The sequence below is a fragment of the Stenella coeruleoalba genome, assembly GCF_951394435.1.
Source record: "Stenella coeruleoalba genome assembly, chromosome: 12".
Taxonomy (NCBI): domain Eukaryota; kingdom Metazoa; phylum Chordata; class Mammalia; order Artiodactyla; family Delphinidae; genus Stenella; species Stenella coeruleoalba.
Genome location: NC_137158.1, coordinates 35,174,923 through 35,247,011, shown reverse-complemented (window position 1 = coordinate 35,247,011; position 72,089 = coordinate 35,174,923). Strand labels below are relative to the sequence as shown.

General features: G+C 34.9%; 1 long non-coding RNA gene across 1 annotated transcript; it reads left to right on the top strand.

Moving 5' to 3' along the window:
• Positions 1–43,451: 43,451 nt before the first annotated feature.
• LOC307195377 lies at positions 43,452–71,426 on the top strand. The gene is made up of 3 exons (XR_013830822.1): positions 43,452–43,487; positions 44,103–44,257; positions 71,257–71,426. It is a non-coding gene; the product is annotated as an uncharacterized lncRNA (long non-coding RNA).
• Positions 71,427–72,089: the final 663 nt, after the last annotated feature.

The window sequence follows — 72,089 nt, the reverse complement described above, 5'->3', positions numbered from 1 at the left end:
ATTGTTTATTTGAGATTTTTCTTGTTTCTTGAGGTAGGCTTTTTGTTCATCAAAAGAGGGAATAAGAAACAGGAATGTGAGGTGAGGAGTGGGAAGGCAAGTCAATAGATGGTATTCTAAGATTGATTAATGAATTAATAATTATCAGAATTGGATGGACTAAGGGTGAATATGTCTGAGAATGTAAATCCTGCAGTTTTGAGTTGAGCAAGAAAAATGGCTACTTTTGGTTTGAAAATTGCAACTTTTTGTCTCATATGGATTGAAGAAACATCCATACCCTTTTTCATTCCTTCACTTTTTCAAAAGTAAGTCCTTCCCTTATTGACCACAATCAAATTTACACAGCTCAGAATCCTTGTCAAGGCATGATGTTTTCAGTTTTCCATCACGATCCTGAGGTGTACTTCAGATTATTTATGTTGTAGTGTCACTTGATGAATAAGCTGCTAGGAGAGATATTGAAAAAAAAAAAGCTTTAAGACTTTGGAGAGGATATAAAAATTAAGGCATATGATAAAGAAAAAAAAGAGAAGAATTATTAGCCATATTTGTGCAATTCCTGTTAACAGTCATCTGAGATTTCTGAAGATAAACAAGGGAAAGAATGCTACAAGTTACAGGTTTGACAATTTTCAAAGTTATGTCTAGTGAAAGGAAATTATTTGTGAGTTATGTGGCCTACTTAGTAATATAATCATTAGTAAACAGCAGGTAAGATTTAGTGATATCTTTCAATGGACCAAATATGTCTCTTGGAATCAAAGAAAATTATGGTTTTAGCTTTACTCAATGTGTTGTTACAAATGTTGTATCCTTCAAAGAGACTGTACAGGTGGTTAGAAAGACATAGTATGCCTCACAGCTGGGGAAGCGATGTTCTATAGAGTAAATACTTTAGGATTCTATATTTTCTTAATTTGATTCCTGTTGTGACAACCAAAGTGTTCATGGATGGATGAATGGATAAACAAATTATGCGATACTCATACAATGAAATTTATTTTTATTTCCTTCCTCTCTCCCTCCCTCCCTCCCTCCCTTCTTCCCTCTTCTTTCCTGTCTCTTTTTATTAAAAAAATTAGCTTCATGGGAAAGAAACACTGGGAGAAGTGCTTGCTCCTCTTGCCCCAAATTCTGATGAACAAGAAAAAAATATTGATCAAACTGACAAAAGTATATGAAATCATTTATTAAGTTGTGAAATATAAGTTAAGGCTTTTTTGTTGTATAACAGTATTCAAATTATAATAATACAGCCATTTTTAATTTATAAGGAACAACAAAACTAAAGGTAAATTATTTGTAACCATGTATAACTTAGTGACAAATATCACATGATATTTCCATTTCAGTAAATAATGCCACAACGTTCCTTGTTTCTCAGACCAAAACAGAAATGAGGCATCATACTAAACTGATATGTTTTTAGTCTCAAATACAGGCCAATTTTCTTCTCTTATTGGCTATAATTTTAAAGAATGTCTAAATCTGGCAATATATCTGTCTCCATTGAGAGTCTAAATACCACCATCAATCACTGTATTAGACTTTCCCGAATGTTCCTCCCTGTCTTTATTGCTATCTTCCCCTCCCTCACAGTCCATGATCCATATAGCAACCACATTGGTATTTCTCAAGCATGAACCAGAAAAAAATTTTCTTTAAAATTCTTCAAAGAATCCATATTATATACAGAAGAAAACCTAAATATTTTGTTGTTGCATGCAAAGTTTACATGATCAAATTCTTGCTTGATCCGAACATTATCTCAACTCATCCTGCCAATCCTGGAGAATTTTTATGTACAATTTCCAGAACAAGATATTGGTGAACTAGATTAGGATACTTGGCTGCAGTTCTGTTTTCATTTCTTTGTGTTTATTTTTTAAATTTTTATTGAAATATAGTTGATTTACAGTGTTGTGTTAGTTTCAGGTATACAGCAAAGTGATTCAGTTTTATACATATATATATATATATATATATATATATATGTATGTATTCCATCTTTATATTCTTTTTCATGGTAGGTTCTTACAAGATATTAGGTATAGTTCCCTGTGCTATACAGTGGGTCTTTTTGGTTATTTATTTTATATAGTCTGTATATTTTAATCTCAAACTCCTAATTTATCCCTCCTCCTCTTCCCCTTTTGTAGCCATAAGTTTGTTTTCTATGTCTGTGAGTCTATTTCTGTTATGTAAATAAATTCATTTGTAATTTTTTTAGATTCCACATATAAGTGATCTCATGTGATATTTGTCTTTGTCTGTCTGGCTTATTTCACTTAGTATAATAATCTCTAGGTCCATCCATGTTGCTGCAAATGACATTATTTCATTCGTTTTCTATGGTTGAGTAATATTCCACTGTATATGTTCTTTATCCATTCATCATTGATGGACACTTAGGTTGCTTCCATATCTTGGCTATTGTAAATTTTGCTGCTCTGAACATTGGAGTGCATGTATCTTTTCGAATTATGTTTTTTTCCAGGTATATGCCCAGGAGTGGGATTGCAGGATCATGTAGTAGTTCTATTTTTAGGTTTTTAAGGAACCCCCATACTGTTTTCCAGAGTGGCTGTACCATCAACAGTATAAGAGGGTTTCTTTTTCTCCACACCCTCTACAGCATTTATTGTTTGTAGAATTTTTGATGTTGGCCATTCTGACTGGTGTGAAGTGATACCCCAATGTAGTTTTGATTTGCATTTCTCTAATAATTAGCAATGTTGAACAACTTTTCATGTGCCTTTTGGCCATCTGTATGTCTTCTTTGGAAAAATGTCTTTTTAGATCTTTTGCCCATTTTTGTCCATTTGGTTGTTTGTTTTTTGATATTGAGCTGTATGAGCTGTTTGTGTATTTTGGAGGTTAACCCTTTGTTAGTTGCATTATTTGCAAATGTTTTCTCCCATTTTGTAGGTTGTCTTTCTGTTTGTGGTTGTTTTCATTTTTAGCCATTACTTAGGTTTTAAGCTAAAAGGATTATTCCTATTTCTTATGTTACCTAACTCTACACACAACTGTGGAAATTTCCATAGAGATTTGAGCAAAATCCAATATATTTTTTAAATGACATTTTTTCATCCCTAATTCCTAGATACTTAAATTTCCTAATTAAATTTCTCTCAAAGATATTATCAATGAAAAGAACAAGTGATTCACAATGGGAGAAAATTTGGGAATATGTCAACATTTTTTCAAAAAGTTAAAGTTTTAAAGCTATTACATTCTTGCTCTTGCTTATCATCTCATGTGCAATGAATATTTCTACAAGTTAAATGTAGTGATAGGTTAATATTATCAAAAAATTATTTCAATTAGGACTAAATGCTTGATTGAATGGATGCCATTGTCTAACTATCTGAAAAGACTACTGAAATGTGTTTAATGGTAATTAACCTAAATGATTTCCATAAAATTATAGAGAGCTAATTGTCACTTTCTCTGGAAGACATGGATGTTAATTAAAGAATACATAGAAGAGAAATATACAAACAAATGCCTTTATGAGGTTGAAAAGGTTTTGCTATCTTCCAGTGATTAACAATTTTTTAAATTTAAAAATATCATGTTAGTGTGAACTCATAATTTGTTTCAGGTATCACCTTTTCAGTAGACACCTTCCAGACTTTCTAAAAAAATCCTCTAGTAGGCATTTATAAAAATCAGCATTCATTTTTATTAAGAGCACTTTTTTTCTATTTTATCAGGAAAAAAAATGGCTTATACTTTTATAAAATGTGGGGTATGCAGAGTAATAGATACTCAATAATTATGTATTGGATGGTGTATTCATTTTTATTATTCTGAGAACATTTTTATTGCTCCTTATCATGTTTTGTTTTGCTGCATAGTAAAATGCATTAAAGAGACAAGGAATGTAGCAAGGTAATGGCCAAGCAGAGAAATTTAATTAAATAACTCCTTTGAAGTTTAAAAGTCTAAACAGTTTTTACACTAAAGTTTTTTTTACAGTTGGCAGTTTTTACATGGAACAGATGAGCCTATTTCTTAGATATGACTGAATTGATGGATTGGCTCAGTGCTGCCATTGTTTAAAATATACAATTGGTTAGAACATAACTACTACTAAATAGTATAAAGAATGTTATGAACATGATAAGAAATGGTATGTATTTTTTCTAATTTTTACACAAGAATATATGAGCAAAAAAAGAGCAAATATTCAGTTGGCTTAAACAGATTTTATTCTACATAGACATTTAAGTTTCTAGCTTTCACTAGTCTGCCCATCAAACATAAAAAGACAAAGCCAATTCATAAATTTTATAAAACATTAGTGAAAACAGACCTTGGATATTGTCTTCTTGAGACTCCATTTTATTGTGTTCTGTTCCTTTTATTACTTTTAGCAAGTTGGTTTTTGAATAGAAATGGCTGAAATATTTGTGGGACCAAAATAAATGATAAAGTATTATACACATTGATAAAAAATGTTTTCTCTTTAGTAATGATATTTAAATCACACCAAGCACTCTGCTACAGAGTGATATATTCTGCATATGATACCTTCGGACAGAAACAATACAGGAAAATCAGATTAGTAAAATATTCAGTTAACTTAAAAATAGATGGGTAAAAATTAACATGATTATATAAATAGATAGATGATAGGTAGATAGATAGAAATATAGATATATGATATAAATGTACATATTCCTGCAGGAACAGTGAGAAAACCTATTACCCAAACTAACTTGGGTCTCCTCACCAGATCCACAGCAAAGCCAATCTACTGACACTGGGGTTGTGGTGAAGAACAGTACAGCATTTATTGCAGGGTGCCAAACATGGAGAATAGGCAGCCTTGAACTTCTCAGTGGCTTTCAGGAAAAGTTTTTTAAAGACTGTGTGAGGCAGAGGGTCACTGATTTGTGGATGGTGAGTAACAGGGAGATGTTACGGGAAACTCAATCGTCAACTTTCTTGTTCTAACCCATCTGGGGTCTACATGCTTGTAATCAGCAGTTTCCATCTGGTGGGAGTCTTGTTTCTGTAAAAACAATTTAGGAATGTGCATCAGACATTGTTACCTATGGCCTTCACAGAGGAACTAAAGGTCCTGTGACAATGCTATATGGCTGATCTATTGTTTAAATTGTTACCAATTCTCCTGCCCCCCCCCCCCACCCCCACTCCCGGCCCTGTAGTTCTTTGTCTCTGCAAGTTCTCACTTCTCTAATCATTAATCCTTGGGCCAGATTTTTTGAAACTCAGGGAAAGTTCAGGAGAGTGAAGTGTTTTCTTTAAGTCAGAGATGGGGAACAAGAAGGGGTCTGTTACCAAGAAAGCCTGTCTGGGGTTTGCTTGGTTTCAAACCTAGGTAATGTAACGTAAAAGGCAGTCATGTTTGTGAACCAATCAGAGAGCTAAAGTTGAAAAACAGTGAACTAAGCTGAAGTATAGGAAGAAACAAGAAGTGATGGGATGCAAGCATTGGCTCACCAGAGCCCAGCAAGTGAGATATTAAGTATTATTTACCTCAGTATCTATTACACTATATACGATGTTGGCTTTAATCCAAAATTTATGAGACATATGAAAATGGACAACAAAAATAATATCAAGAGACAAATAATTTAACAGAACAAGATTCAGATAAGACATATATGTTGGAACTATCAGGTAGGGAAATTAAGTACCTGTAAGTGATATGTTAGACATTATATGGAAAGGGTAGACAACATTCATGGACAGATGGAGGATTTTTAATAGAGACATGAAAATTATAAGAATGAGTCAAATAGAAGCAAGAAATTTAAAATATGGTAAAACATATTGAGAATACCTTCACGGAGCTCATCAGTGAACTAGAAATAGCTGAGGAAAGAATCAGTAAGCTCAAAGATGGACCAATAGTAATGGCCCACACTGAAACACAAAGGGTAAAGGAAAAAATATATTATATGTGTAAATATATATATACACATATATATGTATATATATACATAAAACAGAGTTTCCAAGAGGTGTAATACAATATCAAACTGTCTAACATATATAATTGGATTTCCAGAATGCAAAGACAAAGATAAGGTTTGAAAAAATATCAAAATCAATAACAGCAGAGAATTTTTCAAAAATAAGAAAAGACATCAAAATACAAATTCATGCATCCAAGAAACCTAAAGAAAACAAATCAGAAAAATATCAAGGAAACAAAACAACTAAATCAACAACAACAACACTGTAGAAAATAAAAGGAGCTAGACTAAAAGTGTTCCATACTATATGATTCAATTTATCTGACCTTGTGGAATATCAAAAACTAAAGCAGAGACTGAGAAAACAGTTGCATCACACACTGCAGATATAAAATAAGTTTTCATGGGAAAAATCTGTACAGAAATGTACTCAGGTCTGGCAAAGCTTTATCTATGTTGAAAAGAGTTCTGACAGAACTATGTAACTTCAGTTTTCTGCTTCCTGGAGAGCTTCTAGCTTACCACATAACAATGGGACCTACCTGATACAGAAAATGGTCCAAGGACCAACTTAGATGCTGGAATCAGTCTCTTCTTCCATTAACCTGACTCAGACCTGCCAAAACAGCTTAATTTTATGCTATTTATGTACATGCTGATTTTCTAAGTTAGATATTAATGTTTTTTCTTCACATAGTCATTTAACTGTTTTTTCCCTGTCTTATATAGTATTGCCTCTAGTACATTAATTTGAAAATTATTGAGGGGATGATCATATTCAATATTCTATTTAGCTTTACAACATTGTGAGCAACTTATCAAAAATTAAGATGTAATCAGAAATGCAAGTTATTACATTAATTTAATTCTGAATAAGCTCTTCTATTCATTTCTTAATAAGATAAATTTTCCATTAAATGCCTACTGTGAGAAAAGTACCATGTCAATAACTTTGGAGAATAAAACACGACCTGCCCTAAAACAACTTAAACTTTGTAGGTAATCTGGTATTTAGTGAACAGATTTCAATGTACTGAAAAATTCAGCAATTTGATTTTCCACCTAAATTATTAGTGATGTTAAACTATTTGATATGCTTACTCTGAAACAGATATGCTTTAAACTGATTTCTAGCCAAAATATAAACAAATATATACATGAATGCATGATTAGTCTTGTGCCAACTTTTACATGGGAGTGTGGGTGGAAAGAAGTAAGAGGAATAAAAGGAAAGCAAAGTGAAAAGAAAAAGCAGTTTTCTGTGACCAGTTTCATTCTGAACTGTTTCTTGCACTTTAAGGCTGCTTTCTAAGTGCTTCATCCCACAATGTTTGCTGCTAAAATTCATCCACAAAAAATTATTTGGACAATTTTATTTTTTAAATTTAATACTACGTTAAATTGCATATGATATTAACATCTCAATATGTTTTTAGAAATTGAAGCATTAATGGAGGATCTGAGTCTCTTGCAGGTAAACAACAAAAACACATATGGTGTGAAGCACGTTAAATATTTAACTTTTCACATAAAAGATCTCACATTCAGTATCACTTCTAACTAATTAATATTCATGGGGAAACCTTTTATATGGTATCATCACCTATAAATACAATAAAAAAATGCTTTTTATTGCCATACCATCACTTATACAATATGAGAACAATTCTAACAGCATCATGTTGATTTAAGCAATATTTCAGTGAAATATTCACTCCTCAAGATCCATCCTGTAAATCAAGATTGGTGAAAATCCATGAGAAAATATCAGTAAAAAACTTAGACAACTTCGTACCATTCTTTATTATTTTCTGGCATTTGCCATGTCTCAAATATATACTGCTTTTCCCTGAAAATGGATATAACTGAGGCATAGATGACATGGGTAAATAGCAAAGGTATGGAATCATTCAGAAAACATTACAGTGGAATAGATAGAGGTGACTTTAAAAGATTCAACATTGTTGGTGCAGACACTAAGTATTACCTAATGGCTCTAGCTTTTGTTGAGGTAAAAATCAACCCATTCAAAATGATATTCTCTTATTTGTTTATACAAAATGGAAACTCTATGTTATAAGTAAAAAGCTGTAACCAAACGCTAAGGCAGTACACCCAAATTCTATGCCATACTTTAAATATAAATTCATTCAAGTAAAATGTTCATTTATCAAACACTTGTTCTCAATATAAACTGAAACAACTGCATTTATGCACATAATCACACATACATAAACACACACATATGAAATACAGAAATAATCTTTCATAGCTAATATGGAATGAAGGGAAATATAAGCAAGTATTGTACACAGAGATTAAACCATGGAATAAATTATCCAATTTCAGACAGAAGAACTGCCCTGAAAAAAAAAGAAAAGTTAAAAACAAACACTATAAACTTCTCAGGGACAAGGAAAATGAGATTGGTCAAAAACCATAACCTACATAAAGAATGAAAGAGCATAGGAGAAGGAATAAATAAAAGTAAAATAAAATCTTTTACTAATCCTTAATTGATCTAAAAGATAAATTTTGGTTAGAGTAAAATATTATCGATGTATTGGGTGATTATAACATATGAATAAGTGAAGTGAATACCGGTGATCTCTTATGGGACTGGAGGGAAGGATTTGGAATACTGTGTTGCAAGGAATCTACACTACATGTGAAACAGTATAGTGTTATGTGAAGTGACACATAGCTTAATTAACATTGTACATTTCAAACTTTAGGGCAATCACTAACAAAAATTTCAAAAAGAAGTATAATTGATATGCTAGGAAAGGGCATAAAATGCAATCACATAAAATGCTCAGTTAAAACAAGCAAAGGCAGAAAAGAGAGGGAAAAGGAACAAAGAACAAATGCAATAAATATAAAACAGTTACAAACACATTATATATTAATACAAATATATAATAATCGTTTTATATGTGAATGGTTCACATATACCAATTAAAAGACAGAATGAATAAAGAAGATCAAACTACATGGTGTCTAAAAGACACCCACTTTAGGGACTTCCCTGGCGGTTCAGTGGTTAAGACATCGCCTTCCAATGCAGGGGACGAGGGTTTAATTGCTGGTTGGAGAGCTAAGCTCCCACACGCCTCGTGGCCGGGAAACCAAAACCTGGAATGGAAGCGATGTTGTGGCGAATTCAATAAAGACTTTAGAAATGGTCGACATCAAAAAAAAAAATACTCTTAAAAAAATCTTAAAAATAAAGTCCACTTTAACTATAAGGACTCAGATAGGCTGAAAGGAAAGGGATGGAGAAAGATACACCTTGCTAACACTAATCAAAGGAAATCTGGATTACTTATATTAATTTCAGACAAAGTAGACACACAAAAATGGGCAAGGAATAATGTCAGGGATAAAGAAAGACTTTACATAATGATAAAGAACTCAGTTCTCTAAGAAGATGTAACTATACCTGTATGTATACATGGACACACACACACACACACACACACACACACACACACATACACAATAGTCATAGTGTACTATATATACTTTGTTTTAATATCTTACCAAAACATTTGCAGTAAAATGTGCTAATATTGATTATTTATTAGCAGTAGAGCATCAGTATCAAAATTTCCAGGAGCTAAGCATAGAGTGAAGAGGAGAATAAATTTATAATGAAGACTGACAAACATCAGATTGAATTTTTATTTTTTACTATCACTTAAACTCCTATATGGAGAGGTAAAAGGGAGATATACTGGATGTGTAGTGACCAATTAAGTGGCTAAAGCCACTTAAACAAGGAATCAAACAAGCCATCAAACAAGGAATACTTCTTTAAAAAAAAACAACAACTACATTTTGTCAATATAAATGGAAAGAAGTGGACAAATAGGTATGTTAACGGGGAAGCAATACAATTGGATAAGAGGTGAGGGAGAGGCAAAGGGAGCTGTTAATGACATTTTTCAGTTTTCTAGTTCAAGCGAATAAATGAATTCTGACAGAATTAGCTGAAATAGGGAACATTAAGAAGGGTAATTTGGGAAAGAGGTGTTGTGTAATGATTTGACATCTGTTTTGAACAAAGTATGTTGAGGTCCTCTGATTCACCCATCCAAAAATTTTGAGTATGCACTTAAATATATAAACCTGAAACTCAGAAGAGAAGTGAAGACTAGAAATGTAGGACTGTGTGTAAACGCCTATAAATTCTCATTTACACCTAAGAGATAGAATCAATCACCTGAGAAAAGATCTATAATTATAAAAGAATTGAGGGATTCTATTACTTGACAGTTGTCTTGAGGAAGAAAAACTGGCAAGAGAGACATAAAAGGATTATCAAGAGAGGTAAGGGGAAAACCAGGAGCCTATGTTGTCCCTATATACTAGGAAGGAGTATGTTTAAAGAGAAGTAGTCTGCTGTGCTAAATGCTGCTTTGCAATAAAGCAGGTTGGACAATGAAGTCTACCTATTGGACTTAGTGATATATACATTATTGGTTGCCTTTTTTTCATTGAAGTATAGTTGATACAGTATATCAGTTTAAGGTATACAACATAGTGATTCAGTATTTTTACAGATTATACTCCATTAAATGTTATTATAAAATAATGTCTATAATCCCCTGTGCTGTAAAATACATCCTTATTGATTACCTATTTTACACATATTACCTTGTATCTCTTAGTCCCATACCCCTGAAGTGCCCCTTCCTCCTCCCCTCTTCCCACTGGTAACCACTAGTTTGTTTTCTATATCTGCAAGCCTGTTTCTGTCTTGCTATATGCATTTGTATTATTTTTTAGATGCCACATATGAATTGTATCATACAGTATTTGTCTTTCTCTGACTTATTTCACTAAGCATAATATTCTCTAGGTCCATCCACATTGCTGCAAATGGCAGAATCTTATTCTTTTTTATGCCTGGGTAATATTCCATTGTGTATATCAATATATACCACATCTTCTCTATCCATTCGTCTGTTGATGAGCAGTTGGGTTGCTTCCACATCACAGCTAGAGTAAATAGTGTTGCTATGAACATTTGGGAGCATTAGCTTTTTTGTGGATATATACCTAGGAGTGGAATTGCTAGATCACATGGTAGTTCTATTTTTAGTTTTTTGAGGAACCTCCAAATAAGTGAATGCTGATATTTACTTATTCCATAGTGGATGCACCAATTTACATTCCCACAAACAGTATACAAGGGATCACTTTTCTCCACATCCTCTCCAACATTTGTTATTTGTAGACTTTTTGATAATAGTCAAAAAGGTGAGGTGTGAGGTGATATCTCATTGTTTTTTGATTTGCATTTCTCTAATAATTAGTGATGGTGAGCATGTTTTTATGTGTCCATTAGCCATCTGTATGTCTTCTTTGGAAAAAATATCTATTTAGGTCTTCTGCACATTTTTTGATTGGGTTCTTTGTGGTTTTTTTAAAATTGAGTTGTATGAACTGTTTATACATTTTGAATATTAACCCCTTGTAGGTCATATCATTTGCAAATATTTTCTCCACTTTGTAGATTGTCTTTTTGTTTTTTTGATGTTTCTTTTGCTGGGCAAAAGCTTTTAAGGGTAATTAGGTCTCATTTTGTTGTTGCTGTTGTTGTCGGATTTTGTTTTTGTTTTGCTTTTATTTCTTTTGCCTTAGAAGAGAGATCCAAAAAATATTGCTACCATTTATGTCAAATAGTGTTCTGCCTATGTTCTCTTCTAGGAATTTTATGGTTTCAGGTCTTACATTTAGGCCTAAATTTTCAGATGACATGATATTGTATATAGAAAACCCTAAAATCTTGATCCAAAGACTTTTAGAACTAATAAATGAATTCAGTTAAGTTGCAGGATAAAGGATTAATATGCAGAAATCTGTTGCTTTTCTACATACTAATAATGAACTAACAGAAAGAAAGTTTTTTTAAAATCCTGTTTAAAATCACATCAAAAGAAATTATTTTTACCTAGCAATAAATTCAACCAGGGAAGTGAAAGACCTGTACTCTGAAAACTATAAAACATTGGTGAAGGAAATTGAAGATGATACAAAGAAATGGAGAGATATCCCATGCTCTTGGACTGCAAGAATTAATATTGTTAAAATGGCCATACTACCCAAAGCAATCTACAGATTGAATGCAATCCCTATCAAAACACCCATCACATTTTTCACAGAACTAGAACAAATAATCCTAAAATTCATATGAAACCACAAAAGACCCGAAATTGCCAAAGAAATCTTGAGAAAAAAGAACAGAGCTGGAGGTACCACCCTCTCAGACTTCAAACTATACTACAAAGCTACAGTAATGAAAAGAGCATTGTAGTGGCACAAAAACAGACACATAGGTCAGTGGAACAGAATAGAGAGCACAGAAATAAACCCATGCACATATGGTCAACTAACTCACCACAAAAGAGGCAAGAATACACAATGGAGAAAAGACAGTCTCTTCAATAAGTAGTGCTCTGAACTGGACAGTTGTCTTTTCTGAGAGCATTACTTATAAGGCAGAGAAGACCTTTTAAGTAAATAACTGGTCCCTCTGCATGAAGATTCTCTTGTGTCTAGATGAAAGAGGCAATGATCTTTGGACACAAAAATCAGAGACAGTTCAGGATACTATATTTATTTCACTTAAAAACAAGCAAATACTACCAAAACATATGAACCACATGACCCAAACAACAAAACTACCTCCTCCAACCCTTCATTTGTTTCACCCTTTTTTTCCCAAGAAAAATTTCCAAAAAGAATGGAACTATAAAAAGGCTTTCAAACTGGGATATTTACCATAAATCGTTATCAAATCAAACACACCTTATAGTGTTATCTATTTTCAGAAACTATTTCCAGCAGAATTTATGAGCAATTGGTACAAATTGATGATAAAGTTCTCTTTCAGGGGGTTAGATTGTGTTTTGGATGATACATAAAGGAATAATTTCAGTAAAATAGATAAACAATCTGGAATATATTATTTTTTCAGCTGTCCCTGGTGCATCATTTTAGTGGATGATTACAGGCAAATGAATATTATCTTATAATTTTCACATTAGCACCAGAAGCTTTTCTGTTAGCTCCAGATTGCTATGTATTATCTAATGATATTTTACAGAATCTTATCAGTTTGGAGGGAAAGCTCAGGGGATCCTCAGTGATAGCTAGAAGGTGCTTTTTGTTTTTCTTCCTTTTTGAATTTGCATATCTAAAAATTCAGATATTCAAGAGAAATAGCTAATTAGTTGTTAAATTTTGGTAATAAGTGGGGAAAAGTAGGCTTAGGATCCTCTTTTGTCTCTCTATATTTGTAATAAGGATTTGTTTTGAATTATTTTCTGCTACCATCCCACCCAAAGAGAAGGCTACATTTTTAAGCCCCGAGTTAACATGTAATTCTGCCCTTGGGAATACCTTTGGCCTAATTATTATAAATTATTCCTCTTTAAAATTATCCAGGGCAAAATTTCCACCAAAATTCACAATATTTTCAAGGCTGGAGAAGTCTTAAGCTTTGCATGACATATACTAAATTCAACACTTCTTCAACTCTGTTCAGAACTTGATCTTAGTTTCACTTGCAATTCCTTTTCTTTCTCCTGAAATCAAATTAAGTTTTGTTTCTTTGTTCATTTATGTTTTGTTTTCGTACTTTAGTAAATTCTCTCTTAACACCTCTTTCCATTTGAACCTCCATACTACAGGATTAAGATACTCAATTCTCGGGCTTCCCTGGTGGCTCAGTGGTTGATAGTCCGCCTGCCGATGCAGGAGACACGGGGTCGTGCCCCGGTGTGGGAAGATTCCACATGCCTCGGAGCGGCTGGGCTTGTGAGCCATAGCCGCTGAGCCTGCGCGTCCGGAGCCTGTGCTCCGCAACAGGAGAGGCCACAACAGTGAGAGGCCCGCGTACCGCAAAACAAACAAACAAACAAAAAAGATACATAATTCTTTTTTTTTAAAGAAGATAGAATTTATTAGAGGGAAGGGTCACTGCCAGAACAGCGGGCCAACTTACTAGTAGTCTGGGAGAGTCGAGACTGAACATGTGCTATTGGTCAGTTTTTACAGGCAGAAAACAAAGGAATGGTCCAAGGTGAAAATTTCGTTTACTGATTGGTCGAGGCACATATACCTTCCTTCTATAGGGTGGGAGTGAGACAGGGCATATGCCTTTCCTTATTTGGGACAGGTCCCGCTGCCCAGGTGGGCAGCACCTAGGTGGGCTCAGGAATGTCGTAACCATCGCAACATGGTGGGGAGGGCGAGTAAGTCCGGTGGGGGGTGTAACGCTGACATTTTTTCAGGCAGGGTCATCCTTTGTCTTTGAAGCACCATTGTCCTTGGAGCACCACATTCCCCCCTCTCTTTATTTATAGGGCGAATTCCTTGGCCCTGTTGGATATTCGGTTTATATCTACCTAACTGCCTAATTCCCTCTCAGACATTCGGGAACCCCTTTTGTGAGAAGGGGCGACGGAATTCTCTCTGGATGCTTCCTGCTGAGTGGGGGCGTCTTGGGGCCCTGGGTTCCCGTTGCCTGCTTTCTGTCAGGGTGTATCTAGGGAGGAATGTGGGCCCCATGGAAAGTGATGGCGGCTTGTTCAAGGGTTGTACGAGTGTTGACTGGCTGGTATTTTTGTTGCATCACCATTTAGAAAGAAGTCAGCCTGCTGTTCTGGCAGCGATGCTTCCCTCTAATAAATTCTATATTCTTTACATTCTGCCTTGTGTCTGCAAATTCTTTTCCAACCCAGGTTCAGACCACAATATTTGGTGGCCCGTACGAGGATCTCCAGGGGCATCTCTTTCCCCACCTCCTCTTCTCATTCCTTGGGACCCTTTGTGAACAGGCAAGCTGCCGTGGAAGCAATGGAGGAACTCTGGCCAGGGCCACACCCTGATGTGTTCCGAAGGCTCCATGGCTCACATCACCCCAGTAACTGCCACCCAGAATGGGTGAGGATCCCTCTGTCTTCCTTCCAACTGAGGACTAGGCCGATTGGTATCGTGCGGGCACGGGTCAGGCATTTAAAAGCCATTAGGGCACCTGACGCTTGAAGACTCCTATGAAAGGATAAGGTGGTCACGGAACGGACCAGGCTATTAGAGCATCTGCCCCCAGCAAGACAACTTCTGTGCAATGCGAGGCACATCATGGATGAAGCAAAACACAAGCCCGCAGTCCCTTGGCCACCGCCTCCTCAGTAGGGTTAGAAGGTGGAATCCTCAGTCCTCTTTTCTGTCACTTCTGCTTCTCTCTCCTCAGCTCAAACTGACTCCAAAGAACCTTGCCACCTTTAGATTGTCCCGAGAGCTCCTTCCCATCCCTGAGAGTCTTCTAACAGTGAATCAGTTCCCGGTTCCGGGGATTCCTCTCTGTGGTCACTGGAGCCCTGGCCGCATGGTTTCTCACTGCTCTGGCCACCTCTCTCAGTTGGATGCAACTGCTGAGTCGGTCGGCATTTTTGTGCCATAGTCGCATGGAGAAGCCACTGAGACAGAGGGACACCTTTTTGCCCGTCAGTGATTCTCAGTACCCCCATTCTACGGCACCGGGGCTAAGAATGGGTTCAGGTACCTCTATCCCCTTAGACTCACCTCTTGGTTGTATTCTCAGGAATTGGAAGGAATTTGACGCAGACAATCTCAAAGAGAAGAGGCTCATTTTCTTTTGTAACACGGGTTGGCCCCAATACAAGCTGGGGGACCAAGAACAATGGCCTCTTAAAGGGATGCTAAAATTCTCAAAATATGTAGTAATCTAAATTATTTGATTATAAAATAATGAGATATCTTGAACTTTGAGTCATTGATACCAGTCATCTTAAATTATAACAATAGTCAAACTTCAGTTCCACCACAACTATATAACAATAAAATTAAGGTGAATAGACTATTAGCTCATTTCTATGAAAAACTGCAAGGAGAGAATATATTGAATAGGTGAAAATATATAATAAAATGAAAGGACATGGTAATTTAATTTATTTTGGCCATTTAGAGATAGAATTCCAGAAACTACAGTCTTCTTTATTAACACACTAAGTTTCGTGCCACCTATTTTGGCTTTGTGCCAAAGTAGATGTAACTATATCAGAGAGCACTTCTTACACGTGCTCTTTTACGTTTATATCTGACATATGTTCCCAGTGCCTGAATGCTTTGTGTCTGTGTTCTTTATCTTTCCTAGATGTCTACTCCTACTGTATTATACTCCAATTTTCTTGTTCTCTTTAGCAATTCCTCAGTTCATTTTATTCTAATGTTTTCAACAGTTTATTATTTTTTACAATTTGCCAGGGGTTGTGATACCATGGAAACAGGACAGGGTTTGGAACCAAGAGGATGTGATTTCAAGAACTTGCTTTAACACTACACACATTTCAGTAAGTCTCTATTTGTGGCCCTCATATTGTCCCTCATTAACAAAATGAAAATAATACTGCTCTTATAGAGCCTTGTTTAGGATAAACAGTGAATAAAAAAGTAAAACAGTTATCTGAAAAAGTATTATGGAATTTAAACCTGCCAGATTTCACATTTCAGACTATTTCAGGGCCATCATTATAGATATTGGGTAATGTAATTCTAATTGTATTAGAGATGTGGAGACTTTGTTCCTAGAGATTCAGTTAATCAAATAGCATATAACAAAGTTCCCTTCTTTAAACTCATATTGAACATATGGATTTTACTCCCATAGTCATGGCTTAAATATGAGTGATTATATCAGCAAGTTGCCAGCTTGTTCTCCCTCCACATTGCTGCCAATATTTTGTTGATGGCACTCGATTCTTTGCAATATTTAAATGCGTTGTAAGCACAGTTGGCATAAAGAATATGAGGAAGGAAGTTTCTTCTATTGGTTGCTATGCGTCATGCATAGTAGCATATCATATTGGACTCTTCAGTGCGGGCATGGTTGGGTATTAGTGTTAATATATACAGACGTGCGTGACGAGTATCAATTAGAGTATCAATTCTATGCAGTCATAGAGTTTGTATGCATTTTATGTAAACTAAAGGTCACTTACCTGCTATTTTTTAATCCAAGTCATACATCTATTTTTAAAATTCCTAGTTAATTTAGAAAATGACCACAATCGTCACATACTGTGCTTCTCCAAAACTCACTATATTTTTCAAAATGAGAGATATCTCTCCTGGAAGGGCCCATTATGGTTTTCTTCAAACGAATTTCCGTCTTGACGAACAATCTCATATTGGAGAAAAGTTTGTTTTAAAAATACACAAAATATGTTTCTAATACATGTATCCTGTAAATTTACCACGCTTAACATATAGTATTCTCATTATTTGCACGTTGTAATCAGGATTTAGTTGAATCGACTACTATTTAACAGACTGCACACCACCATTTCATAGTGGCAACACAGCTGGATTCATTTTTCAGGACGAAAGATCACCCACTATAAAGCTGCACTGCTGGTGAGACTGAAAAATACTCAGATGTAAACTTTAAATTGGCTACAGGAGTGGACATTTCTTTGCAACCCCTGTGTAGTATATTAAGCAGCACTGAAACATTTAATTTTAATAAGAATATTGAATTAGATTCTAAGTCAAATCTAGGACAGAGTTACAAAGAAAACTGTCTCCTTGTAGTTGAGTGTTAAAATTAATATACTGTACCCCAAATAGTACCTTTATGGAATTTCAACTAGAAAGTGATGATGGAAAGTGACTAAGAGATACTAAAAGTTACCCCATGGGCAGAAAAATACGAAGGATTATAATTCTTCAAAAAGAATATAAATAGGCATTTAGATAATAATTTTCCATTTAAATCCAATTATACAAGAAGTTTTAACCTTGATATTAAAACAGTTTTCCTCAATTAACCTAAATAATATAATCTATGGTTAATATCCTTGCAGCCTAAGAGTCTAATTGACAGTATTGCACAGGTCTTACAGTCCTTTTCAAATCCTTTCTTTCCCTCTTCCTACTCCTGCCACTGCTCTGGTCAACCAGCTTCAAAGCAACCCAACAGTTCTTTGCATTTGGACTAGAGCCATGTAACTTCGGCTTTTTCTTCTTGTGCTTGTTAGAGATAAGGAAATAGGCTACCTGGGGTAACCCATTCAGGACCAACATACGAACAACTTAGAAGTTCACAATCACCTCTGAGGCCTCTTCGACAAATGATGAATGAAGGCCAATGGGTGTATCATTCCGAGATGCTTATTGTTTTACTCAAGTTTCGTGGAATGGAACACTGGTCCCAGAGAAGTTGACAATCACCATAAAGTTTTGTTGATTAAACTGGTTCTCTATCCTTCCTTGTTTTATACCGCCTGTCATATACTACTGCTTCTTGGGATAATTTCCCAAGTAAACAACTCCCATCCAAGCTTGTGTCTTAGAATCAACTCAGAGACCCCAAGATGAAATATATTTCAGAGAATAAGCAAAGATTTAAATGAAATTGTTAAATTTATAATGACCACAATATTTATTGATACTTAGAATTTGTGGTTAAGACCCTTATAAGTCTAGGCGATAAATATATTTTAATATTTCAACTTTAATATTTCTTTTTTTACATTTATCAAATTTATCTGTAAATATTTTTTGCATGTTGGAAATAATCAGTTTATTGCACATTTATCATATTAAGGTTGTTTATGTTCAAGAAAGTCAATGCAAATCAAAAGATATTTGCCAAAATTGAATTTCCACAGAATCAATGCTGTATGCTGCAAAATGCTTCCTTTACTGGATAAGAGTGAAAGTAGTGGGGATAGGTATGAACTCTGCCAGATGCACTGTGCTATTTCTGAAGTCATATCCTACCCTTTCTGCTTGAACTGATTGTGATTGCAGTGGTGGTTGCTGATCTTCCTGAAGAGGGCAGTCGAAATTATACTGCCAAACACCTTCTTTTCTGGGCCCCATTCGGTTCAGGCAGGCTTTTATGTCACCCAGTACATAAGTCAGAATAGTATCCCCAGGTAAGGAATAGCTGCTTTAAAACCCAAAGAGGCCTGTTAGGCACTGTGTTTCCTCCATCATGGTGACAGGTGCAAGATGCAATAGTGTATTTTATTCTTTTGATAGTTTGTCCTGGCATGCCCATAAGGATTCAAGCCCTAAACGTTTTACAGAAATGTCAGCCTCCTGAAACTTTTTATGGTTTGTATCTCACCTTCTGGAGTACATGCATATACCAAGGCCTTAAATGTGATATCCTCCTCTTCCTCCTCTGGTCCAATTAACATGACATCATCAATATAGTGGAACAAGGTGATGTTCTTTGGACTATCCAGAAGGTCCAGACCTCTTTAGACTATTTATAAAACACAGTGGGATAATTTTCACAGCACAGAATAAAAGTACAAATGTATATTGTCCATTTCATGTAAATTTGTACGGTTCTGATAGTGATAGAAAAAACAATTGTGCAATACAATATATATGAAGATTTATCAATTTGCCCTAGTAAAGGTATCCTGGTGGCTACTATTTTGGGTTATTATTGGTTGAGTTTGTGGTAACCTACTTTGATTCATCAGAATCCTTTTAGTTTTTACAGAGGTGAGATTGGTGAATAAAATTATGACAGTGATCATCACCATGTATCCTTTAGATCTCTCAAACTGGCCAAAGTCTTGGGATATAATATGGTTTTATTTAATCTTTCAGCCAGTGGAGGGTTAAAAAGTGTCAGAGACTTTCACTTGGAAATACAAATATAATGACCCTTTTTCTTGAATTTTATTTTCTTGTGTAAGAACACAACATGAAATCTACTCTCATAAATCTTTAAGTGCACAACCCATTGTCGAGTATAGGTATAATGTACAATGGATTTCTAGAGCTTATTCATCGTCCTTAAATGAAACTTTTTGCCTGTTGATTAACAATTCCCCATTTCCCCCTCTCCTCAGACCCTGGCAACCACCGTTCTATTTTATGCTTCTATGAGGTTGACTATTTTAGATACCTCATATAAGTGGAATTATGCAGTGCTTGTCTTTCTGTGACTGATTTATTTCACTTAGAATAATGTCCTCAAGGTTAAACCATGTTGTCCCATATAGCAGAAGTTTCTTCTTTTTAAGGCTGAATAGTATCCCGCTGTATGTATATACCACATTTTCTTTCTTTTTCTTTTAAATTTTATGGTCTATGGTTTATTTACCATTGTTACAGGAGAGGCATATATTAGTTTGGTTTTGTGATTTTTCATGTTGGTTCTGAAATCAAAGACACTTGGTGAGATTCTTGGCTCTACCATTTATTGTGTGAACTTGGACAAGCTATGAACCTTTCTGAGATCAGTTTCCTCATCTCTAAAATAGTAAGAACAATCACTACCACCCACATTTGCTGTGAAGATTGAAATAATTCACATAAAGCGCTTAACACAACAGCTCCAATGGAATAAGTGCTCAATAAAAGGCAGCTTCTAACATTCATACCATCTTCCTCTGAAAAGGGTTTGATGCTTCTCAAAACAGAGTATTCTTCTCTGAAATGGGGCTGTATGGTGAGGCCCTGACACCTCTGTGAGGGTGGATCATCAGTTTCTTAAGTTGTCACTTCCATTGCCTGAAACCAGAGACTGTTATAATGATGGAATTTCTCATTGTGAGCCTTATTTTACCCCCTTTGAAGGGTAAGGAGGGGGCTTCCCTAGTGGCGCAGTGGTTGGGAGCCCGCCTGCCGATGCGGGAGACACGGGTTCGTGCCCTGGTCCGGGAGGATCCCACATGCCACGGAGCGGCTGGGCTCGTGAGCCATGGCCGCTGAGCCTGTGTGTCCGGAGCCTGTGCTCTGCAACGGGAGAGGCCACAACAGTGAGAGGCCCGCGTACCGCAAAATAATAATAATAATAATAATAATAATAATAATAATAATAATAATAAATTTAGAAAAAGGATAAGGAGGAAGGCTTATTTTTGGTAAAAATGTGAATCATATTTCTGAAGGAAGTGCAATTTGGCTCTATTTCCAATCTCAGATGCCACCTGGCAGAAGCTGATAAATCTTGTGTATCTGGAAACCTGGAATGAGATGATGTTGAGATGTTTCTCAACTTGGTTTAAGTTGAGAAAACAAAATAGAATGAGGTCAACACAGAAGCAGTGATTTCACATGGTAGGCAGGACCTACGTGGGAATTTTACTCAAACCAGTGGTACAGGCTGAATATGTACATATAAATAAAACTATCTAGGTAAACTCAAAAATTATATATTTTTAAAAATAATTATGTACAAATTTGTATATATTTTTAAAAATAATTATGTACAGATTTGAGTGGGAACATGATCCCAGTCTTTTGACATCATCTTCCAGAATTACCTTTTAGCAACGTGTCCTTAGTTCCTCTGTGAAAGCTTCTTGCCCCAATAAAACCATCCATTCTGTGACAGTGGGAGTGTTCTATACACTTACTGTCCAACTGGTAGCCACATGGCCACATAGGACTACTGAGCACTTTGAATGCGGCTAGTGCAACTGGCAATTGAAAATCATATTTTATTTAAATAGCTGCATTGTACTGGACAGCACAGTTCTAAATCTCTGGTCTACTCTCCTGTAGCTTTTCTGATGTTTACTATGTTTTCTTTATCCATTCACCTGTCAGTGGACACTTAGGTTGTTTTTACATCTTGGCTACTGTGAATAGTGCTACGATGAACATGAGAGTGCTAATATATCTTTGAGATTCCGTTTTCAGTTCTTTAGGATAAATATCTAGAAGTGGGATTACTGGATCCTATGGTAATTCTATTTTTAAGATTTTGAAGAATCTCTATACTGTTTTACATAGCAATGGCACCATTTTGCCTTCCTACAACATTGTTCAAGGGTTCCAGTATCTCCTCATCTAATGCTTGTCTTTTCCTTTTTTGACAATAGCCATCCTGATAGTTGTGAAGATACATCATGTGGTTTAGATTTTCATTTCCCTGATGATTAGTTATGTTGAGTGTTTTTCATATATCTGTTTGTCATTCTATGTCTTCTTTAGAGAAATGTCATGCAAAAGATGAAACCGGACTCTCTTCTTACACCATGCACAAAAATCAACTCAAAATGGATTATAGGGTTAAATATAAGCCATGAAACTATAAAACTTTTAGAAAAAGACATAGAGGAAAAGCTTCATGACATTGGTCTTAGCAGTGATTGCCTGGATATGACAACAAAAGCACAGGCAACAACAACAACAACAAAAAATAAACAAGTACAACACCAAACTAAAAAGTTTCTGCACAGAAAAGAAAATAATCAACAGGGTAAAAAGGCAACCTGTGAAATTAAAAAAATATATATTTGAAAACATATCTGATAAGAGGTTAATCTCCAAAGTATATATGAACCTCCTACAATGCAATACCAAAAAAAAAAAAAAACTAATAAGTTGATTGAGAGTGAGCTAAGTAACCAAATGTAATGATTCTTATCCCAGAGGCTAAAGACCCAATATGAGGTTTTTGCTCATTTCCAAGCATGTTTATTCTAACTTTATGTTCAGGGAAACATAGAGTGGAAACACTGTAATGGCAGATGCTGGCCATGATTCTTTTTTTTTTTTTTTTGCATCCAACCCTCAGCTTATGTTGAGATGTTAATCATACTGATGCCTTGAGTCTTTTGGCATTGATGCTAACTTGGACCCTTGGTCCAGTCCCTTAAATAGTTGGATTGTCCCTTTTCCCTAGTTCCCTGTTACCTAAATAAATGACTATAGATCCTTTAGGAAAAGGACTAGGTGATCATTATCATGTATACTTACTACTTCCTCTTGGAGATGAGGCCTTTTTCAATCAGTTGGTTTCAGGTTTCGAAACTGGTTCAGGCTTGTTAACTGGGCAAGGGATTATACCTTTTTACCTGGGGCACTGCTCTCAGCCTACTAAGCCTTCATCCTTGATTTGTATTGTTGATATAAATTGAGTAATACACTGTGGGTCCATCTGATTTACTTATAGGAATGCTGATTTCTAATAAACATCTCTGTAACCTCTATAAGTACTTAATATCCCTCCTGGGCTTTACCAATTGATCCTCCATTCTTGCCACCAATGATCATAATTATATTTTCATTGATTCAATTAGTTCAGAGCCACCAACTGACCTTTATAATTTCAGAATCCTATTAGACCCATTATTATCTGTGAGTCTAGTTTTGTAATGGTGTATCCTCCCTCTAGCCATGATCTATAGATGTGAGTCACAGATTGCATGCACATTTTTCTAGTTCCTGGTATGTTTTTGGCTTTAGGTTTTGTAGTTCCTCTGCAGTATAATCCCTTTTGTCCTTATCAGACACAACACATCCTTGCCTAGATTATGTTGTGACTTAATCTTAGTTTTAAGCCCAATATTTAGGAGGGAAGGGGAAGCAGACTTGTTCATTCACATGTCTTGAAGGGAAAAGCCTCAGTAGTGTTTCCAAGAGAGTGGTGAGTACTAGCTCTTAATTTGGAAGGATGGGCCACCTGTGTGTGCTCAGAGCATTCAGAATAATCTGGGTATTCAAAGTTTTCTGAAGAATCAACAAAGTTGTGTCCATCTCACAAATATCAGCATCTCATTCTTTTCCAGGCAGGACCATGAGCTTGGCATAGCAGACCTGCCTTGGTGGAGAATTTAAGTTTCTTTGGCACTTGTATATTCTGAAGATTTTGAATTGGACAGTGTACTTTATATTTCTTTGACCCTCAACTGCAGTAAATGGGATCCTGCTTGCGAGCTACCGAGAAGGCTCACCAGTTGTCACATTTATCCTTTAATTAGCAATTAAGTATTCTCAGCTTTTCATTATCATTTTCCAAAGCATTAATCAAGCTCAGCAATATACAACTATTCCAATGCCCTCCTAGTTATTTCTTCTTCCATATTTCCCAAAAGCCTAGGTAATCACACCTGGTGAGGTATATACTCTTTTACCAATTTACTATTCCAGTTTACCAACAGTGAACATTTTAGTTACCAGCTTGTGCCATGAAATATCTGTTTTCCCTTAACCAATGATGAGGTCCTCATTGTCAGCCAGGTGTCAGTAATTCTCATCTAATATCCCATCCTTATGCCCTCTTTCTTTGATCTTTCCTGGTACCACATGTCACAGATTTATATACCTGAGGAATAGCCTCTGGGACAGTGTAGTGTTCAGGGTACTTAAGAAGCATCTTTGGGATCAATACTTGTGGAAAGGAAGGGAAGAAAACAAGGTTGTAAAGAGAAAGAAGGTGAGCCAAAATCTAAGGAACAATAAGAGTGTTGACTTACTTCATAGGAAGCTCTGGACTTTCAAGGCTGTTCCTACTTGTGTACTCCCACATTGATCATCATTGAATGTAACCCATCCCAGGAACGAGAGCATGATATTGAATTAAATGGATCTCTATGACTGAGGCAGTTCCTGAGGAAGTTGACAGAAAGGCTGTGTATTAATAGCAGTCCCAGAAGTTGTGTCAATAACTCCTTCATAAACGGTGTTTATCATATATTTAACAAAAGGTTTCTACTTAGAATATATGAAGCATTTTTAAATAACGAAAGTACAAAAAATGTAACTTAAGCCTAATTTTTAAAATGGGCAAAGACATGAGCAGGCATTTCATGAATGAAGATTTACGGAGGGCCAATAAACCCATGAAACAGAACATTATTAGTCTTCAGGAAAATCCAGATTACATCAGCAATGACATAGATACCTACTAGAATGGCTAATATTGAAAAAAAACAACAACAGAAAAACCAAATAACTAACAATATTAATTGTTGCCAAAGATGTGGACCAAATGGAACAATCAAACTTTGCCACTGGGCATATAAAATAGTACAACAATGACAGAAAATTATTTGGAAGTCCCTTAAAAAATCTAAATATTTACCTACTATATTATTCAGCAATTTCACCCTTAAAAAATAAAGTACACACAAAACCTTTTAATGAATATTCATAGTTGTTTTTTTTTTTTTTGCTGTACGCGGGCCTCTCACTGTTGTGGCCTCTCCCGTTGTGGAGCACAGGCTCCGGACGCGCAGGCTCAGCAGCCATGGCTCACGGGCGCAGTCGCTCCGCGGCATGTGGGATCTTCCCAGACCGGGGCACGAACCCCTGTCTCCTGCACCAGCAGGCGGACTCTCAACCACTGCACCACCAGAGAAGCCCATAGTAGTTTTATTTATAATGTCTAGAAACTGAAGAAGAAGCAATATCCAAAAACAGGTGTGTAAGTAAACAAATTGCAGTGTATTAATAGAATTGATTACTATTCAACAATAAAGCAGAGTAGACTACCGATATATGCAAAAACAGGAAATCCAACAGTATTTTGTTGTTTGAAAGAAACCAGATATAGAAAAGTATGCATTATAGAATGTCATTTATATGAAATTCAAGAACAGTCAAAACTATAGTCATTGATATCAGATGAGAGATTGCCTGTGGTTGTGGTGGTGGGATACTATGGAAATGAGAATAGTTGGAAAAAGGGATAAGAGAACTTTCTAAGAAGATGGAATTGTTCTATATTTTGACTGGGGTAGTGCCTATATCAGTGTATATGTTTATTAAAACTACTTAATTGTTTAATTAAGAACAGTATATTTTGCTGCATGAAATTTTACCATAACTAAAAATGTTATTTTGATCACTCTAGCTATACAACCACCTGAAAAAGAAAGTCTCTGTACACAAATAAAAATGTGGCTCTATTGCCAAAGAATGAAAGGCACACAGAGGAGCATGTATTAAGGGAAATAATGCTAGCCTATAAACTATTAGTAATGTAACATAATAAAGGTTTATTTCTCACTCATATAACACCAAAAAAAAAAAAAAAAAAGCCAGGTGCCTCTACTGAGGATTTCGATTCAACCTCTGCCTTAGGAATCCTGGCTCCTTCCATTTCATAATTCTGGCACTCAGATTGTTTCTTTCAGCTGCATGGATGGAAAGGCAGAATCTAACATATGGTCTTAGAGGCTAGTGCTGAAATTTCTAGTATAAATCACTTCTGCAACTTTTATTGTCTAGAATTAATTATATAACATCTAGATTATGTTGATAGATATAGATATATAGATATAGACATTGATAAAGACATAGACAGTCCAGCAAGGAGGCTGAATATATAACTTTTCTGCATAAAAAGGGTAGAGAAAAAGAAGAGTTTAGCACTTAGCTCTTCTCAACCAGAGGATAGATATATTATTGCTTTTTTTAAAAATAATAATCATGTCAGAGGGTAATAAAGCACATACGTATTCTCATGGAAACTGAAAGAGGTCCTTCTACAAATATAAAATTTGTAGCAAATATTTTGATTAATGTAATGGAAGAAAATAAACTTAAAAACCTTGTTTATGAAGAATTGGCAACAAAAATGGCATTTAATCTGAATTTAGAGCAATTAAAAATGTATAATAAATTAAAAAATAATAATGTAACTCAAATTTTTTCAGTCATGAAGAGTCTGTGGGTGGTAATGATTTCATATTGGTATTTGAAATACCAATCCTAAAATAGAAACAGGTGGCCACTGATGTTTTGCTGCCAATTTTCTGATGGCCATCTATTCTATGTCTTAGACACCAAAGTTACCACTGACACTCTGTCATTAATTCTATTTTTTAACTGAATTAAAATTGACATATAATATTAGATTAGTTTCAGGTGTACAGCACAGTGATTCAGCATTTTTATACATTATGAAATGATCATCACAATAAGTCTAATTACCACCTGTTACCATGCAGAGGTATTGCATGGCAATATTATTTTATTGACTATATTCCCTATGCCATACATTATACTCTTGTGACATATTTACCTTGTATCTGGAGGTTTGTCTCTTTTAATCCCCTTAATCTCCTTTGCCCATTCCCCCAACCCTCTCCCTTCTGACAACCACTAGTTTGTATCTATGAGTCTGTTTCTGTTTTGTACTGTTTGTTTGTTTTGTTTTTTTAGATTCCATATATCAGTGAAATTATATAGTATTTGTCTTTCTGTATCTGACTTATTTCACTTATTAGCATAATACACTCTATATCCATCAGTGTTGTTGCAAATGGTTGAGTAATATTCCATTATTACACAAACACACAATTGTAATACATACATATTATATATATATATTGTGTGTGTGTGTGTATACCACATCTTCCTTATCCATTCCTCTATTGATAGACACATAGGTTGCTTCCATATTTTGGCTTTTGTAAATAGTGCTTCAATGAATATAAGGGTACATACATCTTTTTGAATTAATATTTTTATTTCTTTCAAATAAATACACAGAAGTGGAATTGCTGGATTGTATGGTAGTTAATTTTTAGGTGTTTGAGGACCCTCCATACTGTTTTCCATAGTGGCTGCACAAATTTATATTTCCACCAACAATGCAGGGGATTCCCTTTTCTTCACATCCTCCTCAACACTTGCTGTTTCTTGTGTTTTTGATAATAGCAGTTCTGACAGGTGTAAGGTGGTATCTCATTGTGGTTTTGATTTGCATTTCCCTGAGGATCAGTGATGTTGACTGTCCTTTCTATGCCTGTTGTTCAGCCCTATGTCTTTGACTAGAAAAAATGTCTATTTAGGTCCTCTGCCCGTTTTTTAATTGGGTTGTTTGGCTTTCTGACTGAGTTGTTTAGTTCTTTGTATATTTTGTATATCAACCCCTTATCAGACATATCATTTACAAATATATTCTCCCCTTTGGTGTGTTGCATTTTCATTTTGTTGATGGTTTCTTTGGTAGTAAAAAAGATTTTTAGTTTGGTGTGGTACCATTTGTTTATTTTTTCTCTTGCTGCTCTTGCCTCAGGAGACATATCCAAAAGTACATTGCTAAGACTGATGTCAAAGAGTGTACTGCCTCTGTTTCTTCTAGGAGTTTTATGGTTTTAGCTCTTACATTGAAGTCTTTAATCCATTTTGAGTTTTTTTTTGTATAAGGCCTAATAAAGTAGTCTAGGTTGACTCCAAAATTCTTAACTAATATGTTGTCTTCTTAATAATTATTACAGGTGCCAATAGAGATAACTATTTGGACTAAAAGGACTCTGTATAAATATTAAAATTAATATTCTGATGTCCAAACTTTGAAGGGTTCTTATAACTTTTTCCCAGAACATACAAACATGTATATGTGTTGTGATTATTAGGCATGCCATAAATAATTTGTTGGTATTGTTAGTTAAAATATCAAATGCTATAAAACTTATTACTTTAAATAAGCAGATTCAAGTTAACTCACATTTTGTTGTTCTTTTCTGTTAAGCTATCTCAAGTGAGAAATAGTTAAAGTCATTAATGGAGGGAAAAGACAATATGAAAGTATTAAGAATAACTGTTATATATATCATTACTTTAATGAAAGTTATTTAATTAAAGTAATGATATGATTATGCTTGAATGTATGATTAACATTACATTTTTCATTACATTATCTCATTTAAATCTGAATAACATATTCACTATCTTCTTGCATGGGATTGTACTAAAGCCTCCCTGTTCTTCACGGGAGTAGTGCCTCATATTCAACTACAAACCTACAGTATGTGATTTTGCTCTTTCCACATTTTATTGCAGTTGTTCATGATTTAGGTATAGTCACATTTGCGATCCTCTGTCATAACTGGGACATCAACTACTAGTGTGAACTTAGCCGTTCACTTATCAATATGGACATATTCCTTTGTGCTGTCCCCTGGTCATCCTGAATTAATTTCACTTATTTAATATTACATTTTCTGGGAAAATGGTTTTAGCTTGGCTCTGTACATTTGTTCTTAAATAGTATAACATGGAGAGACTGGGACATTCCTACAATATAGTTATTTTGTTTTGTTTTATTCAAAATATTAATGGGTATTTTTCATTACTTCACTCATTCAGTCAGGTAATATGAAATCCATTTGCTAATCTAATTTTTCAACTTCCATTTTCTTTCAAATAAAATTCAAAATGAACAATTATAGTTATATATTTTGATCAAATCAAAACTTAATGCTTTTCAAAATTTTTAATTTTGTTGTATTTGTGTTTTAATTTATACATGATCAAAACATAGTTTTCTAATGAAAAGAGACTTAATTTTACTTTATATGAAGAAAAATCTAAAATTGATGCATAGGCTTTCGGTTTAGGGTTGGTACCAGAAAGTGAACAGTCCAGACTTATATTCTTGGAAATAATCCCAAAGTTACAGGAAAATATAAGACACAAAAATCTTAACTCCATGTTCAGTGACACAAGGAAATATTTAAAATCTAAACCATGACATAGGCTCACAAAAGGAAGTACAAATCATTGAGCAGGGTTCCTTTGGGAGGAAACTGAGAAAGGTATCAAGGGACAGTGGTACTTTGCTTTAGATTCAGAAATAACCAGAAAAACTATAAATTACACTTGCCAAAGTAGGCAGACACAGTGTGAGACACTAAACCTAGTTTTTCCTTAGGTTGCAACAGTGGGAATAGTAAATACAGACTACAGTGAGTAATGGAGCAGGCAGGAGATTTCCTCAAAGAAGTGTGGTTCCCAGAAGTATAAAATCTGTACCAGATTCAACAATAAAACAAAAACAAAAAAAGAAGAATCAAGGAACCTGAATTCATGTGGCAGAGGGAGAATATGTACTAGAAAACTATTGTCATGAAGCAGACATAAAATGTGACCAAAAACTTTAAAAACAAGAGCAAGAAACAGAAGACTTAATCAAGTAATCATCTCTATGAAGTAGAAGCACAAAAACAAGATGCAAGACCTCAGGGAATTGATAGCAGGGCAGCAAGAAAAGATGAAACATAACTAAGAAAAGATAAAGATAGATGCTAAAAAATACATAACTTCAGAGCACTAGAGGTAAAACTGGAAGGAGAACAAGAGAAATCAATCACTACTGATAAATAATAATAATAATAAAGTAAGAGTTTGTAGCAATTAAAAATGAGGCAATCAAGCACAGTGAAAAACAAATAAAGAGCTAAAAATGATCAGCGAAAATGATAGATATGAAAGTTAAGATGCAAAATATTTATTCTTGAAGTTCTCAAAGGAGAACAATACAAGATAAAATATTTAGATAAAACTTGCCAGTGCATATTGAAAAGGTATGCTAAGTCCAAAAGAAAACTGACCCCAAACTATTACCATTGGCCATAGCATAGTAAAGTCATGGAACTCTAATGTAAATAAAAAATCCTTTGGGGTGGATGCTAGGCCAACAAGTCATTTATAAGGAGAAAGCACTCAACAGCAATATTTAATACTAGATGACACTGGAGCAACACCTGCCAAATCATTTATAAGTGAAAGCAACAGAATGTTAATTTTTAACATATTGAAACTAGCAGAATATTATTGTAATAAACCCTTCACAATACACCAAGTAGCAACAACAGAATAGATGTGTTATATTCTCTGAATATGTAGAAATAAAATAATTTTTTAAAAATTGAGATTTAGGTGATAACTGAAGGTTATATTTAAGTAGATTTGCTGAGTTCTTCATTTACAGCTGACTGTCAAGAATATCATTTTAGCGTGAAAATGTATGCATTGATATATTTCAGATTAAAAAGATAAACAATTTAATAAAATTAAATGGTGAAGGCAAAGTGGAATACAGAAATTTATTAATGCCATAATTTGTCATAGTGGGGAATTTTTATATATTGTTTAAAATTAGGTAATTAAGGTTATTACATAACTTACAGTTGTAAAAATAATCACTGGGATGAAAATGCAAAAACTTTCTAAGTAACAAAATACACATACACGAGGGAAGAAAAACAAAGAAAACACATCAAATAGTGAAATATTTTTAAATTAAAAAGCAGAACACAAAAGTATATGATAGAAGTAGTGTAAATATAACAGTATTCTTATTGCATTAAATTTACCTATTATAAGATACAGACGTGCATTTTGTCTAACAAAAGTAAATCTATTTCTAAACCATATACAATCATATACAAAAATCTATTTCTAAACCATATACAAACCATATACAAAAAAAAGTGAAGTGCTATATAAGGTTTGAAAATAAAATAAAAATAGATTTGCTTTTCTAACTATGGCCTCACATTTAAAAGCTGTAAAGAAAGTAAGAGCCAAATCCCACTATTAAAATAATGGGGGGAAAAAACCTGATAAAATGGCGAAAACACATACACATTTCACTCAAAAACCTTCACATGTATACGCATGTGGAGACAAACTTGCAAATGGCCTCAATGATAGGCTGAAAAATGGCCCCTTCCTACCAACTTACAGGTATACCTCATTTTATTGTGTTTTGCTTCATTGTGCTTCACAGATACTGCACTTTTTACAAATTGAAGATTTGTGACAACCCTGTGTCAAGCAAGTCTATTAGAATCATTTTTTTCAACAGTATTTTCTCACTTTCTCTGTGTCACATTTTCGTAATTCTCACAATATTTCAAATTTTATTCTTATTGTTGTTGTTACGGTGATCTGTAATCAGTGATTTTTGTTGTTACTATCGTAATTGATTTGGGGCGCTATGAACTGCAGCCGTATAAGACATCGAACTTAATGTTGCGTGTGTTCTGACTGCTACTCCAACCGACTCTTTCCCATCTCTCTCCCTCTCCTCAGGCCTTACTGAGACATAATATTGAAATTAGGCTAATTAATAACCCTACATTGGCCTCTAAGTGTTCAACTGATTAAAAAAGGGTTGCAGGTCTCTTACTTCAAATCAAAGCTATAAATAATTAAGCTTAGTGAGGAAGCCTTTGTCAAAAGCCGAGATAGGTTAAAAGCTAGGACTCTTGTGCCAAACAGTTAGCCAAGTTGTGAATGCAAAGGAAAAGTTCTTGAAGGAAATTAGAAGTGCTGCTCCAGTGAACGCACAAATGATAAGAAAGTGAGACAGCCTTATTGCTGATATTGAGATTAGTGGTCTGGATAGAAGATCAAATAAGCTACAACATTCTTTTAAACCAAAGTCTAATGCAGAGCAAGGCCCTAACTCTCTTCAATTCTATGAAGGCTGAGAGAGGTGAGGAAGCTGCAGAAGAAGTTTAAAGCTAGCAGAGGTTGGTTCATGAGGTTTAAGGAAAGAAGCCATCTCTATAACATGGAAGTGCAAGGGGAAGCTGCAAGTGCTGATGTAGAAGCTGCAACAATTTATTCAGAAGACCTAGCTAAGATAATTCATGAGGGTAATTACATTAAACAACAAATTTTCAATGTAGAAAAAACAGCCTTCTTTTGAAAGAAGATGCCATCGAGGACTTTCGTAGCTAGAAAGGAGAAGTCGGTGCCTGGCCTCAAAGATTCAAAGGACAGACTGACTCTCTTGTTAGGTGCTAATACAGCTGGTGACTTTAAGTTGAAGCCAATGATCATTTACTATTGTGAAAACCCCAGGGCCCTGAAGAATTATGCTTAATCTTCCGTGTTCTATAAATAAAACAACAAAGCCTGGATGACAGCACATCTGTTTATAACATGGTTTACTGAATTTTGTAAGCCTGCTGTTGAGGCCTGTTGCTCAGAAAAAAGACTTCTTTCAAAATATTACTGTTCATTGATGATGAACCTGGTCACCCAAGGGCTCTGATGGACATGTACAAGAGATTAATGTTGTTTTCATGCCTGCTAACACAATATCCATTCTGCAGCCCATGGATGAAGGAGTACTTTTGACTTTCAAGTCTTATTATTTAAGAAATATATTTTGTAAGGCTATAGCTGCCATAGATTGTGGTTCCTCTGATGGATCTTGGCAAAGTAAATTGAAAACCTTATGGAAAGGATTGACCATTCTAGATGCCATGAAGTATGTCTATGGTTCATGAGAAGTCAATATATCAATGTTAACAGGAGTTTGGAAGAAGTTGATTCTGATGCTCATGACTGCCTTTGAGGGGTTCAAGACTTCAGTGGAGGAAGTAACTGCAGATGTGGCAGAAATAATAAGAGAACTAGAATTGGAAGTAGAGCCTGAAGATGTGACAGAATTGCTGCGATTTCATGATAAAACTTGAACAGATGAGGGGAGGAGTTCCTTCTTATGGACAAGCAAAGAAAGAGATGAATCTACTCTTGGTGAAGATGCTTTGAAGAATACTGAAATGACAACAAAGTATTTACATGAACTTAGTTGATAAAGCAGCAACAGAGTTTGAGAGGATTGAGTCCAGTTTTGAAAGAAGTTTTGTGGGTAAAATGCTACCAAGCCGCATTGCATGCTACAGAGAAATCGTTCATGAAAGGAAGAATCAGTCAATGCAGCAAACAATTTTTATCTTATTTTAAGAAATTGCCACGTGCACCCCAATCTTCAGTAACCACCATCCTGATCAAGCAGCAGCCATCAACACAGAGGCAAGCCCCAACACCACAAAAAGTCTACAATTCACTAAAGGCTCAGAAGATGGTTTGCAGTTTTTAGTAATAAAGTCTTTTTTTATTTTAAGGCATGTACATGGTTTTAGACAATGCTATAGCACACTTTATAGCATAGTGTAAACATAACTTTGATATGCAATGAGAAATCAAAAGATTTATGTGACTCAGTTTATTGCAATATTTGCTTTATTGTGGTTTGAAATCAAACCTGCAGTATCTCCAAGTTTTGCTTGTAATCGCTTTGCAGCTGTGATTAAGTGAAGGCTTTCTGAGATGGAGTGAGCATGCTGAATTACCAAAGTGGGTCCAATGTAATCTGCAAGGGGGCTTATAAGAGAAAGGCAGAAAGCTCAGTGTAAGAGAGGAAATGTGACAACATGAGCAGAGGTACAACAGAAAGATTTGAAGATCTGATTTGAGAAAGGACCAAAGTCCAAGGAATGAAGCCTGCTTTTAGAATCAGGAAAAGGCAAGGAAATAGATACCCTCCCCCCATAGCTTTCAGAGGAACACAGATCAGAAAAACCTTGATTTTTGACTTCCAGAATTTTAAGATAATAAATTTATACTACTTTAAGTCACTAAGTTTGTAGTATTTGTTATACTAGCCAAAGAAAGCTAATGCAATCAATATATGTTGAAAAATTTACTCTTCAAAAAATAGCCATGGGCTTCCCTGGTGGTGCAGTGGTTGAGAGTCCGCCTGCTGATGCAGGGAACGCAGGTTCGCGCCCCAGTCCGGGAGGATCCCACATGCCGTGGAGCGGCTGGGCCCGTGAGCGATGGCCGCTGGGCCTGCGCGTCCGGAGCCTGTGCTCCGCAACGGGAGAGGCCACAACAGTGAGAGGCCCGCGTACCGCAAAAAAAAAAATTTAAAAAATAGCCATTTAAAAAATGAAATAGACTACAGAGTAGGATAATAAAATATGTTCATATCTCTGACCAGTCATTGTTAGGATGATAACCCAAAAAGATAACAAGGTGATGCCATCACATACTCACAAGTATTGCTGTAACTCAAAAGCTTAAAAGACCAAGTGTTGGCAAAGATGTGGACAAACTGAACCTTCATACATTGCTGGGAAAGCAAAAATGACTTGGCATTTTTAAGGAAAGTTAAATATTTTTACCATATAACCAAGCTTTTCCAATAGGGGTTTGCCCAAGAGAAAAAAATATATACGTCCTCAAAATATTTGCATTCAGATATTCAGATCAGAATTATTCGCAATAACCAAAAGAAAGAAACAATCAAAATGCCCATCAACTGATGAATGGATAACAAAAAATGATATAACCATTCAGAAATAAAATGAAATGTACTGCTGATACAGGCAAAATTGTAAAATCTCTATGAAGGGGGACTTGGCACAGTAATAATTATTACTTAATTATTAAAATTAAGTTTAAATTTAAAATGAATAAAATTAAAATTAAGCATTTACCCTATATTTCAAATAGAAACAATAGTTAGGTAAAACAAATAACCCCAGGTGTTGAGGGGGATTTTTAACTATCAAAAAGAATACCGGATTAAAAAATAAGCTGAAATAAATTACAGGATTAGAAAAACATCATTTTACAACTTCTAATGAAATTCTTATTCCAGAAAGGATTATCAAGTGACAGTGAAACCATAAGACATATGGTTAGAGGAGAAATAGAAATTCTATTAATACCAAATTATGAACAAACAAAATACATTTTGATCCCAAAATGAAAATACAATTTTAGTAGAGAGATCACGGTGTTACACCATCCAATGATTAATATTAGTATTAGGAATAGTAGAAAGGCAAAATACTATGTGTCTGCTGATATAATGCAACATGAATTATATCACACCACATTAAGTTTTTCTGAGCCAAGATTATTTATGTTTAATCTAATTAATCCTTTATATTCAACTTTTAATTAATAGAAAATACAGGAAGTACAGAAGAAGATAAAAATCACAGAAAGCCGGGTCCTGTAAAAAATAGGCTCTTTAGGTAAAAATAATAGAATTGCTGGTCAAATCTTCATTGCCTGGATTGAATGCTGGTTAGGCAAATTATTATAAGAACAGTTTATAAATCACAGCAAAATCCTTTTTGACCCACCTCCTAGAGAAATGGAAATAAAAACAATAATAAACAAATGGGACCTAATGAAACTTAAAAGATTTTGCACAGCAAAGGAAACCATAAACGACACAAAAAGACAACTCTCAGAGAATGGGAGAAAATATTTGCAAATGAAGCAACTGACAGAGGATTAATTTCCAAAATTTACAAGCAGCTCATGCAGTTCAATATCAAGAAAACAAAAAACCCAATCCAAAAATGGGCAGAAGACCTAAATAGACATTTCTCCAAAGAATATATACAGATTGCCAACAAATACATGAAAGAATTTTCAACATCACTAATCATTAGAGAAATGCAAATCAAAACTACAATGAGGTATCACCTCACACCAGTCAGAATGGCCATCATCGAAAAATCTACAAACAATAAATGCTAGAGAAGGTGTGTAGAAAAGGGATCCCCCTCTTGCACTGTTGGTGGGAATGTAAATTGATACAGCCACTATGGAGAACAGTATGGAGGTTCCTTAAAAAACTAAAAATAGAACTACCATACGACCCAGCAATCCCACTACTGGGTATATACCCTGAGAAAACCATAATTCAAAAAGCTAGTGCGAAGCAGCAGCATAGCACAGGGAGATCAGCTTGGTGCTTTGTGACCACCTAGAGGAGTGGGATAGGGAGGGTGGGAGGGAGGGAGATGCAAGAGGGAAGAGTTATGGGAACATATGTATATGTATAACTGAATCACTTTGTTATAAAGCAGAAACTAACACACCATCGTAAAGCAATTATACTCCAATAAAGATGTTAAAAAAAAAAAAAGAGTCATGTACCACAATGTTCATTGCAGCTCTATTTACAATAGCTAGGACATATAAACAACCTAAGTGTCCATCAACAGATGAATGGATAAAGAAGATGTGGCACATATATACAGTGGAATATTACTCAGCCATAAAAAGAAATGAAACTGAGTTATTTGTAGTGAGGTGGATGGACCTAGAGACTATCATACAGAGTAAAGTAAGTCAGAAAATACCATATGCCAACACATATATATGGAATCTAAAAAAAAAAAATGTTCTGAAGAACCTAGGGGGAGGACAGGAATAAAGACACAGATGTAGAGAATGGACTTGAGGACACGGGCAGGGGGAAGGGTAAGCTGGGAGGAAGTGAGAGAGTGGCATGGACTTATATATACTACCAAATATAAAATAGACAGCTAGTGGGAAGCAGCTGCATAGCACAGGGAGATCAGCTCGGTGCTTTGTGACCCCCTAGAGGGGTGGGTTAGGGAGGGTGGGAGGGAGGGAGATACAAGAGGGAGGGGATATGGGGATGTATGTATATGTATAGCTGATTCATTTTGTTATAAAGCAGAAACTAACACACCATTGTAAAGCAATTATACTCCAATAAATATGTTAAAAAAAAATAAAAGAACAGTTTAGGGGAAAAGGGAGAAATGTGAACATAGAATTGATTAGATGATGTCAAATAACTATGATTAATTTTGTTACATGTAGTAATGCCTTTTTAAAATAAAGAATTTGTTTTTGTTTTCACAAATACATTATTTTGGACCAAAATATCATGATCACTCAATTACTTTTCTATATTTCAATGTAACATAATGAGTTAAAACTTTTTGGCATAAAATATATATTTCTTTTTACATCTTTATTGGAGTATAATTGCTTTACAATGGTGTGTTAGTTTCTGCTTTATAACAAAGCGAATCAGTTATACATATGTTCCCATAACTCTTCCCTCTTGCATCTCCCTCCCTCCCATCCTCCCTATCCCACCCCTCCAGGCAGTCACAAAGCACCGAGCTGATCTCCCTGTGCAATGTGGCTGCTTCCCACTGGCTATCTACCTTATGTTTGGTAGTGTATATATGTCCATGCCTCTCTCTGGCTTTTTCACAGCTTACCCTTCCCCCTCCCCATATCCTCAAGTCCATTCTCTAGTAGGTCTTTGTCTTTATTCCTGTCTTACCCCTAGGTTCTTCATGACATTTTTTTTTATATTCCATATATATGTGTTAGCATATGGTATTTGACTTTTTCTTTCTGACTTACTTCACTCTGTATGACAGACTCTAAGTCTATCCACTTCATTACAAATAGCTCAATTTCGTTTCTTTTTATGGCTGAGTAATATTCCATTGTATATATGTGCCACATCTTCTTTATCCATTCATCTGATGATGGACACTTAGGCTGTTTCCATCTCCAGACTATTGTAAATAGAGCTGCAATGAACATTTTGGTACATGACTCTTTTTGAATTATGGTTTTCTCAGGGTATATGCCCAGTAGTGGGATTGCTGGGTCATATGGTAGTTCTATTTGTAGTTTTTTAAGGAACCTCCATACTGTTCTCCATAGTGGCTGTACCAGTTCACATTCTCACCAGCAGTGCAAGAGTGTTCCCTTTTCTCCACACCCTCTCCAGCATTTATTGTTTCTAGATTTTTTGATGATGGCCATTCTGACTGGTGTGAGATGATATCTCATTGTAGGTTTGATTTGCATTTCTCTAATGATTAATGATGTTGAGCATTCTTTCATGTGTTTGTTGGCAGTCTGTATATCTTCTTTGGAGAAATGCCTATTTAGGTCTTCTGCCCACTTTTGGATTGGGTTGTTTGTTTTTTTGTTATTGAGCTGCATGAGCTGCTTATAAATTTTGGAGATTAATCCTTTGCCAGTTGCTTCATTTGTAAATATTTTCTCCCATTCTGAGGGTTGTCTTTTGGTCTTGTTTATAGTTTCCTTTGCTGTGCAAAATCTTTTAAGTTTCATTAGGTCCCATTTGTTTATTATTGTTTTTATTTCCATTTCTCTAGGAGGTGGGTCAAAAAGGATCTTGCTGTGATTTATGTCATAAAGTGTTCTGCATATGTTTTCCTCTAAGAGTTCGACAGTGTCTGGCCTTACATTTAGGTCTTTAATCCAGTTTGAGCTTATTTTTGTGTATGGTGTTAGGGAGTGATCTAATCTCATACTTTTACATGTACCTGTCCACTTTTCCAAGCACCACTTATTGAAGAGGCTGTCCTTTCTCCACTGCACATTCCTGCCTCCTTTATCAAAGATAAGGTGACTGTATGTGCGTGGGTTTATCTCTGGGCTTTCTATCCTGTTCCATTGATCTATCTTTCTGTTTTTGTGCCAGTACCATATTGTCTTGATTACTGTAGTTTTGTAGTATAGTCTGAAGTCAGGGAGCCTGATTCCTCCAGCTCTGTTTTTCGTTCTCTAGATTGCTTTGTCTATTTGGGGTCTTTTGTGCTTCCATACAAATTGTGAAATTTTTTTGTTCTAGTTCTGTGAAAAATGCCAGTGGTAGTTTGATAGGGATTGCATTGAACATATAGATTGCTTTGGGTAGTAGAGTCATTTTCACAATGTTGATTCTTCCAATCCAAGAACATGGTATATCTCTCCATCTATTTGTATCAACTTTAATTTCTTTCATCAGTGTCTTATACTTTTCTGCATACAGGTCTTTTGTCTCCTTTGGTAGGTTTAATCCTAGATATGTTTTTCTTTTTGTTGCAATGGTAAATGGGAGTGTTTTCTTGATTTCACTTTCAGATTTTTCATCATTAGTGTATAGGAATGCCAGAGATTTCTGTGCATTAATTTTGTATCCTGCTACTTTACCAAATTCATTGAGTAGCTCTAGTAGTTTTCTGGTAGCATCTTTAGGATTCTCTATGTATAGTATCATGTCATCTGCAAACAGTGACAGCTTTACTTCTTTTCCGATTTGGATTCCTTTTATTTCCTTTTCTTCTCTGATTGCTGTGGCTAAAACTTCCAAAACTATATTGAATAAGAGTGGTGAGAGTGGGCAACCTTGTCTTGTTCCTGATCTTAGTGGAAATGTTTTCAGTTTTTCACCATTGAGGACGATGTTGGCTGTGGGTTTGTCATATGTGGCCTTTATTATGTGAGGAAAGATCCCTCTATGCCTACTTTCTGCAGGGTTTTTATCATAAATGGGTGTTGAATTTTGTCGAAAGCTCTCTCTGCATCTATTGAGATGATCATATGGTTTTTCTCCTTCAATTTGTTAATATGGTTTATTACGTTGATTGATTTGCGTATATTGAAGAATCTTTGCATTCCTGGAATAGACCCCACTTGATCATGGTGTATGAGCCTTTTACTGTGCTGCTGGATTCTGTTTGCTAGTATTTTGTTGAGGATTTTTGCATCTATGTTCATCAGTGATATTGGCCTGTAGTTTTCTTTCTTTGTGACATCCTTGTCTGGTTTTGGTATCAGGGTGATGGTGGCCTCGTAGAATGAGTTTGGGAGTGTTCCTCCCTCTGCTATATTTTGGAAGAGTTTGAGAAGGATAAGTGTTATCTCTTCTCTAAATGTTTGATAGAATTCGCCTGTGAAGCCATCTGGTCCTGGGCTTTTGTTTGTTGGAAGATTTTTAATCACAGTTTCAATTTCAGTGCTTGTGATTGGTCTGTTCATATTTTCTATTTCTTCCTGATTCAGTCTTGGCAGGTTGTGCATTTCTAAGAATTTGTCCATTTCTTCCAGGTTGTCCGTTTTATTGGCATAGAGTTGCTTGTAGTAATCTGTCATGATCCTTTGTATTTCTGCAGTGTCAGTTGTTACTTCTCGTTTTTCATTTCTAATTCTATTGATTTGAGTCTTCTCCCATTTTTTATTTATGAGTCTGGCTAATGGTTTATCAATTTTCTTTATATTCTCAAAGAACCAGGTTTTAGTTTTATTGATCTTTGCTATCGTTTCCTTCATTTCTTTTTCATTTATTTCTGATCTGATATTTATGACTTCTTTCCTTCTGCTAACTTTGGGTTTTTTTTGTTCTTCTTTCTCTAATTGATTTAGGTGCAAGGTTAGGTTGTTTATTCGAGATGTTTCCTGTTTCTTACGGTAGCATTGTATTGCTATAAACTTCAGTCTTAGAACTGTTTTTGCTGCATCCCATAGGTTTTGGGTCGTCGTGTCTCCGTTGTCATTTGTTTCTAGGTATATTTTTATTTCCTCTTCGATTTCTGCAGTGATCACTTCGTTATTACGTAGTGTATTGTTTAGCCTCCATGTGTTTGTATTTTTTACAGATCTTTTCCTGTAATTGATACCTAGTCTCATAGCGTTGTGGTCAGAAAAGATACTTGATACAATTTCAATTTTCTTAAATTTACCAAGGCTTGATTTGTGACCCAAGATATGATCTATCCTTGAGAATGTTCCATGAGCACTTGAGAAAAATGTGTATTCTGTTGTTTTTGGATGGAATGTCCTATAAATATCAGTTAAGTCCATCTCGTTTAATGTATCATTTAAAGCTTGTGTTTCCTTATTTATTTTCATTTTGGATGATCTGTCCATTGGTGAAAGTGGGGTATTAAAGTCCTGTACTATGAATGACATAGTGTTACTGTCGATTTCCCCTTTCATGGCTGTTAGTATTTGCCTTATGTATTGAGGTGCTTCTATGTTGGGTGCATAAATCTTTACAATTGTTATATCTTCTTCTTGGATCAATCCCTTGATCATTATGTAGTGGCCTTCTTTGTCTCTTCTAATAGTCTTTATTTTAAAGTCTATATTGTCTGATATGAGAATTGGTACTCTAGCTTTCTTTTGGTTTCCATTTGCATGGAATATTTTTTTCCATCCCCTTACTTTGAGTCTGTATGTGTGTCTAGGTCTGAAGTGGGTCTCTTGTAGACAGCATATATATGGGTCTTGTTTTTGTATCCATTCAGCCAATCTTTGTCTTTTGGTGGGAGCATTTAGTCCATTTACAGTTAAGGTAATTATCGATATGTATGTTCCTATTCCCTTTTTCTTAATTGCTTTGGATTTGTTGTTGTAGGTCTTTTCCTTCTCTTGTGTTTCTTGCCTAGAGAAGTCCCTTTAGAATTTGTTGTAAAGCTGGTTTGGTGGTGCTGAACTCTCTCAGCTTTTGCTTGTCTGTAAAGGTTTTAATTTCTCCATCAAATCTGAATGAGATCCTCGCTGGGTGGAGTAGTCTTTTTTGTAGGTTTTTCTCCTTCATCACTTTAAATATGTCCTGCCAGTCCCTTCTGGCTTGCAGAGTTTCTGCTGAAAGATCAGCTGTTAACCTTATGGGGATTCCCTTGTGTGTTATTTGTTGTTTTTCCCTTGCTGCTTTCAATATGTTTTCTTTGTATTTAATTGTTGACAGTTTGATTAATATGTGTCTTGGCATATTTCTCCTTGGGTTTATCCTGTATGGGACCCTCTGTGCTTCCTGGACTTGATTAACTATTTTCTTTCCCATATTAGGGAAGTTTTCAACTATAATCTCTTCAAATATTTTCTCTGTCCCTTTCTTTTTCTCTTCTTCTTCTGGAACCCCTATAATTCGAATGTTGGTGCGTTTAATGTTGTTCCAGAGGTGTCTGAGACTGTCCTCTGTTCTTTTCATTCTTTTTTTCCTTATTCTGCTCTGCAGTAGTTATTTCCACTATTTTATATTCCAGGTCACTTATCCGTTCTCCTGCCTCAGTTATTCTGCTATTGATCCCATCTAGAGTCTTTTTAATTTCATTTATTGTGCTGTTCATCGTTGTTTGTTTCATCTTTAGTTCTTCTAGGTCCCTGTTAAATGTTTCTTGCATTTTGTCTATTCTATTTCCAAGATTTTGGATCATCTTTACTATCATTATTCTGAATTCTTTTTAAGATAGACTGCCTATTTCCTCTTCATTTGTTAGGTTTGGTGGGTTTTTATCTTGCTCCTTCATATGCTGTGTGTTTTTCTGTCTTTGCATTTTGCTTATCTTACTGTGTTTGGGGTCTCCTTTTTGCAGGCTGCAGGTTCGTAGTTCCCGTTGTTTTTGGTGTCTGTCCCCAGTGGCTAAGGTTGGTTCAGTGGGTTGTGTAGGCTTCGTGGTGGAGGGGACTAGTGCCTGTGTTCTGGTGGATGAGGCTGGATCTTGTCTTTCTGGTGGGCAGGTCCACGTCTGGTGGTGTGTTTTGGGGTGTCTGTGTACTTATTATGATTTTAGGCAGCCTCTCTGCTAGTGGGTGGGTTTGTGTTCCTGTCTTGCTAGTTGTTTGGCATAGGGTGTCCAGCACTGTAGCTTGCTGGTCGTTGAATGAAGCTGGGTGCTGGTGTTGAGATGGAGATCTCTGGGAGATTTTTGCTGTTTGATATTATGTGGAGCTGGGAGGTCTCTTGTGGACCAGTGTCCTGAAGTTGGCTTTCCCACCTCAGAGGCACAGCACTGACTGCTGGCTGCAGCTGAAAGAGCCTTTCATCCACACAGCTCAGAATAAAAGGGAGAAAAAGTAGAAAGAAAGAATTAGTAGAAGTAGAAGGAAAGAAACAAAGAAAGAAAGAAGGGAGGGAAGGAGGGAGGAAGGAAGGAAAGAGGGAAGCAAGGAAAAAAAGAAAGAAGGTAAAGTAAAAATAAAGTAAGATAAAATATATTAAAGTTATTAAAATAAAAAATAATTATTAAGAAAAAAACGGACAGATAGAATCCTACGACAAATGGTGGAAGCAAAGCTATACAGACAAAATCTCACACAGAAGCATACACATACACACTCACAAAAAAGAGGAAAAGGGGAAAAAATCATAAATCTTGCTCTCAAAGTCCACCTCCCTAATTTGGGATGATTCGTGTCTATTCATGTATTCCACAGATGCAGGGTACATCAAGTTGATTGTGGAGCTTTAATCCGCAGCTTCTGAGGCTGCTGGGAGGGATTTCCCTTTCTCTTCTTTGTTCTCACAGCTCCCGGGGCTCAGCTTTGGATTTGGCGCCACCTGTGCATGTAGGTCGCCGGAGGGCGTCTGTTCTTTGCTCAGACAGGAGGGGGTTAAAGGAGCAGCCGCTTGTGGAGGCTCTGGCTCACTCAGGACAGGTGGTGGGGGGGGGGAGGGAGGGGCATGGAGTGCGGGGCGGGCCTGCGGCGGCAGAGGCCGGCGTGACGTTGCACCAGCCTGAGGCGTGCCGTGCGTTCTCCCGCGGAAGTTGTCCCTGGATCCCGGGACCCTCACAGTGGCGGGCTGCACAGGCTCCCCGGAAGGTGGGTGTGGATAGTGACCTGTGCTCGCACACAGGCGTGTTGGTGGCGGCAGCAGCAGCCTTAGCGTCTCATGCCCCTCTCTGGGGTCCGCGCTTTTAGCCGCGGCTCGCGCCCGTCTCTGGAGCTCCTTTAAGCCTCGCTCTTAATCCCCTCTCCTCGCGCACCAGGAAACAAAGAGGGAAGAAAAAGTCTCTTGCCTCTTCGGCAGGTCCAGACTTTTCCCTGGACTCCCTCCTAGCTAGCCGTGGCGCACTAACCCCCTTCAGGCTGTGTTCACACCGCCAGGCCTCTCCCTGCGCTCCGACCGAAGCCCGAGCCTCAGCTCCCAGCGCCGCCCGCCCCGGCGGGTGAGCAGACAAGCCTCTCGGGCTGGTGAGTGCCGGTCGGCACCGACCCTCTGTGCGGGCATCTCTCCACTTTGCCCTCCGCACCCCTGTTGCTGTGCTCTCCTCTGGGGCGCCGAAGCTTTCCCCCTCCGCCACCCGCCGTCTCCACCCGCGAAGGGGCTTCCTAGTGTGTGGTAACCTCTCCTCCTTCACAGCTCCCTCCCACTGGTGCAGGTCCCGTCCCTATCCCTTTGTCTCTATTTATTCTTTTTTCTTTTGCCCTACCCAGGTACGTGGGGGAGTTTCTTGCCTTTTGGGAGGTCTGAGGTCTTCTGCCAGCGTTCAGTGGGTGTTCTGTAGGAGTTGTTCCACGTGTAGATGTATTTCTGGTGTATCTGTGGGGAGGAAGGTGATCTCCGCGTCTTACTCTTCCGCCATCTTCTGGTAAGTCCGAAAACTGGCATAAAATATTTTTAATGTCCTCTTGTATTTTATATTTTTGTGGCAACTCAATGTTGCTCCCATACTCATTTCTAACGTTGTTTTTGTGTTTTGTCTTATTTTTGATGTATAAAAATTTCACAGCTTTATCAACTTTATAGTTTCTTCAAAGACTCTTAACAGTTTATTTTGTATTTGTTTTCTACTTCATTAATTGCACTCATTGTTTCTTATTTCCTCTCTTATACTTTCTTTGAGTTCATTCTTTTTTTTTTTCAACTTCTTTATTTTAGTGTAATTTATTTTTGTTAACTCTTCCTTATACTATCTTTGTTTAATTTGATAGTTGACTCAGCTGATACTCCTTGGCATGTTATCTGTGAAAGTTGAGGCCCAGGTCAAATTGGGTTCTTTCAGAGAGCATTTGTATTGACTTCTGCCAGATGCCCAAATTCACGGACAATCTGATACTGCTTCAAAAGTTTAGCTTTCAATTTAGAATTCAAACATGTATGAGAAACAATACCTGATTATGAAGTTCTTGCAATCTTTCGTTTTCTCTTCCCCAGAACAAAATGCAGGTAGGCAATTTCTTGACTATGCTGTCAGTGAAGATAGGAGCACATTTATTTCTATCTTCTCCTTATACTGAGAATGCAGCTCTTGAAGTCTCAGCATCATGTAGGGTAAATAGATTCTTCACTTCTCCATTAAAACAATTCACATTCTCATGTGCAAAGAGAAAATATTCAAAAGAAATAGATTGTGGAAAATAAAAAGAAAAATTTCTCTATACACAAAAATATATTTTGTTTTAAGTTTCTCTAATTGGATAAAATCCTTTTGAAACAAGATGTTGTGGAATAAGTTAATGTATACTAAGTATAACTAAGTAAGTGGTTATTATCAATGTATATCTCTTTTTTTTGGCACTTATTTATTTATTTACTTATTTATTTATTTATGGCTGTGTTGCGTCTTCGTTTCTGTGCGAGGGCTTTCTCTAGGTGCCGCAAGCAGGGGCCACTCTTCATCGCGGTACGCAGGCCTCTCACTATTGTGGCCTCTCGTTGCGAAGCGCAGGCTCCAGACGAGCAGGCTCAGTAGTTGTGGCTCACGGGCCTAGTCGCTCCGCGGCATGTGGGATCTTCCCAGCCCAGGCCTCGAACCCATGTCCCCTGCATTAGCAGGCAGACTCTCAACCACTGCGCCACCAGGGAAGCCCCAATGTATATCTTTTTAACTTTCATTTCATATTGGAGTATAGCCAATTAACAATGTTGTGATAGTTCTAGGTGTACAGCAAAGTTACTCAGCCATACATAAACATGTATCCATTCTCCCCCAGACTCCCCTTCCATCCAGGCTGCCACATGACATCAATGTATATTTTGAAAGAGAAGGACTATATAGTGAATATGAACAGATAAGTGAGAACTAATCTTTGAAAAGTCTTCTATAGTAAACCCAGGAGTTTGGGCTTTGCTATAAAGGCAGTTGGAAAACAAGACAATACTTTAAATAGGAAGGAAATGTATACCACATATTGTTGTAGAAAGATGAGATTGAGCAAATAGATAGGAAGAATGGGTGAAATAAGTATGATGCAGCATTTGGAGCTGCTTAAGAAATCTGGCTGCAGCATTCAAAGGGAAAAAGATGATAATAGCTTGAACCAAGAGAGGAGCTGACAGTAGAGAGAGAAAAGATATCTTTTATTTTTAAACTTTATTATATCTTTAAATAATAATATGCCCTCATTAAAGGAATTGCAGTCATCATTAGGGATGAGTACAGAGATCTTGCTGCTGTGGGTCCAGAAAGAGCTTTCTATCAGTGTGAATGGACAATGTGAACAGTGTAAATGGACAGCTCCTGAAGGAGCTGGAGAAGGAGATTTTGAAGAGACTATCACTTGCGTGACTTTGAGTGCCACACTTCCAAGGAAGAAAGGAAATAAAACAGCAGAAAATGTATGAACATATGCATTCATATACGAAATAAGAAGGAATAGAAGTAGATATCAGTTTGTGAGCCTTCTTGATGACTTTTTCATTTCTCAGTTCTGTCTAATATTTTGCGTAACAGGGTTTAGGGAAATGAACAGAATATGCAGGGAAGTTGAGAAAAGCCTGCCATGTTCAACAGACACATCAAATTCCAGATATTTTCAGTGAATGTTTTAATCAGTTTCTTATGCAACTACTCAATGGTTAATCCATTCAAATTATAAGACTTATTTTTCATTTTTGTTATCATAAGAGTTTTTCGACAGGTACTAAAAGCTTTTAACTTGGCTGGTGCTCAGCAAACCCACCACCGTGTTTATTTAGGTAGATTTGCTTCTTGTGTCAATTAAAGGAAAAAAAAAGTGAAATCACCTGGAACCAACCAATTACCATTACTACCTATGCATGAATGTATTGGAATGCTTATTTGTATAAGTCTTTCTATAATACAATTCAAATTATTTGGCTCCAAACCAGGACAAAATGTTAAGGAAAGCTGTTAAGTTTTTAAGAGGGATTTTCTCCTTTACAATTTGGTAATTATAGATTTTTAAAAAAGAAAAAAACCCTAAATACCTCCACATTGCTTATTCTTGGCAGTGGAGGATGTTAGCTATTTCCCAGGGGTGCTGTGGTGCTCTTTTACTGGAACACTTTAAATGATAAAAACACCATAACAGGCCCAAAGCAAAGGCTAGCCTCATCAATTCTCTGAACATATTGCAGTGGTAAAGACTCAGATATAGGAAGGAATCTCTCAAGTGTCAACTTCTCAAGTGAACTAATCTTCGAGATACTGGCCTTAGGAATACTACTGTTATTCTCTACTTTGTATGTTGGTGTTAAATGTGTAACAACCTTGGGAATATTATCAATCTAAATAATAGCTCGTATGGGTTGGTAGAGGTTGGGTACCTGCTCCATTTCCAGTCTGTTCACCGTATGTGACAATTTCATTATAGTCCCCTCACTACACCCTCGTGTAGTGTCAGTGCCAAAGGATAGGTTTTTCCCAGGCAGGAGCTAGGAACAAGTTCAAAGTAGGCCACAGTTTTTACTGTATTCTAGTAAAACAACATAGTTTTTAAGTTGGTTTTAGAGAGAAAGTGCCTATGAAGTCAACCTTAATTAGTATTCCAATTTTAATCATATAAAAATGTAGATTACTAAAGATGGAGCAAAAAATAGTTAAAAAGAAGACACCAGAAATGTGAATTAGAATCACTCAGAAAATAAACATAAAGGCAGTAGGATTTTTCTATTATTTTGGAGTTTAATATAAGAATTATGATAAGGTATTATACAAACTCATTAAAAATGAGAAAATTAGCTATTAATTTTAATTAACACAGGGAAGAAATATATTGGAAATTAGACATAAAATTGTCTATCAAGTTGAGAAATATTCTGGAAAATATCTCGGAGTATCAAAAAAAAAATCTCCAGATGTTTCTAGAAGAAAATACGCAAGCACACACTTCTAATAATTTACCTCACAATTTATATAAAAATAAAACCAACTAACAGATGATTAGCAAAAGTTCCTATTATTTCTCAATTCAATATATTACCAATGGCATATAAAAATTTTTCTATAAATTTCACGATAATATTTGTTTGCTTGATTATTGTCTTTTGGGGAGATTTTGTTTCACCATTTGTTTTCTACAGCAAATAATAACCAACAAAAATTTTGAGTGTTTCTTTACCCAATTGTTCCTGGGATGAATAAATGGACTCTACCTGGTTTATCAAAAACTCACAGGAGGGTTGAATAGAAGACCCACCAGAGATATTTTCTTATAGAAGAGATTGCAGGTATTCAATTTATCTGTAAATCTAAAAATTAAAAAAGGAAATCAAGAAATATCCCTTCATATCTGTTTTGTTCATTCTTCAATAGTTGTAATAACTAATATAAAAGAAACAAAATTTGTGGAAGTACACAAAATTTACCTTTGAATGCATATAGTAATATAATTGACTTACTATATTTCCAGTCACTTATTAATCCAGCAAACCTTTGTTGAAAGGTATTGAACAAGGCACTATCCTCTCTTAAGTTATGGATTGTATTCTGAAGATTATTTCATTTCAAAAAAATCTGTAAAGTTTGTATTTAATTGCAGACAAACCAATTTGAGCGATATTTCAAATAAACTGGAAAATCTTAATTTATTTACAATATAAACCCACATTTGGGGAGTTTTGCTTGACAGTATGGTTAATCCATATATCACTTTGGAAGATGATGGATATTGTGCCTTCCAGTAATTTTCTAGCACATTTCTACCAGAAAGAAAATAACTCTACACATTTTTAATTATTAATACAATATATGTATGTTTAAAAAAACAGATATTACACGAGGCTAATGCAAATTTTAAAAATTCCCTCATCACTAGTGCTAACTTTAAGTATAAATTTTTCAACCATTTCTTCAGTGGGTTGCGTTCGAATCTCTGAATATACTTATTCTGGAGATCTCATCTCATAAACTCTAACATATACATTTGTCCATTTATTTTTATTAATGTAATATCAATATATGTGCATAATCAGAAAGAATAAAAGAGTAAGAAAGGCTCATAATAAATAAATAAAACCCTGCCTTACCATTTTCCAATCAAATTTCCATGCCCTACTTCATGGTACATTTTTAAATATATCTTTTGAGAGTTAACTATTACTGATGCTATTCCTGCTCCTGGAGTCTTTCTTTTCTCGTATTAGTAGAATTAATTCAGTTTTCTCATAATTAGGTCTGTATGGTATATCATTTTACATCCTTTTACTTTTAACCACTCTGTATATAAGGGTTTCTTGTAGACAACATTTAGTTTGGTTCTGTCTTTTCTGAGAATCTTTAAATTTCAATTATACTGTTTAGTCATTTGCTTTCAATTTCATTAACAATGTTTAATTTTAACACTACCATTTTAATATTCTCATTTTTGTTCTTTTTCCCTATTTCTTGCCTTTTACATGAATTATTCACTTTTATTATGCAGTTCTCCTATATTGAATGTCTATATAATAATTTCAATTTTTAATTTTTACCAGTTTTCTAAAATTTACTATATGCATCTTTAATTAACATGATCAACCCTAATTTTATTGTATTGCCTGAAATTTCCTTCTTTGTTTTTTGTCTTGCTTTTTATTATTATCATTATTATTTTAGTTTTAGTTTTCCCCTGTGATCACTTTTTTCTGTTATTTTGATCTTGCTCTTTCACATTGTGAGGGTTCCTCAAGTATCTGGAGATTCTTGATTGCCTAAAAATATTCAGTGATGAGGCAATAGAAATTCTGCTGTAAACCTTAAGTTAAACGGTTAGACTATTCGAAAGGTTCTGCTTTTGAGTATGGTTAGGTGGCCCTCAGTAAAGGTTAAAAAACGTTTGGGGTCATTTTCGGTTGTCACAATTATTAGAGGGCACTGTGAATAAAAACAGTGAATACTCATTCAGTCCTTATAATATTCCTTTACATGTAAGTATATTTTCTTCAATATTTTATCTAATTTAATCCATAAAACTGCCCTATGAGATAGATAGCAATATTTTTGCTGTTTTTAATTGAGAACATTTAGTTTTGGCATGTAGTAGGGCAGGTGCCAGACATTCTTATGTGTAGTAAAATCTTCCTCTCCCTTCCCCAGTTTGGAATTGGTCTTCTCCAAATGCCTGTTCCTTCCACAGAGTGTGGGGATGTACTTTTTATTTGGAGCTCCTGTTGTCCAGGAGTTTAAGATTTTCTACTTTGGTTTCACTACCCACCCCAACTCTTCTGTTACTTCTCCAGATTACTGATCTAATTTACAAAAAAGAACACTTCTTTTTTGGCCTGTGGAAAATACAATACTGGCAGCAGGTCATTCTAATCAGGAAGGTGAATGAACTAATAATGTATACGAAAAGTTTCAACTAATCCCTTGTTATAAGCTCTACTTCCTATTGTTGTTCTCTATTTTACTTGATTTTCAGACTCCATGTCTACAGTTTTTATATGAGAATTGGGCTTGCTCCATGCCTGTGACTCTGGTATGCATAAATTTGGCTTAACTTCTTTAAAGTACCACACCAATCATTATTGAGCCATCTGATTTCCCTTGTTAAGTAATCTTTGCAATCATATATAAACTAATGATATTTTCTACTCTTGTTCATTGTAGTAGGTCAATACCTTTATCAGTTTCTTTTCTATGACTTTATTAGTATCTTGAGGAGGGGTTATATACGAATTGATATAATGGACTATCTTCAACTGAAATGCAGTAAAAATCTTGACAATATTCTTGAGCCATTTCTCATCCTATGTTTTGAAACCTTGTACTGCCATTTCTAAAATCATGGGAATGCTCAGAAGTAGAAGCAAATTATATTCTTGGTTAAGATGTTTAAAGATATTGTAGTCTGAGAAAAACAGTGGAAAAAGGATATTATTTTTACTCAGATGTGTAGACATTTGACCTGTAATACTCACTGAAGTTAGAAGATGCATATTCACACTATGTTTACCCAACTGTTATCTAATCGACTCCTGCTCTTATTACCTTATGATTTGAAAATCAGCTTGATTAATCAAAAAAGCTTATAAGTCAGAGATAAATGATTGTTTATAAAAGCCCATAAGAAAAAATTTTAAGGAAAAAGTTTTACTCAGTCTTTCTTTTATATCTAAATTTTGTATATTCAGTAATTAAGTGGAATAAGTAAAAAATATTTTACTCTTTTGATCTGTTCTCATACTAGTACTCACTAAACTTAGAAATAAACCAGAATTGAGAAACCTAAATTGAATGCTATACAACGAGCATTTATTCATTTCTTCCACAATCAAAAGTAAAGGCATCCTGCATTTTTAAAATAGATGGTATATATTTTTATGTCCTTTTGCATTGTTACACATGTCTGTTAATATACTGGAAAGGTTTTCAAAAACTAAGACATCGATGGAGAGTGACCTAAGACTAGGCATTCTATTAATGCAATTGTCACATATATATATATATATATATATATAGATCTCATTTTTGTCATATTTCTCATTATATTTTAGTGCTTTATTTTTACTGTTGTCTCTCAGCCTTTTATTACTCCTACTGCGTTGATTTATATTGCTTAACACAATAATTACTCACATTATACTGATTTCTATATGCCCAGTTCCATGAATTCCTACAAGATAATTGGCTGACATTGGAATATGCTGAGTAGTATTGCAACCCATTTAAAACTTGGCTGAGGAATGTGATCTTCTTCCCAAGAAAAAATGCAACATAGGTTATATTCCCTGCATTTTCCTTGTCAATCATCTTTATAGGAAATTGAGTAATGTCTTGTTAAATATTTTCCTCTTAAATAACCACCCAGTGCTAATAAATGTAATATTTTTAAGTTATTTTTTAACAAAGTTTTTAAATTATGTCTTTTTAATATAATTAAGGGTTAATTCTTCTTTATTATTTAGATGCCATATATACATAAAGATTTCTATGTAAAGGTCATGTTTTACAAAATATTTTTAGTATTAAAGAAAGACAATCAATATACACTTCCAGTTAGGGAAATAGGCATAAAAGTTAGGAGACAACTATGATAGTATGTTATTCATGCCTTAAAATGTTTTGTTTCAACAGGAAAGTGGTAAAAGTGAAAGAAATAAAGAAATAAAGTCAAACATGCACAAAGGATACATGCACACACACACACACAAAATATCTTAATGGACATATTATAACAAATTATTTCCTTGGGAACTATGATTATAGATTTTTTTGTTTTTCAAATCAGCTTTCTAATTTTTTACCAAAGAAAATGGAAAAAATGAACAATACACATACACAAGAATAGAATAAATTCCAAATGGATCAAGAATCTAAAGGTAAAAAGTGAAACCATACAATATTAGAAGACAACATAGATGCATTCCTCTATAATTCAGATGCAGGGAAGAGTGTTCTAACCATGCAGATGAACATTTTGATAAAGTTGATTATACAAAAGTTTAAAAAATACGCAACCCAAAAGTTAATCTGCAGTGCATAAACACCAACAATAAACTGGGAGAAACTTTTTTCAATATATACATGAATATATAGATATATACACAATATAGTACATATATATTTACATATATATGTACACTCTGTATATGTGTATGTATATAGTGAAGATGACTAAAAACCTCATTTAAAATTACACAAAAATATTTTTAAATGTCCCTTAAACATATTAAAAGATTTTTAGTATCGCTCACAGTTAGAAAAGACATGTATAATACAATGAGATGCCATATCTCCCTTAAGAGATTGGCAAAAATTTTAAAGTATGCTAACATTCCTTTGGCAAGGCTTTGGGGAAAAGGGGCCTCTCATTATTGCTGGTAGGCATGCAAACTGGTACAACTACTTTGGAAAGAAATTTGGGAATATCTAACAAAACTATACATGCATTTATTTACCTTTTGACTCAGGCATCCCACTTTTGGGAATTTACCCCAGTTATATATGCAACAATACAAAAATGTGTATGCACCACATTATTCATTACAACATTGCTTATAATTACAAAGCATTGGAAAGAAACCAAATGCCTGTTTATAGGAGAATTGTTGAAACAACTATGGTAATCTGTAGTCTTAACTAAGAGGAGGAGGATTCTATTTGTAAATATTGTTAAGTTAAAAAAAAAGCCAAGTAAAAAGAGTATCTATAACACCTTATTTCATATATATATATATATATATATATATATATATACACACACACACACACACACATATATGTACACATACTTGTTTATACAAAGAAAGGTAGAGGGAGAATAAAGAAAGGTGTAATGCATTCTTAAAATAGTCACACTGCAGGAAAAATAAAATCACAGTGCTTGTAGGGCAAAAACTAGTTTTCCCAAATCTCCAAAACACATTGGCACTTTTGAGATCTGTGTCCCGTGTTTGCCAAAATATATCACACAGAGTCTCTGTTCTTAAGGAATTGACACTATAGTATAACAAGAAGTATAAATCAACATTTCAAGACTAAAAGCAATAAAGCAATAGAAGTATGTTGGTGTTGTGACAGAAGAATGCATAAGTAAGGTTGGTTAGACAGAAAGAGCATGGTGTATTTTAAAATGCACCAACCCTGCTGAATCTAACTAGGTGGTTTCTACTTGTTATGTGATCAAATCTGCAAACTAGAGAAGTACAAGGGTTTTCAGTAAGTACAAGTGATTAGCATGGCTCTCCTTTCAGTTCCTTGCCATTTGCTCCTGCAGGCAAACCTTGTGTTAAGTGGTAAGAGCCAATGTGTGAAAAGAGATACTTAAAAGCAGAGAAGAGGCAATAACAGTGTATTCTTACTGCTTTTTGTTCCACTGGCTGAGGAGGGTGCCATGTCAGTACTCAAGGTCTATCTAAATACTACCTAATAAAATCTTTACCTCACTTTACGTATATACTCTGGGATTCCATTTCTTCTTGTGTCATTAGACTTAAAGCAGGTCTGGGCATGGTCAACCATAAGAAGTTAGCCATAAGTCAGAAAGGAAACATTGTCAGTATTGCTGATGGCTAATCAGAGAGAGAGCTTGGCAAAGAAAGACTGATATTTAACTTGAGGCTTGGAAATAGTTTATTCTTCACCAAGAAAAATAGTATAAGTGCATTTTTAAAACTTAAAATTTTTAAAAACAAAAATTTGAGATAACTGTACCTTCACATGCAGGTGTAAAAAATAATAAAGGGAGGTTCCATATACCCTTTATCATTAACATTCTGCAAAACTATAGTAAAATATCACAACCGGGATACTATTATAGTCAAAACACAGAACAATTCCATCATTACAAGTATCCCTCATTTTTGTCCTTTCATAGCCACATCTACTCATCTCCCATCACTACCTCCTCCTTTATCTCTGGCAACCATTAGTTTGTTCTTTATTTCAATAATCTTGACATTTCAAGAATATTATATAAATGGAAACATGCAATATATAACTTTTAAGAATTAGCCTTATTCACCCAGCGTAATTCTCTGCAGATTGATCTACGTTGTGGTGTGTATCAATAATCCTTTCATTTTTTATCGCTGGGTAGTATTCTATTGTATGGATGTACCACAGTTTGTTTACCCATTCATCTATTAAAGGTATCTGGGTTATTTCTAGTTGGGGACTTTAATAAATAAAGCTGCTATATACATTCACATATAGGTTTTTATGTTAACATAAATTTTCATTTCTCTGGGATAAATGCCCAGGGGTACAAGTGCTGGGTCATATGATTAGTTGCATGTTAGTTTAGTTTAAAGAAACTGCTGAACTGTTTTACAGAGTTACTGTACCATTTTACATTCCCACCAGAAGTGCATAAGTGGACCAGTTGTTCTGCACCCTTGCCAGGATCTGGTATTGTTGATGTGGTTTTAATTTGTATTTCCCTAATGACTAGTGAAGTTGAACATCTTTTCATGTGCTCATTTGTTATCTGTATATTCTCTTTGTTGAAATGTCTCTTTTTGTCTTTTACTCATTACCTAGTTGGATTTTTAATTTTTATAGTAGAGTTTTGGGAATTGTTTATATAATATCTATTCTAATTTGCTTTTTAAGATATGCAGCAAATATTTTACCCCAGTCTGTAGTTTGACTTTTTATCCTTTTAACAGGGTCTTTCACAGAGCAAAAATTTTTAATTTTGATGATGTCTATTTGTTCAATTTTTCCTGTTATGCATTATACTGTAGTGTCAACTCTAAGAACTCTCTGTGTAGCCTTAAATCCTGAAGAGTTTTCTATTATTTTTTCTAAAATCCTTATAGCTTTACATTTTGCATTTAGTACATAGTCCATTTTGAGTTAATAAGTGTCCAGTTGATCCAACATCACTTGTTGAAAGGCTATCCTTCCTCCTTTGAATTGCTTTTGCACCTGTATCAAAAATCAGTTGGGTATATTTATATGAATCTATTTATTGGTTTTCTGTTATGGTCTATTGTTTTATGTTTATATACCTCATCAATACCAAGCTACTTGTTCTTTGTATATAATAAACTACATAAAAAGTTATACTTGTCTTGAAAACAGGTAGACTGATTGCTTCCACTTTTTTCTTTTTTTTTCTCAAAATTATTTTAGGTATTCTAGTTCCTTTTCCCATCCATAGAAATTTTAGAATGATTTTATTTATATCTATAAAAAATCTTGCTGGAATTTTGATGGAAACAACATTAAACATATGTATCAACTAGGGTAATATATCTTTCCATTTATGTAGATATTTTTTGATAATTTTCATCAGTATTTTTCAGCACAGAAGTTATGTACATGTTTTGTTAGATTTGCACCAAAGTGTTCAAATTTTTCTTATTGTGAATGGTATTGTATTTAAATTGTTTTGTTCATAAGTTTATTTCTACTATATAGAAGTAAAATTTATTTTTGTATGTGTAGTTTGTATCCCACAACCTTTCTGAACTCAATTAGTAATTCCAGAAATTTTTCTTTTTTTGGAAATTATTTGGGATTTACTATATCAACAATAATGTCACTATAAATTGGGACAGTTTTATTTCTTTATTTCTGATTTGTATGCCTTTTATATATTTTTGTATTGAAGTATGGTTGATTTACAATGTTGTGTTAGTTTCAGGTGTCGAGCAAAGTGATTCATATATATATATATATATATATATACACACACACACACATACACACACACACATATACTTTTTCAGATTCTTTTTCATTATAGTTTATTAAAAGATATTGAATATAGTTCCCTGTGCTTATGCCTTTTATTTCTTGCTTTCCTTATTGCACTGGCTGGAAATTCCGGTAGTATACTGAATAAGAGTTAGTGAGCATCCTTATTCCTTGCCTTGTTCCCAGACTCACAGAGAAAGTTCTCAGTCTGTCATCAATAAGTGAGATGTTGCCTATAGATTGATGGTAGATGCTCTTTATCAAGTTTAGAAAGTCCCCCTCTATTCCTACTTTCCTGACAGTTTTATGATTAATTGGTGTTGAATTGTGTCCAATGTTTTTTACCAGTTGATATAATCATGATTCTTCTTCTTTATGCTATTGAGATTCTGGGCTACATAGATTGATTTATTCCAGGAAAACCCCCACTTGTTTATGATACATACTTCTTTTTATATCTTGCTAATTCTATTTGTTAATAATGTGTTAAGAATTTTTGTGACTCCCTCCATGGAAGTTAATGGTCTACAGGTTTTATTTGGTTTGGTTTTTTTACTGTCTTTATCTGGTTTTGGTATCAGGGTAATGCTAGCCTCATTAAATGAATTGGGAAGCTTTCCCTCCTCTTCTGGAAGAGATTGTGTAGAATTAATATTGATTCTTCTTTAAGTGTTTAGTAATATTTTCCACCCAGTGGGGATAAAATCCAAGCAATCTACTTGGCCTTTTCTGGTACCCCTCCAGCAAGGGTGGTGAGGTACCTTTCTACAGCCTGACCAGTATCAATGTTTAGGCTCCTTACTCAGCCATTTTTTGTTGTGGATTAGAGACACATTTGTTTCTGCTGGGTTTGGGTGGAGTAGAGTGTTATGTCTAAAAGTTGTTGTTTTGGTTTTTCTTCTTTTTTGATTTGCCAGGATGGCCCTTTACTGGTCCTTCTGCTAGAAGGGGTAGGCTTTGAGGGAGGGGGTGTTTTTTGGTCTGTCTGTTAGCTTTCCTGGTTGCTAGTTTCTTCATCTCCAACTTTGAGAGATGTGAGGCAATAAGAAAACCCAGGGAAGCCAACACTATTTTTTTCCTTGGGTCCCCTTGTACTTTCTTTCTTTATGTTTTAGAATCTTCTTATGTTTACTTTGTATATTGATATACTGTCCAGGGTTTTGGTGCTTTTTTTTGTACATAATGAGAAGATAAAGAAAAATATATCTACTTCTTCTTTGTGGAATTAGAAATCTCACTCTTTCCAGAATTTATAACATGAAATTTTAAGACTGACAACAGTCTGTTTTAACACATATGCTAACTTAACTTCCACGTTATTCATCTCAATTGCAATAAATGCTTGAGTTAAATCTAAATATAGATTATCATATTCAAAGGAGTGCTCAGCCAAAATATCAGTCAATTATATAGTTAAGGGACTGCATGAAAAAAAATTATGATCATTTCATATACTGAAAACATTATCCAAAAAGGAAAAAGACTGGAGACTCAAGAAATATAGGAATTAACTTAGGAGAGCCATAAGAAGAAATACAAAAAGTGAGTCAATAATAATAACTGGCATAAGACCTAAATTATTTAAGCATCGAATAGGAAGTTAGATACCTGTGTATATTCTCCCAGCCAAAAAAATATTGTCCCTGTTAAAATGCTATGAGAAAGACATTAAATGATTTTAGTAGAAAACTGGAGGCATAGTATAATTAATATACCTTAAAAATCACAATATATTTACCCCTGTTCCCCCCTTCTTTCTATATTTAAAGTTCTATCTTTGTTTACAAAGTATATATTTATGGCATGCAATTGCACTTGATTTTTGGTTTTAGATGCGTGAAAAAATTTTGCATATATTGAAATATATATATAATATCATAGCACTGATTATGGTAGAAATTGTTCTATAAAACTCATTTTAAAATGCAGAATATAAGACACAAAAAATTAAAATGAAATGTTGGAATAATTTTGGACAAGAGGGAGGGGATATGGGGATATATGTATACATATAGCTGATTCACTTTGTTATACAGCAGAAACTAACACAACCTTGTAAAGCAATTATACTCCAATAAAGATGTTAAAAAATAATAATAAAAACAAGATTTTTAATAGTAAAATAATATTTTAAAGTGTAGCAATTTGTAAAATAATGCCTTGAAAAAAATGAAAAATGCAAAGTAAAAGAAGAACTGGAAAGCGTAATTTGATTAATGCCCAATACAAATAGAAAGAGTATTAAAATACCCCCATCCTACTCCTGCCAAAGTCCTACAATTTTAGGATTTTTAAAAAATTATTTATTTACTTATTTATTTATTTTTTATTGGCTGTGTTGGGTCTTGTTGCTGAGCTCAGGCTTTCTCTAGTTGCGGTGAGCGGGGCGACACTTCATTGCGGTGCGGTGTGAGGGCTTCTCTTTGTGGTGGCTTCTCTTGTTGCAGAGCACGGACTCCAGGCACGTGGGCCTCAGTAGTTGTGGCTCACGGACCAGGATCCTTCTGGACCAGGATCTTCCGGGACAGGGGCTCAAACCTGTGTCCCCTGCATTGGCATGTGGATTCTTAACCACTGCACCACCAGGGAAGTCCAGGATTTTTTAAATGATTGATCTGTCATGTTTGCTTCAAAAGAAAATGTTGCCCCAAGATTGTGTCATGTTATAGAATAAGAATGGAAAATTTATAACTAATTTAATAGCAGTGGAAAATTAACAACACAATCTATTTAAATCAGCATGAGTAAAACCTACATACACTATTGTGAAAAAAATAGAGAAATGCATATAGTTTAATCTCATTTATATTTGAAGGCAATGCACATATGTTAAACTATTTTATAAACAAAGAAATAAAATGGAGGAAAGTTTTCTTCTAGTGGTAAGATTAGGCAGGTAGATATCATGGATATGTTCAATTGCTTATGCTCACAGTTGGTACGTAGATGTTCAATACATTGTTTCTTAATCCAAGCATATGTGTTATATGTACAACTTAGGTGTATAGGTGCATTAGAATAGATTAATTCTGAGAAGTTTGATAGCAAAAATAGAAATATTGTTACTTTTAACATAAAAGTTAACCTGTACTTTTACATTTATGTGTGTGTGTATATATGTGTGTGTGTGTGTGCGCGCACTTGTGAACAGATATACTTATATTGAACATCATGTTCAATATATATTGAAAAACTTTTGGAAAGATATACATCAAATTTTGCCAGTGTAATACCTGGGATGTTGGCATAAACACTGGGGATTCAATGATGGAGGATTTTTGTTTTTGTTTTCTGATAACTTACATATTATTTAAATTATATTTACAATGATATTAGATTCCTTTTTAATTTAAAATTATTAATTTAAAGCTACAAAAGTAAAGAAGACATAAAGCTCACTAATACACAGAGAAAACTTTCATTTTTCCCAGTCTAAAATAAAAGCCAACGATTTCTTAATTTTAATTAGATAACTCAGTGTGTAATAATGTCCTTTTCAATTCTACTAGTCAAGTAGGATTGAAATGATTTCCAGAGAGCCCAATAAATAGACATTGATTTTATTATTCATTTTTCCTTTGTCTTAGAGGAAACTCATGGAACATAATAAACCTTTGCCAGTCATACATATGTAACATGAAGACTGGCCATTTTCTACTAGACAATTTCTTTTTTTTTTTTTAACATCTTTATTGGAGTATAATTGCTTTACAATGGTGTGTTAGTTTCTGCCTTATAACAAAGTGAATCAGCTATACATATACATATATCCCCATATCTCTTCCCTCTTACGTCTCTCTCCCTCCCACCCTCCCTATCGCACCCCTCTATGTGGTCACAAAGCACCGAGCTAATCTCCCTGTGCTATGTGGCTGCTTCCCACTAGCTATCGGTTTTACATTTGGTAGTGTATATATGTCCATGACAGTCTCTCACTCTGTCCCAGTTTACCCTTCCCCTTCCCTGTGTCCTCAAGTCCATTCTCTAGTAGGTCTGTGTCTCTATTCCTGTCCTGCCCCTAGGTTCTTCATGATCTTTTTTTTTTTTTTTAGATTCCATCAGTTTCTTAATTTTACTAAGTTTTATTGGAGTATAGTCACTTTACAGTGTTTTCTTAGTTTCTGCTACACAGCAAAGTGAATCAGTTATATGTGTACATTTATCCCCTCTCTTTTGGATTTCTTTCCCATTTAGGTCACACAGAGCATTGAGTGGAGTTCCCTGTGCAATACAGTAGGTTCTCATTAGTTATCTATTTTATACATAGTAGTGTATATATGTCAATCCCAATCTCCTAATTCATCCCACCCCCTTTCCCCCCTTGGTATCCATAAGTTTGTTCTGTACATGTGTGTCTCTGTTTTTGCTTTGCAAATAAGTTCATCTGTACCATTTTTCTAGATTCCACATATAAGCGATATTATATGATATTTGTTTTTCTCTTTTGGACTTACTTCACTCGGCATGACAGTCTCTAGGTCCATCCACGTATCTGCAAATGGCACAATTTTGTTCCTTTTTACAGAGTAAATGAGTAATATTTCATTGTATGTATGTACCACATCTTCTTTATCCATTCATCTGTCGATGGACATTTAGGTTGCTTCCATGTCCTGGCTATTGTAAATAGTGCTGCAGTGAACATTGGAGTGCATGTATCTTTTTGAATTATGGTTTTCCCTGGGTATATGCCCAGGAGTGGGATTGCTGGGTCATACGGTAATTCTATTTTTAGTTTTTTAAGGAACCTCTATACTGTTCTCCATAGTGGCTGTATCAATTTACATTCCCACCAACAGTGCAAGAGGATTCCCTTTTCTCCACACCCTCTCCAACATTTCTTGCTTGTAGATTTTTTGATAATGGCCATTCTGACTGGTGTGAGGTGATACCTCATTGTAGTTTTGATTTGCAATTCTCTAATAATTAGTGTTGTTGAGCATCTTTTTGTGTGTTTGCTGGCAATCTGTATGTCTTCTTTGGAGAAATGTCTATTTAGGTCTTCTGCCTGTTTTTTGATTGGGTTGTTTATTTTTTGATATTGAGCTGCATGAGCTGTTTATATATTTTGGAGATTAATCCCTTGTCAGTTGCTTTGTTTGCAAATATTTTATCCCATTCTGAGGGATGTCTTTTCATCTTGTTTATGGTTTCCTTTGCTGTACAAAATCTTTTAAGTTTCATTAGGTCCCATTGTTTATTTTTGTTTTTATTTTCATTATTCTAGGAGGTGGGTCAAAAAAGATCTTGCTGCAGTTTATGTCAAAGAGTGTTCTGCTTATTTGAGCTTAGTTTTGTGTATGTGTATGGTGTTAGGGAGTGTTCAAATTTCATTCTTTTACATGTAGCTGTCCAGTTTTCCCAGCACCATTTATAGAAGAGACTGTCTTTTCTCCATTGTATATTCTAGCCTCCTTTATCAAAGATAAGGTGACCATATGTGCGTGGGTTTATCTCTGGGCTTTCTATCCTGTTCCATTGATCTGTATTTCTGTTTTTGTGCCAGTACCATACTGTCTTGATTACTGTAGTTTTGTAGTATAGTCTGAAGTTGGAGAGGAAATAAAAAAATACCTAGAAACAAATGACAATGGAAACACAACAACCCAAAACCTATGGGATGCAGCAAAAGCAGTTCTAAGAGGGAAGTTTATATCAATACAATCCTACCTCAAGAAACAAGAAAAATCTCAAATAAATAATCTAACCTTACACCTAAAGCAACTAGAGAAAGAAGACAAACAAAACCCAAATTTAGTAGAAAGAAAGAAATCATAAGGATCAGAGCAGAAATAAATGAAATAGAAACAAAGAAAACAATAGAAAGATCAATGAAACTAAAAGATGGTTCTTTGAGAAGATAAGTAAAATTGATAAACCTTTAGCCAGACTCATCAAGAAAGAAAGGGAGAGGACTCAAATCAATAAAATTAGAAATGAAAAAGGAGAAGTTACAGCTGACACCGCAGAAATACACAGGATCTTAAGAGACTACTCCATCAACTATATGCCAATAAAATGGACAACCTGAAAGAAATGGACAAATTCTTAGAAGGTACAACCTTCCAAGACCAAACCAGGAAGAAATAGAGCATATGAACAAATTGGTCATAATGAAATTGAAACAGTGATTAAAAATCTTCCAACAAACAGAAGTCCAGGACCAGATGGCTTCACAAGTGAGTTCTATCAAACATTTAGAAAAGAGCTAACACCTATCCTTCTCAAAATCTTCCAAAAAATTGCAGAGGGAGGAACACTCCTAAGCTCATTCTACGAGGCCACCATTCACCCTGATACCAAGACCAGACAGATATCACAAGAAAAGAAAAGAAAATTACAGGCCAATATCACTGATGAACATAGACACAAAAATCCTCAACAAAATACTAAGAAACAGAATCCAAAACACATTAAAAGGATTATACACCATGATCAAGTGGGATTTATCCCAGGGATGCAAGGATTCTTCAACATACGCAAATCAATGTGATACACCATATTAACAAATTGAAGAATAAAAACCATATGATCATTTCAATTGATGCAGAAAAAGCTTTTGACAAATTTCATTTATGATAAAAACTCCCCAGAAAGTGGGCATAGGGGGAACCTACCTCAACATAATAAAGGCCATATATGACAAACCCATAGCAAACATCATTCTCAATGGTGAAAAACTGAAAGCACTTCCTCTAAGATCAGGAACAAGACAAGGATGTCCACTCTTGCCACTATTATTCAACATAGTTTTAGACAATTTGTTATAGTCATTCAGAGTTCTGGTCACATTCTGTAGTTCATCAGGTATCTGTATGACTAAGATATCTATTTATTAGAATTTCTTTAAAAATTTTACTCAGTCCTCCATGACATGCAAATGCCACACACTACTTCATGGTTTTAGCCCACTGAAGGGTATAATCCTTACTGTAGTCCTCACAGCCCTTATAATCTAACAGTGCATTTTCTTGTGTGTGTGTGTATGTTTTCCTTTTTTCCTTTCATTTCCATCTACTCTATCCATTGTGTTCCTTCCTTCCACTATTTAACAAACACCTAGTTTAGTAAAAATATCTTAATTACATAGAGCCTAATTTATTCTCAACTCAGTTATTAAAAAAAGATATATCTTGTTATATATAATATCCTCAAATATTTTTTCTCTCATTATTTTGTGTCTGGATTTAGTACTTTCATTTCTTAATTGCTTCTTTTATTCTCATTATTGTTTATATGACTAGTACAAGCATATCAATAAACATATGTAATATAGTTTTAAAAATAATTACCATTTCAAATTTAGTCTTCCAAATGTACATGTTTAATAAGTGAGGAAAATAATATATTATTGATTGTTTTACATTTTGAAATTAATAAGTTAGAGAATAATCATTTCATAAGAAATGAGGATTCGGCCTGCAGTCAGCAAAGGTTAAAGTCATTGTTTTTATCTCAGATTGTGCAAAAGAGAAGTAAGAATATTTTTTCTTTTCTTCATTTCAGAAGATATAAAAGTACATGTAATCTGTAATAATTTGGAAGACAAATAAATGAGTTAAACCATACATCTAAAATCTGTAGATTAGTCATACTTTCCCTGAATTTGTTCCAATATATTGCTAAGCTAACTTTCAAAATTTTACTAAAAATTCCAAACATTTGCTGAAACTGACACTGTATTCTAAAGACACAAAATATTCTGTTGGATTGCTATTGAAAAATTATTTTGTCACCCATGGGCAATCTGGAGCAAAGCTAACTAATTATATTATGTAGGCACAATGGACTGAAAAAGCAAACAGATACCAGATGGTGATAAAAGGGCAATTATCAATAACACAGCAAGAAAGAATTACCCACATCAATTAAATCTATCAAACCAGTAGGAATTAAAATAAGTAAGTTAATTTGCATGCATCTTCTACTCCCAGATATGTAAAAAGTTAGATAAAATATCCATCTATCTGTTGGTAGGCTTCCTGCAGTATCCAAGATTGACATTTCATTTAAACATATTGGTCAACAAAAAGGTTTCTCACAGATTAAAAATGAGGTCCTAATTACTGTCTACTGATTTTGCTATGTTATTACTGGCAGAAAGCTACATGGCAGAAAAGATTTTATTGTGGTCAAATGATAAAGATCCACATAACTCAGCATGCTCTTGAGAATCTACTGTAAGTATGATTAAAACCATGCTACCATTTCCCAGAAACCATGTTTTCTCTCACTTAATGTCCACCTACTGCTGTTTTCATAGTCTTCATCACAGTAGAAGTAAATGTTAAAAGAGCCTAAATATGATATTTGGATTGTGATTTTCTAGGAGCAAAATAAAAGCCATTTTAAAAGAGCCCATTTGGTAGCAGTTGATTAAATTCTGGTCCATTCATTATTTTAACCATGCAGACTGTTATTTTTTTTGTGTGTTAACAGCCTCTTACCATCTTTAGAAAATTTGGAGAAAAAGATTTAATCTAGAAAGTGGATATACTTTCAGATTGATTGTCCTTTAGTTGCTAGTCTATTTTCTGCTCACTTTCACAAGACTGTTTCTCCATAGAAATGTATTTAAACTAGTCGACCAAAACAAGTTGAGCTGGAAAGAATATGAATGACCTTTTGCCAGGTTGGTTTGGCTTAACACCTGGTCATTAACTAGACAGTTTTTATTAATAGTTTCCTTTCTTCTGCCATCTGGTTTAGCATAATATTTCTGCAAAGCCAAAGTAACTTTAAAGACAAAAATTTGTAATATTGACAATAAGCATTGAACATGATGTGGTCACTGTCTTATCTTAACTCCTATCTAAAGTTTAGAAAATATTAAAGTCTGGATTTTATAAGGCATGGTAGCCTGCCTCTGTAAACTAAGTGTTCATTCCTAAAGTCTAGGCAAAATGTTTAAGGGCTATCACTAAAATATTGAAAGGTTTTTAAATTTACACGATGGTTTAGGTGCTTTTTTTGCCCAAAATCTGAGGTAAACCTTCTGGATTAACTTTCCAGACGATTATGGTGTGGACTTGTACATGGTAGTTACTCCTTCCTTGTCAAATATTATTTTGCCTGAACAAGAGAGTTTACAAAGTATATTTATAAACATTATCTCATTTGATTCTTTCAACATCTCTTTGAAATAAATAGGTGGTTGTCTTTTAGTTTAAATAATTAGAAGGCTGAGGCTCACAAAATTTAGAGAGTTCAAATGTGTTCAACTCGAACATGAGAGATCTCAGATTAAGCCGTGAGACTTAAGACTGAAACACCATTAAATGCCTTTCTTTTAAAGCCTTTTTTTATGTTTTCGTGTTTTTAACAACATAAAGTAGGGCATATTTAATTACAATCCTTCTTCATATTATTTTTTACTGACTACAAAGACCTCTATGTGAATGTTTAGAATAGCTTTATTTCTAATCACCAAAAACTAAAAACGACCCAAGGATCTATCAACTGTTGAATGGGTTAACACAGTGCAATACATCCATACATCAATAAGATAGATGAATCTCATCACAAGGAAAAAAAAATTTAATTTTGTATCTATATGAGGTGATGAATGTTCACTAAACTTATTGTGGTAATCATTTAATGATGTAAATCAAATTGTGCTGTACACCTTAAACTTATACAGTGCTATATGTCAGTTATATCTCAATAAAACTTCTCTTTCTTAGTCACCATCACTATGATACCTCAACAGTTAATAAACCCTCTGCTCTGTCATTTCATATCTTTCAATAGAACTGCAAGCATAATGTTTGAATTGATATGTGGGGCAGTGCTTGCTTTGCAATCCCTTTGAAATGGGGCATGACACTTTGATTCATATCTAAAATACAAAACAAAAGAAATAAAAATTCGCACACCTCAAAGAATAACCACAAAATGGATATTTTAAGAAAAGTGTCATGATTATATGAAGTGGGATATACAAAACAGAATACCCAGGCAATTCGCTAATTCTGTTTTTATCAATACTCAGACATTTTCCCTTCTTACACTAAGTCCCTGAAACAACTTCCATTGTCCTACTAATTTAACTGTCAACTTCATCTTGCATATGTGACTTAGCAAAACAGAAATACAAATATTAGCAAAGCAATCATCTGTTCTTCTTTAAGCACCCTTCCTGGAGTCAGCTTACTCACTTCAACTGAACAAGTTTGTTTTTTGTTTCTTTGTTTTGTCGTATTTTGCTTTGTTTTGTTTCATTTTCTTTAGAGATGATTTTGATGCAAATATTAAAAAACATTTCTTCCATATTGTTAATAAATTATTTGATTATTACTACTCTTCTACTTTCAGACTATTTGAATCTTGAAGGAAAATATTATTAATTAATAAATATACATAAAAAGAATGAATAAATAGTGTAAACCTATCTAAATAGAAGCCAAACATTAGAGAATAATGTTTGATATAGAGCCAACTTTAGAGAATTTGGAGGGGGATAGAAAACCTGAGGTGAGATTCAGTATGAAAGTTTGTTTTACGATATAGAGATATTTTGGTTTAGAAAGCAGAGCAAAAAATGATAAAAGTTTTTGACATATATTATAATGAATATTGCATGTAGAATGAATTGAATAGAGAGACACTAGGGTTTCATTTCATAACACAAATACCTGACAAATATTTATTAGTTATGTATTTCAACAGCATTCGTTTTCAAGTTCCAGAAAGAAAGGGGGAATAAATAAGCAAATGAGAAATTGCAAGATACTTCAGAGACAAGTATTTTCTTTTGGAATTCTGAAATAAATTTATACTGTCATCATTATCAGCAATAAAAAAAAGGAAAATGCAATGATCAGTAGAAAATAGTATTTAAAATATTATCTCTGTAATGATCAATCTATTTAATTTAAATGTTTATATTATTATTGCTTCTGAATTACAGTGTTTGAACATGAACCATTTCATGCTTTATGTGCAGAAGAACATCTACTAAAAGTACAGTAATAATACTTCAACATCATTGTAAAATATACGTATAAAATCTGGTTTCTCAAAAGGTTTCAAAGGGGCACATGTCTTTGAAAATTGGACCATTTTGTTCCCTTGCTCACAATCTTATATGTAATAAAGGACCATTAGTGTGTCAATAAAAATAACAGTTTTCCTGGCAAAAATATACATGCATCTCCCACATAACTTCAGTAGTACATTACTGAAAAGCAGTAATAATGCCACAAAGTGCTATCAGACTGTCTATTTCACATTTTTGTAAATGTGACATTTATTATGAATTTCACATTAGGCTAAAATCCACAATTAATTTCCTAAAATATAATTAAATACAGTAAAGCACCTGTGTAGCAATTTATTATGTAAAATACTTAAAACTTTGTTTCCTGATCACTGATTAAGATGAATTAACAAACATTTGGCTTGCATGCTTTAACACATACAGTTTGCACCCTGTACCATAAACACCGTGCCATGTTATAGCATGGGAAATAACAGAGAACTACATAAATATGTTAAAAAACAGAGAGACAAATATTTAAATTAAAAACAATGCAAGTTACTATTCCTCACCAAGTAAGTTGGAGGATAAAGCTGCAATAAATTGAAAGAAGAGGGGAGGAGCGTAGAAGTAGTATTATTTGCCATGGGTACAGAAGGTGATGCTACAGAGGAGTGTATGATGGAGGGTTAATTTCAAGCAAACTCCCAGACTCAGAAGAATTAATAGATATCCGTTGTTGCTTTAATGCTGCTAGAAGGAAGGCTATGAAAAATCTTCAGGGAAGGTGATGTACCATTTACTGTGAAAAACCTTAAAATGGTCCTTTGTACACCTGTGTTTATGTTTGTAAATTTCTTACTTGATGAAAGATATATCCCTTTTAAACAAAAGTCATCTAAACATATCACTTTCATACTTGGTTTTTTAATTATATGTGTCAACTTGACTGGGTCATGGGGTGCCCAGGTATTTGGTTAGACTTTATTTCTGGGTGTGTCTGTGAGGATGTTTCCAGATGAGATTAGCATTTGAATTGGTAGACAAAGTAAATCAGATTTCCCTTCCCAATGTGAGTCAGCATCATTCAATCTGTTGAGGGCCTGAATAGAACAAAAAGGCAGGAGGGAGGATTTACTCTCTGACTTGTTTAGCTGGACTTTTGTCTTCCTTCCCCTGCCCTCAAACTAGGGCTTACACCTTAGGTTCTTCTGGTTCTCAGGCTTTTGGAGTTGGACTGGAATTACGCCTCCAGCTTTCCTGAGTCTTCAGCTTCCAGAGGACAAGCTGGACTTCTGAGCCATCATAATTGCATGAGTCTATTCCTGATAATAAATATCTTTATAAATATTTTATGTATACATACATCTATCCAATACACACAAACAAACACATAAACATACATACAGGCATACCTCGTTTTACTGTGTTTCACAGATTCTGTGCTTTTTAGAGATTGAAGGTGTATGGAAACTGTATCTACATCTGCACTATTTTTCTGAGAGCATTTGATTACTTCATGTCTCTATGTCACATTTGGCAATTTTCAAACTATTTCAAACTTTTTCATTATTATTTTATTTGTTATGGTGATCTATGATCAGCAGTCTTCATTGTTACTATTGTAATTGTTTTGGGGCACGACGAACTGTGCCCATATAAAACAGGAAACTTAATTGATAAATGTGTGTGTTCTGACTGCTCCACCCACCAGCTGTTTTCCATCAGTCTTCCTCTCCTGAAGCCTCCCTATTCCCTGAGTTACAGCAATACTGAAATTAGGCCGATTAATAACTTTACAATGGCCTCTAAGTGTTCAAGTGAAAGCAAGAGTTGCACATCTCTTGCTTTAACTCAAAACCTAGAAATGATTGAGTTTAGAGAAGAAGGCAAGCCTGAAGCAGAGATTGGCCTCAGCTAGACCTTTTGTACTGAACAGCCAAATTGTTAATGGAAAGGAAAAGTTCTTGAAGGAAATTAGAAGTGCTGCTCCAGTGAACACTCAAGTGATAAGAAAGTGAACCAGCCTTATTGCTGATATGGGAGAAAGTCTGAGTGTTTTGGATAGAAGATCAAACAAGCCACAACATTCCCTTAAGCCAAAGCCTAATCCAGAGCAAGGTCCTAACTCTTCAATTCCAGGAAAGCTAAAAGAGGTGAGGAAGCTGCAGAAAAAAATGTGAAGCAAACAGGGATTGATTCTTGAGTTTTGAGGAAAGAAGCCATCTCCATAACATTGAAGTCCAAGGTGAAGCAGCAAGTGCTTATACAGAAGCTGCAGCAAGTTATTCAGAAGATCTAGCTAAGATAATAAATGAAGGCAGCTACACGAAACAGCAGATTTTCAATGTAGATGAAACAGTCTTCTATTGGAAGAAGATGCCATGTAGGACTTTAATAGCTGAACAGGAGAAGTCAATACCTAGCTTCAAAAAGGACGGGCTGACTCTCTTGTTAGGGGCTATGGCAGCTCACGATTTTAAGTTAAAGCCAATGCTCATTTACCATTGTAAAAAATCCTAGGGCCCTCAAGAATTATGCTAAATTGACTCTGTCGGTGCACTATAAATGGAACAACAAAGTCTGGGTGACAGCACATCTGTTTACAACATGGTTTACTGAATTTTTTAAGCCCACTGTTGAGATCTACTGCTGAGAAAAAAAGATTTTTTTAAAAATATTACTGCTCTTTGACAGTGCACCTGGTCACCCAAGAGCTCTGATGGAGATGTACAAGAGATTAGTGTTTTCATGCCTGCTAACACAGTATTAATTCTGCAGCCCATGGATCAAGGAGTAATTTCAAGTCTTATTATTTAAGAAATATATTTCATAAGGCTATAGCTGCCATAGATAGTGTGTGATTCCTCAGATGGATCAAGTAAGTTGAAAACCTTCTGGAAAGGATTCACTGTTGTAGATGACAGGAAGAACATTTGTAATTCATGGGAAGAGATCCAAATACCAACATTAACAGGAGTTTGGAAGAAATTGATTCCAACCCTCATGGATGACTTTGAGTGGTTTAGGAATTCAGTGGAGGAAGTAACTGCAGGTGTGTTAGAGAACTAGACTTAGAAGTGGAGCCTGAAGATGTGACTGAATTGCTGCAATCTTATGATAATGCTTGAATGGGTAAGGAGTTGCTTCTGATGGAGGAACGAAGAAAGTGGGTTCTTGAGATGGAATCCACTCCTTGTGAAGATACTGTAAAGATTGTTGAAAGGACAACAAAGGATTTAGAATGTTACAAATACTTAGTCAATAAAGCAGTGGCAGAAGCTGAGAGAACATACTCCACTTTTGAAAGGACTTCTACCATGGGTAAAATGCTATCAAACAGCATGGCATACCACGGAGAAATCTTTCTTGAAAGGAAGAGTCAATCAATGCAGCAAACTTTATTTTCATCTTATTTTAAGAAATTACCACATCCACCCCGATGTTCAGCAACCACCACCCTGATCAGTCAGCAGCCATCAACATTAAAGCAAGACCCTCCACCAGCAAAAAGAATAATGCTCACTGAAGTCTCAGATGATGGTTACTATTTTTAGCAATAAAGTATTTTTAAACTAAGGTGTATACATTGTTTTTTCAGACATAATGCTACTGGACACTTAATAGACTACTGTATAGTATAAACATAATTTTTATATGCACTGGGAAACCAACAATATCGTGTGATTGGCTTTAATGAGGTGGTCTGGAACCGAACCTGTGATGTCTGAGGTATGCCTGTATATATCCATATATATTGCTTCTGTTTCTCTGGAGAACCTTGACTAATACATATTTTGGTACTGGGAATGGGTATCACTGAGTCTGTGTAGTCCACTACTCTGCGGTACCTGTCATCACTATACAAACACAAGAAGCATGTTTATCTTATAGACATGCTAGTAGTCTTTTGGAATATCAACATCCACTTCTAGTGTGAATCTTGAGAATTATCTTAGTCATCATTTTGTTTAAAATGTGTTAAATAAGGCAAAATACATAAAATCTTTCCTATAACAGTAGTCAGAATCATTCAAACCTTTAAATTTTTTCTTTTTTAGCAATTAATGTCTTCTATAAAATGTGAGTATTAATAATCAAGAATCTTTCTACCAGCAAAACTTATCTGCAGACCACTATTGAAGGACTTTTACTGATTATTACTCTTGATTTAAATATTGAATATATACATTATTCCTGTCTATCTTGTAGTACCTTTAGGCTCATCTCACTCAAACCAAGCCTGTAATTAAACCCTTATTATTATTATTTTTTTAATTAATTTATTTATTTTTTGCAGTACACGGGCCTCTCACTGGTGTGGCCGCTCCCATTGCGGAGCACAGGCTCTGGACGCGCAGGCCTAGCGGCCATGGCCCACGGGCCCAGCCGCTCCGCGGCATGTGGGATCCTCCCGGACCCGGGCACAAACCCGTGTCCCCTGCATCGGCAGGCGGACTCTCAACCACTGCGCCACCAGGTAAGCCCTAAACCCTTATATTTTTAATATCAATAGAAATAATTATTAATAAATCACACAATCATGGGGTACACTTAGTAATTTTATTATTAATATTGTTTTATTATAAAATCTAGATTTATTATAAAAACAGTAAGAACCATAGTATTTTGGAGATTTGTCATCTTAGTGGCAGTTAAATGTTACTTAACCTAATGTGTAGATCATTATAGAATTATTTATCCATGTAGAGAACACATTGATCTTAGAAAGCTTTCAAATTACTTGAATTTATCTTTTCCTTATAAATTAATACTCTAAAAATATTGCATATATTTGTGTGGAATGTACTCTAAAAAATAAAAGGGATGCTTTCTAAAGATTACATCAAATATAAATATTAGTTTATAAACAAGGTAATTCCAAAGTTGTTTAAAATAGATGGATTTTCTTCATTAGGAAACATACTTGAAGTTTTATTTACTTTGTCAGTTTGGTAATGAATACCTTGTAAAATCTGTAGAAAAATGGTAATTTTTATTCTGATCATTTTCAGAAGTATTATCCCTTTAAGAATCACCTTTGTTTCAGTGAACGATCCAAACTCTTTAGCATGGCATACAGATTGTCAGTGTTTTGATCGTTACTAACTTTCCAGCCTTGTGGATTTAAGT